A 69,873-nucleotide genomic window follows, 5' to 3' on the forward strand; every position below is an offset into this window, starting at 1 on the left:
TGATATATAATTGTTGTTTAAAATGTACATTTATTTAATTATAAAGGAATTGAATATTTTCCCCATATTTATTTATCATTTGTAGGTTCTTTGTCTAGTTTTCTTTTGGAAGTGTAGCTCTTTTCTTACTGATTTTGAAGAACTCTTTGTATTTTATGGAAATTAGTCCTCAGACTTTCATTTGTTTTATAGATATTTCTATTTGCTCTTTGTCTTTTGGCTTCATGATATTGTCACCCTAAATTTGCTTTCAACTTCCCCCCTAAACATTTGCTTTTAATTACAGTTAGCAATCCTGCAGAATCTTTTTTTAATCCTAGAAAAACATCCCCTAATGTTATAAAAATATCCATATTTTTCTACTGTTACTTTCAATTTTTAGATTTAAATCGTTGACCTACCTTGAATTTATTTTGATATAAGAGGTGAGTTAGAGATTTTATTTTATTTTTCCAAATAGGTGCCTTGTTGTGCCAAAACACTTATTAATAATTTGCTAATTTGAAAAGCCACTTTTATTGTATGCTAAACCCCACATGTATTTGGGTCAGTTTCAAGAACAATTTATATCTGCCTCTTTCTGCATGAATCCCTTATTATTGTAAAGTGGACTTATTTTTTAAATATGTTTTCTAATGTTTATTTTTGAAAGAGAAAGCATCAGCATGACCTGAGCTGAAGTTGGACACTTAACTGACTGAGCCCCAGGGGCGCCCTTAAAGTGGCTTTATTTTTTATTTTCATATCTGGTAATGCTAGTCATCCCTCATTACTTTTATTTTTCAGCCTATTATACATATATTATTGCATGCACATTCTCATGGAAGGTTTTTGAGTAGAAGACAATTACTCACAATGATGATGTTGAGGATGATGATGAGTTTATGGCATGCTTGTTAAGTGCCAGGTCCTTTTCTAAGTGCTTTATTACTGATTAATTTCCTATGTTCTAAATGCTTTTATTACCTGTCCCATTATGGACACAAGAAACTGAGAAAGTGAGGTGCTTATTCTCTTATCTTTTCAATATTTCTTAGTTTCAATTTTCAAGAGAAGGACTCATCAACTTTCCATACCAGGATCCACCTGGCCAGGCTGTGGACTGGTTCATATTCAGCTATAATCCAGTGAGGTCACAGTCTCGTAGAACAAAACAGAGCTTTCCAGGCTGGACTATGGTAGGGCAGGCACCATGGCTGATAGATTTGGTACATTCTCCAAATGATACCATGTGTGCAGTGCTTTCTCTGTTGCCTTTGATGTTCAATCCTGGACCGTAAACCCATGACTTCTTTGGGGTTCTGAATACAAGCAAATGAACTTCAACAAAATTTTTTGGGGGCAGAGTCAACCTGCCATAAGAGACACATGAATTCATCTGGGATCAGGGATTTTTGCCATACCAAGGCAACTAAAAAATATTTAAGAGGTTCACTAGATTTGCTTGGCTTACCAGCAAGCTTTATCTGGTTGGCCTAATCAAAGACTAAACTTCTAGGTTTAATAGTGGGTATGATACTAGGGTTAATAGTTGAAGTGTTAGAGGAAGAAGAGAAAAATATAATGGATATGACATATGCTGAAAATGGATGGCATGGACGCCCAGAGGACTGAGTTCATAAAACCATCTTTTCTCCCCTCCCCCACTCTACCATCTCCTAAAAGGAAATGTTTTTCTGTAACTCTGCCAAGGAGCAACCTTGTTGTTTGTTTTAAGAGAACACTCCATTAATTCTGTAGTGTAGAAAGGAGGTTGGAGTTTCGCATTTGTCTGTGAATGTCTCAAATATTTATGCATAACATCAGAGAATTTTAAGGTGTTAGTGTTACTTGTATTTTTGTGAAAGCTGTCTGCAGGAAAATTCAACTGTTGGGGGAATCTAGAAACACCTGGGTCTTTTAAAATCATAAAGAATTAAATAGTTTTCCATCAGAATCTCTGGCTTGCTTTTGAAAGCTTCCTCTGCTCTTCCAGCTTATTATTGTTCTTTCTGTAAAGGATGTAAGTCTCCCACTGAAAAGAGATCTTAATGCTAGACAGAGTGTTGTTTTTACAGGAAATCAAACTGGAGGAAATGATATATAACTGTGAGCAGGAGACCTCATATATTTGTTTGCTTGATTATCTGCTTGTTTATTTTTATAAAGATTTTATTTTTAAGTTATCTCTATACCCAATGTGAGGCTGGAACTCATGACTCTGAGATCAAGAGTCCACACTCCATCAACTGAGCCAGCCAGGTGCCCCTAGATGACCTCATATTTAGATGATTGTATATTATTTGCATTTTATGCATATTTTTAGGAGCTCTTGAGAATTAAACACAGAAGGAAAGTTTTGGGGAATCACCAGCTAAATACCAATGCAGATGGGTGACACTTGTCCTGCTCTGCCATGTGTCAGTTATTTGTGCCCTTTTCCACCTCACTAGACTCTAAGCTCCTTAGAGTTGTATCTAAGTTATGTTCTTAACCTCCATTGTGCTTCATACAGTATTTGATAATCATTGTGCCAAAACAGACTTTTATTTGACAAAATTTTCAATAGATAATAATTCCCCTATCTTGGAAAAATTGAGGATCCTATCACCAAAAAGCTCTGAAATAAGCACATGGTAAACACAACATAATCTGGGGAAAGGGCTATCTTAGTGTGACAACCTCTTATTGATTACAATCATGTATATTAACATAATATATTTCATTATTAAACTTTCTTAATTTTTTAAAACATTTATTTTGGAAGGCAGAGAGAGACAGAACATGAGTGAGGGAGAAGCAGAGGGAGAGAGAGGGAGAGGGAGATACAGCATCTGAAGCAGGCTCCAGGGTCTGAGCTGTCGGCACAGAGCCCGACACGGAGCTTGAATGCACAAACCTAGAGATCATAACCTGAGCTGAGATCGGACGCTTAACTGACTGAGCAACCCAGGCGACCCTCATTATTGAACTTTCAAGATGAAGAATAGCTCAGCCAGCACTCTTTAGGATAGCTTCAAAGACAATCTAATAGAGAGTAGTATGTTGGGTTGTTGTTATTGTTGTTGTTGTTGTTGTTGTTGTTGTTTTGAGAGAAAGAGTATGAGCACATGAGCAGGATAGAGGGAGAGAGAGAATCCTAGGCAGACTCCACACCCAGCACAGAGCCTGACACCAGACTCCATCTCATGACTGTGAAATCATGACATGACTTGAAATCAAGAGTCAGATGATCAACCAATGGTGCCACCCAGGTACAAACCTCCACCTTTGTCCCAGCCTAGTCTAAATATGTTGGGTAGAAGAAGAAAAACTGGCCAAATTTCAAATTAAAAGCCTCATTACTTTTTATCTGCCCTGATTTGCTTCCTCCTTTCTACCTTCTTGGAGAGCTCTTTGTAGTTGTCTTTGTAGCTCTTTTCCTCACACTCTTCAGCCACTGTGTTTCAGATTTTCATAAGATTGTGGTATATTTAAAAATCTACTGATACCAAATGATATCGAATAAAAGTCTAGTATCCACAATCTACAAGGAACTCACCAAACTCCACACCTGAAAAACAAATAATCCAGTGAAGAAATGGGCAGAAGACATGAACAGACACTTCTCCAAAGAGGACATCCAGATGGCCTACAGGCACAGGAAATGATGCTCAACATCACTCATCATCAAGCAAATACAAATCAAAACCACACTGAGATACCACCTCACATGGGTCAGAGTGGCTAAAATGAATAAATCAGGAGACTATAGATGCTGGAGAGGATGTGGAGCATCTTACACTGTTGGTGGGAATGCAAACTGGTGCAGCTCTGGAAAACAGTGTGGAGGTTCCTCAAAAAATTAACAATAGAACTCCCTATGACCCAGCAATAGCACTGCTGGGAATTTACCCAAGGGATACAGAAGTGCTGATGCATAGGAGCACATGTACCCCAATGTCACAGCAGCACTTTCAACAATAGCACTCTTGGGAAAAAAAAAAGGGACCTTTTGGTTTGGCAAAACTGTAAAATAGTAAGCAATATCTAACCATTTTTTAAAAATGATGCTTTGTTATAGGATTATACTTTTCATTTTATATTTAAGCTCATTTTTCACACACTGTCTTATGAAATTGAAAGGGTCAGATAATCTCATTTTAGAAATAACAGGGAGAAATGAAAGCAGGGAGAAAGTAACACATCTGTACAGCATCACTCTTGTCCTAAATTAAGATGTGGAACTTTCACTTAACCTTTGTAGTAAGGAACGAAGCCTGAGTGGGACCACTAGAGCAGAGGCATAGTATATTGGTACCAGGTCTTGTTTCTGGAATAGAAAGAAACACCCAGAAAAATAGGAAATACAGTAATTACTATATTAACCTTTTCTCCTCAAGGGAGATTAATCTTGGCCTACAATCTAATATGGTATTGGTCTTAGAAAAGACTGTTGATTCCTGGAGTTTATGTTGCAACTGGAAAGGTTTATTGAAGTGCCTGATGGATGTTCCTTTGTATTAGGGCTTAAAAACAACAGATTTTCATCTAATGTTATTATATAGAGGTTGTACCTAAAAAGCAAGGTAGGTAAGTTGATTTAATACATTCTTTTTGACTCTTTTGATCTTCTGATAGGAGCACTGAGGATTCCTGGTATTGTCTCTGACTTACTTTTCTTCTTTTTCTTTTGGCTTTTTTTTTAAAATATAAAGGTTTTATTGAGATATAATTCACATGCCATACAATTCACCCATTAAAGTGTACAATTTAATATATTCACAGAGTTGTTTAACCATTATCAAAAGCAATCTTAGGACATTCTCATCACTTCAGACAGAAATCCCATGACCATTTACAGTTAGCCTCCTCTCCATTTCCCTTCTACTAGCCTCCAGCCCCACCCTCAGGGCTTGCCAACCACTAATCTCCTTTCTGTCTCTATAGATTTACCAAATCTGGACATTTAATATGAATGTGGTCTTTTGTAACTGGCTTCTTTCACATAAACTTAGCATAGTGTTTGCAGTGTTCATCTATATTGTAGCATATATCAGTACTTCGTTATTTTTTGTTGCTAAATAATATTCCATTGTACATTTTAATTCATCCATCAAATGATGAGTCATGGGTTGTTGCTAATTTTTGCTTATTATGAATAATGCTACTATGAACATTTTGTACATGTTTTTATGTGGGTGTAGGTTTTCATTTCTCTTGATATATGCCTGAGTGGATTTGCTGGGTCAAATGATAACTCAATGTTCAGTCTTTTGAGGAACTGCCAGACTTTTCCAAAGCAGCTGTGTCATTTACCATTCCCACGAGCAGTGTATGAGGTTTCCTCACCAGCCTCATTATTCTCTTTTTGATTATTGCCATCCTAGTGGGTAGGAAATGGTACTTCATTGTGGGTTTGATTTACATTTCCTGATGGCTAATGTTATTGGGCATCTTTTCGTGTGCTTACTGACTGTTTAATATTTTCTCTGGAGAAATGTCTATTCAGATCCTTTGTCCACTCACAAATTGGATTCTCAGTGCTAGTCCATTGATCTATATGTCTATCTTTATGCCACTACCACATGGTCTTCATTAACTGTACATTTGTAGTAATTTTAGAAATCAAGAAATGTCCTCCAACCGTGTTCTTCCTTTTTGAAATCACTTTAGTTATTCTGGATCCTTTGCATGTCCATATTAGGATCAGCTTGTCAATTTCTACAACAAAGTCAGCTGGGATTTTGATGAAAATTGTGTCGATTTTGTGATCAATTTGGGGAGTATTGCCATCTTAACAATGTTGTCTTCTGATCCATATATATGAATGCTTCTATGTTTATCTAGATCTCCTTTAATTTCTTTCAACATTTTGTAGTTTTCAGAGTATAAGTTTTGCCCTTTGTTAAATTTATTTCTAAGTATTTTGTTCTTTTGTGTTTTATTGTAAATGTACTTTTTTCTTTATTTCATTTTCAGATTGTTCTTTGCAAGTATATAGGCATACAATGGAATTTTGTACATCTCATTCACTTTTACTCTAAGCTAACATTTATACTATCAACAGAAAACAGCTATAAGACATACTGTTCTTTTTTTAAATAGATTGTGCTAATGAAATAGCACATTGTAGCCCAAGCAGTGGCTCTGTTACATCCTGAGGACAGGAATATCTCATCAAAAAGCAGTTGCATAATGCAAAGGCATTTAAACATACCCTATCCATCCCATAGATGGTTTTTAGTGCTTAAGTATACCTCCTGGAACAGGTATAAATAGCAGTGTCTATTTCTATACATACTTAATTTTCTCCGCAACAGCTAATAACTAAGTACCAGCACCCTAATTCTCTTCCTTCTAGTTTTGACTCAGATGTCACTTCCTCAAGAGGTCTTTCCCGACCCATCTATGTATGGTTGTCCTCCTGCAAATACTGGTAACACATCACCTAGTTTATTCCCTTAATCACACTTATTACTATCTGTAATTATCTCATTTGTTTTCTGTCTGTTTTCACTATGCAGGGTAAGTACACAAGAACAGGGATTTTTCCTGTATTTCTACAGGAAATTCATGAAAGAATTTCTTTTCTTTTTAAATTATTCATTTGAGAGAGAGTGTGTGTGAGCAGGGGAGGGGCAGAGAGAGAGGGAGACACAGAACCTGAAGTAGACTCCAGGCTCTCTGCTGTCAGCACAGACCCTGAAGTAGGCTTCAAACCCACGAATCATGAGATCATGACCTGAGCTGAAGTTGGATGCTTAACCGACTGAGCCACACAGCGCCCCATCACTAAAGAATTTCTAATGACTAACACACACTAATTTTTGGTGCACATGGGAATAAACATATTTCCAACTACAAAAGCATAGCACAGATAATTACTAAACATGCAAAGCAATAAACAAATGGCACTGACATTGCACTTGTGTATGCTTTTGATGTACACCTGGAAGAACTGTAGAGATATGAATAAGATGGGTCAGAAAGACTCATTAGTTAAGTGCCTCATCTCTTCTCATGAGCCTCAAAGCTGGGTTCAAAGTTGGGCTTTCTACAAAAAAAATGATCAGTTAGTACCAACCATGAACCTTCAGAGTTGCCCTTCAACGGTTGGGCCCTTGGATATTAGGTCTGCAAATGTCCGTGATATATTTTATGGCTGTCTCAGGAAAGTTCATGAGAGGATTTTCTTTTAACCTGGGTACATTTAGATTCTAGTAATTCTAGTTGTCACAGTATAATTCATGTGATTATTTAGTCCAATTAGTTAGGCATCCTGAAATCTTTAATTCTGTTCTGCAGTTTCTATATCCAGATTTGTGTAACTTCAAAATATTCTCAAGTCAAATGACATACTTGGTGAAGATAAAATATTATAAGCATTCAAAATATGCCCTACATATTTCACTAAGATAAATATAACATTTTTAGAGAGTTCCAGGAAATTTGAGGAAAAGGAAATGCAGTGTTACCAATCAACAGTGTATTTCACTTGTTATTTGCAGAAACAGAGGGTTGAATTTAAAGGGCAGGGCCACTAACAAAATGATGAGCCTTTATTGAGCTCTGCAGGTGAGCTGATGGTGGTTCTTGCTCACACAAATCCTAAGTCAATTTGGATTTCTAGCTCCTTCTAAGAAGAGCAAAGGCCAGGAAGGATAAGAATCATTCATCAGTGATCAACATTTGAAGAACTTAAGCTCTTGTGTTATAGAAAATTTAGAAGGCCGGTTGATTCAAGAAAGTTTCTCCTATCTAATATTTTATTTGGATTAATTAGGGAACATAATTTTGCCCTAAATGTGAGCCAGAAGAACATACAGGTGGGAGACTTAATTACTCTTTCTCTGAAGGAATTGTGTGTTATCAATTCTGAATTCCAAAGATTTCACAAGGTGTCTAGCACATAAATGATAACCATATTGAAAGAGAAAGTACATTATCTTGAAAGTAGATTGGTTACTTCTGGCCTTGACCTCATGGCATCTTAAGTGTTGAGGATGACTTCAAGTGGAAATGGGGACACTGTTTTGGAGGCCTTACCAGGGAGTCCAGAGTGGGTGCTGGTCTGGGTAATATTTCTTTCTCTTGCCTATACAAGACTAGTCAGTGTTATACTTGTACAGCCTGGACTGATCTATTCAGTAGAATCATTTAGTCTCTTCCATATCTTAGAATGATATCCCTTTCCCAATGTGATTTGTTTCATTTTCATCTGCTCTGTTGATGTTGGACATGGGGGAGGATCTTGAAATCAAGATATTGAACCGATGCCTTAAAATGTTAAGAGTTCCTGAGGAAGAAATATAGTAGAGTTCCCATGATAAGCATCCCTAAATTAGAGACAGAAGTCAAAGAGGCAGGCTGATTTCTTTCTGATAACAGCCCTGGTTGTTATGGAGATGGGAGGGGGAGGAAACAGGAGGATCCTGAAATGTTGCAGTGGCAGAAAGGGTTACTTATATAAGCTGGTGATTTATAATATATCCCTTTAAACTAGGCAGGAATAATGCTAAACCGAGCTCCCATGGCACTTTGGCAACTGCGATATCAGTAATTTCCTAAAATTCTTCAAGCCTGATTGTTCTTTTTTTTTGGTAATCTTATCACAAAACTCTAGAAGATCACACCTATTGATAAAAGCCCTGGGACTGAAACATCACACATTCTGATACACACTATGGAACTTTCTCCATTTCCATTTGATAAGCCAGTCTTTGTAAATGCTTTTAAAAGATGCCAAACACCACCTGGGCATATTTTTCTAATACAGCCAGGAAGTAAAGAGAGACTTGATACTAAATAACCATAAGCAAAATAAGCCCAACTTTGCTCCTAGAGCTGAAGAGCCCTCACCTTGACCTTTTAATGAGTAGCAGGGGGTAGGGGGCAGGGAAGAATCCGCTGGCAGCAGCACCTGCTTCTTGAGAAGGTGCATGTGCAAGGTTCTTTAGAAAAAGGTTTCCAGGGAAACCATATAACTTCTATTCTTTTTCTTAAATGTATTAAGCACTAAACGTGCTTGCGAGTGCTTGGAGTTCTCATTTGAAGCCAGGAGCTGCTGAAGAAGAGTGTTTTCATGAAACACACCTACATAGCCAGAAATCATTTTTATGCTTCCTTCACTAAATGTCAGCTGCATACTCAGCTGGGGAGAATTAAGTGACCTGGGTTCATCTGTGGGGTGAAAGGGAAGATTAATTCTAGTTGCTTGAATTGCTTTTCTTCCCTGTTATTATGATGGTTACTAATAAATGATAGTAATGTTCGGATTGAACAACTGTGTCTTACCAGTTAGATCCTATGTACATTAAACTATGTAGAAAATCTTAATACCACAGAATGTCTTTCTGTATATTGTTTAATACATAAAGAAATACTCAAGGAAGAAAAATCACAGAAAACTTGGCCAAAGTGTTTCTACACCTGCATATCGCCTTTCATGGCCAAAGACCCTCAGACACTTGGGTGTTACTCTGCCCTTATTTCTAGTGTTGTGGGGGTGGGTCCTGGCAGCCATGTTTTCACTAAGTGGCCCCGCCTTCCTGATTGCAACTGATTGGCCTAGAGGTGGACAAGCTGAGCCAATCATAACCTTCAGTGTGGTTTAATTGGAACGTGAAGATGCTGGAGGTTTAAATTAGGTGTTCCTAGCAAAGGAAAGCTGAACCGTGGCCATGCTTAGCGACCTGCTCCACCCAGGCAAGGAGAGGGGGGTACGCAGGGAGAGAGAGACAGTCAAGCACACAGAGGAGAAAGGTAAGGCAGAGGGAGGGAGGAAGGGAAGGAAAGAGATTGGAAAGACTTTTGATGTTTTTTAGTTCCTGTTTCTTTGGGAAGCTTGGATGTACTTCTTGATCCAAGGTTTTATGAGACAGATTTATATTCTTAAAATAAACCCCACTTCGTTTTTAACTTAGAGTGGTTTTGTGTTACTTCCAATTAAAAGGCCTGTCATAGAACACCCAGCTTTGCTAGAATCAGCGTTTACCACATTTCATTCCACGGTCTGGGGGTGCAGGTTTTGGTCTTGTCATTTCTGACTGCCTGGGTGCTGTGGTAGATGTTCTTTTGGCAGTATTGCAAGGATGCTGACCTCCCACACTGGCCATTTGAGGAGTGGGTGTTTGGTTTCAGTCACGCTCTTCAACTGGGTGTGGTTGGGTGATCTGCACAGAAATGCTGCGTCACACTCATGTGATGGGTTCTGGTGGGAGTGTCAGTGAGGCTTGTTATAGAACTGACACCCAGCAGGCTGACCAGACAGGGGCTAGAATTAAGAGATTCAGGATTGTCCCTGGGAAGGAGACCTCTGGGTTTAGGGGTACTTTTTGGTACAAAAACACCGAATAGCAGATATAGAAGAAACCGTATGGCAGAGTCCAGCTCTACCTCTTCTTTGTCCAGGTGAGAATCATGTTGCCCAGGGAGAAGGATTGGTTTGCCCTGGAGTAGAGCCTGGACTCCCCACCTCCAGCAGAGTGTTCTTTTCTCCATCCCCGTTCTGCCTCTAGCACGTTCCTATTGAAAAGAGGGCTTAGATTCCTGTGTAGGGGAAGAAAGAAATTTTCTGCCCTCTGAGTGTCTCCAGCTGGGCCTGGAATTAAAATGACATAAGCAGATTAACAGGTGAAAAGCATACACATTTTATTAAATTTTTACATGTACGTGGAAGGCCTCACAAGAGAATGAGAACCCAAAGAAGTGGCGAGAATAGCAAGTTTTTATAACTTTTAGATAAGGAAATGAGGGGCACTCAGGTGGCCCAATCAGTTAAGCACCTGACTCTTGATTTCAGCTCAGGTTGTGATCTCATGGTTTGTGAGTTCAAGTCCCACATTGGGCTCTTCTCTGATGTTGTGGAGCCTGCTTGGGATTCTCTTTCTCTCCATCTCTGCCCCTCCCTTGCTTGCATTCTATCTCTCTCTCAAAATAAATAAAACCTTAAAAACATTTTTTAAAAAGGAAATTATATATTCGGGAAGAAATGACAAGGCAACAGGGTTTGGGTTGGGGGCAGTACATTGATGGGCAGTTACTAAGAGATAGATGGGTGAGGGAAGCTAGTGGAAGAGGAGTTATTCTAGTGTATTTGTAGAGATCCATTTCAGTGGTGATTTTCTCTGGCAATAAGGAGGGCACCTCTCTCATGCAGGCTTTTATAGAAAAAGGGAGGCCAGAGCATTCGTGCATGTGCTGTTTCTTAAGTGCTTTCAGTTCCAAATAAGCAACATGCCAGAGTGGTATATTTGGGATATCATGTTCTGAATTCCTTCCATGGGCTCTTCCATTCTGCTCTGTATTTGGAATATATGTAAGAAAGTACTTATACGACATATATGGCTAAGGATTTTTATGGCCCTTGTAATAAAATTAGATATATTTAAAAAATTTTTACAGCAAGTTGAAGAAAAATAGGAGTCCATAGGTAATGTAAATGGGTTTTTTTTTTCCCCAGTAGATTTGTATGTATGGTGTTTGTCTAACTTCAAACCAAGCTGCTTAGCCTATGTTTGTCCTGACAGCAGCACGTAAGCCATGGAACATGCCAGGGTCACCTGCACTTAGTTCACATGGGTAGAAACATGATGAAACCTAAGTTTCGTCTTTGTACCACAGGACCCTTAGATTACATTGATGACACCTATGATTTCCACACTTACTTCTTAAAACTTTTCTCCCTTGACCCTTAAATACTGCTGGTGAGGTTACGAACAGCTGCTGTGTTCACATCATGCCTGTGATGTCTGTCCTGGTTCACACAATTTGATCTTTTGACTAGCCTACTGCAGAGGGCTCTGGGGGAATACCTCTACTATATTTGCCCCCAAAGACTCTCCAGAATTCCTTTTTATTGTGCAGTGCACAGGTTTGGTTTGGTTTGGTTTTGCCAGCTTTGCACCCATTTCTCTTTCTTTTGAAAATAGCACTTGGATTTTCCTTTGAGCACCGCCCCCCCCGGCCGCCCCTTCAGTGAACGGAGTTTGGGTTGGGCTGACCCGGTTCTACATTTCCCTGGCCACAGCATATAATTGGTATGGAGTGATCTAGATTATCCAGTAAGATTCAGCCACCAGACTCTTGAAGAGAAACCCTGTCTTCTCACAGAAGGCCCTAAGCCAGTGGGGTGTAAATCTTAAGCTGTTGATGACCATCTTTGCCACAGTGTGGAGAGAATCCCCTTGAGAAAGGAGTCAAGAAGGGGGAGGTAGTGCCGAGCCAATGATACCATTTATTCTTTGGCCCAGCTGAGCCTGAAGCACATGTACCTCTTTACTTTCCAGCTGAGTGAACCGATACATTCTGTTTCGCTTAAGCCAATTTGAATTGGGTTTCAGTCACTAGCAACGTAAAGCAAACTGGCTAATGCACGGCCAGATTGCTTTTGTCCTTAAAAGGTAATCGTGCTTTCCTCTTACATGCGGAATGTATATCATAAATCCAACCTCCTTTTGGCTCCAAGGCTTTTTCTGATCTTCCCGCATTTTACCCTTTGCTTGTCACTCTCTTGCCATTCAGCTGACACTTCCAATGTGGTGCTGTAGCTGGCATTTCTTGATGTACCTTACATTTTTACACCTCACTTTTTGTCTCTGCTGCTCCTACCCTCACTGTATCTGGAATGCTTTGACCCACATGGCAAGCTCCTGTTTATTCTTCAAAGCCACACTCAAATGTTCCCTTCATTCGGAAGCCTTTCCTGGTCCCTTAGTCAGAATTAACTTTTGGCGCCTTTGTATTTTCTTGATTCTTTACATACACCTCCGTTACAACATGACACAGCCTGCCTTGTTCGGGTTAAGAGGTCATCTTTCCATCCCGCCTCTACAGGTGTTCCCAACAGTCAACTGTGACTGTGCCTGCTCTGTCCACCAGATGGTGCTTGACTTATTTTTTTTTTCCCCAGAGCTCACCCCGGAGGGCAGAATGCCAGGCACACAGTGGATCCTGAATAAAGGTCTGATAAATAGAATGGCCTTGGTCTCACTTTGGAATGTTCTCACATGTTTCTCAGTGATTTTCATGTAGATTTTGGTGATACTGAACCAATTTGAAAGTCCAGTTTCAGTGAAGGGCTGTGATGGCTGGTAAGAGAATGGCAGCTCTGGGCCTGGACTGACTTCCTTTAAGTGTTTCTTAGAGTTTCCATTTGGTTTGATGATTGCTGTTGAGCTTGCATCTTTGAATAAATTGGAAGGTAGGAGGGAGAGAATGAGAAGGAAAATGTGGGAATGCCACTTTATAAAACATGGTTTAATGGGAACCTCCCTCCTCTTCCCTCCTCATCCCATCTTCCTCCTTCTTTCCCTCATTTTCCTCCCCTTCCCTCCTCCTCCTCCTCCTCCTCCTCCTCCTCGCTACGGTATTTGAGCACAGCTCTAAGATCCATGAAAAACCAAGCTTTAAAAACAGATATCTACATATGTATGTAAAACACGCAGGGGCATTAGTTACGCCTTTGTATTTATATGTATACTTCAAACTTTTTGGTCTACAGGTTTTCCAGCAAGGCTGCAAGTAACAGACTTTATACACACAGATTATTCTTAGATTAGTGGATGCAGTTGCTGTTTACAAATCCTGGTGATGTTTATGACTCTGCTGTTTTTAGGTTCAACTAACAGTGCCAAGCAGCTACTCTGTGTCAGGCACTGTGCTGAGTTCTTTCATATACATTAATTCTTTTGTCTTTTTTAATCCTTAAAACAACTCTGCAATCTATTACTTATCTATGGCCACACAATAAATTACTCTAAAACTTTGTGGCTTAAAACCGGAACATTTATTATCTCATGGCCTCTGTAGATCAGGAATCCAGGCATGGCTTAGCTGGGGGCTCCGGGTCTCTCACAAGGCTTGACCTGAAAAGACACCTTTCCCAACTCATTGATGTGGTTGCTGGCAGAATTCACTTCATTTCTTCCTGGGGGCCAGATGCCTCCCTGGATTCCTTGCCATGTAGCTCTCTCCAGAGAATGGCTCACAACATGGCGGGCAGCTTCATCAAGCTGAATAGGTGGGAAAGAGCGAGCTAGAGAATGCCAGCATGATGAAACTCACAGGCTTTTAGAACCTAATCTTGAAAGTGATGTTGCAGCATCTTTGCCATATTTTATTTGTTAGAAGCAGCTTGCTAGACCCAGTTCCTACTCGAGGGCAGGGAGTCCCACACGGGTATAACATCAGGAGTCAGAGATCACGGGGGACCATACTGGAGGTCTACCTACCACAGAGATAGTTTAATTCCCATTTTACAGATGAGAAAATTGACATGCCATTAGAAAAAACAAAGATACTGTATACATACATATGTACGTATTGATGAAAATTCATTCTCTGTAGTACTTCTCAGGTGCAGATTGGTCCATATTTTCAGCCCCCTTATTGCTTTGACATTCCCTACCAACCCACAGAATCTGCCTCTGTGTCCTATAGAATCTTGTTATGCAAAGTGTGGTTTGGGGACCAGGAGTGTTGGCTTCCCCTGGAAGCTTGTTGGAGAGACAGAACCCCAGGCCCTGTCCTAGACACGGAATCAGAATCTGCATCCCTCATGATTTGTGTTCATGTTATGAGAAATGCTGCTCTAGAAGGTTTCTCTTCTAGGCTCTGTGATGACTTCAGGGGTTCCTACGTCTGTCTGTCTGCTGGCACTGCTAGTTGCTTGCCCTTCAGCAGCAGTGGGGAATATTACAATCTACCTCGGCACTAAAACCAGAGGAAATGAAGGCTCCTTGTCACCTACTATCTTGTAAAAACAGCAAGGTAAAAGTAATAATGGGTCCTTCTCAATAATCTAGGAACAGGAGCCATGGACATGCATTGTCACAGACAGCAGACAAAAATAAGAGTTGGCATTTGACTCTCGAGTGAACGATAGCAAACCTGTGTAGCATGTGAACCTCCCTAAATTGTATTTTATTTAGGCAATCTAGATGAATCTCCAAAGCATAATGCTATGTGAAAGCCTGGCACAAAAGATCACATATTGCATGATTCCATTTATATGTAAAAGGCAAAACTATAGTGACAGAAAGCATTTCAGTGGAGACACGGGAAGCAACTTACTACAAGGAGGCCTGAGGGAGCTTTTTGGTGATGGGACCACACTGGACTTGGCTGTGGTGACAGATGGATACATGGGTGTGTACGTGTGTCAGACTTATCACTTGATACATTTAAAGGGCTGAATCGTATTTTATATAAATTAACTTTCCATAAAGTTGATGGGGGTGGGGTGGGGTAGTGAATAGGACTTAGTGGCCTTGTCAATTGGTTCCAGGCCCTCTAACTTTCCTCAGGCCCAGGCAGAACCCATGGACAATGTACATGGATTAGATTAACTGATCAGAGAAGAATGTTATTTAAAAGATTTCCTTGGTATCTGATGTTGACATAGAATGGAAATTATTTCTCCTTTGAAGTCCTACTAGGAGGATGTCATATTTAGAAAGCCATTAAGATTTCCATCATTTACTCCTAGAATTCACTTTCCAAGGATGATGCCTTAGAACTTTTTGATTTCTTGAGATTCTTGAGCCCTCCTTGAAAAGGAGCATGGAACAATGGCTTTTGTTTATTGAGAAAAGACTCCAGACATTCCAGCTAATGTTTCACTTTCATTATTTATTAACAATTTTTTAATGTTTGTTTATTTTGAGAGAAATAGAGACAGAAACAGAGTGCAAGCAGGGGAGGGATAGAGAGAGAGGAAGACACAGAATCAGAAACAGGCTCCAGACCCTGAGCTGTCAGCGCAGAGCCTGACATGGGGCTTGAACTCATCACCTGTAAGATCATGACCTGAGTTGAAGTCAGTTGCTTAAGTGATTGAGCCACCCAGACTCCCTTCACTTTTATTATTTCATTTAATCTGCCCAGCAGTTCTGTGAATGAGGTACTACTGTCTTCCCAGTTTAGGGAGGAGGGAGCTGAAGCTTTGCCAGATTGGATAACTCTTTCAGGTGGACAGGTTGTACTGTTGTATTGTACTGTATTGAATTTGGAATGATCCAGTGCCAGAGCCACTGATCTACCCTCTTTCCTGCAGCATCTGGCCAAGACTCTAATGTGGAATGCTGCCTTACTGTCTAGTCTGCGTTCACAGCCATACACACTCACCTAGGCTTTCCACCAGGGTATCTATCTCCAGTCTCAGACTCCTTTAAATCTTCATAGATTAAAGGAGTCAAACTCCTCTACCAGTTGAAAACCTACAGAATGTGCTTTGTCATGATAAGCAATCACTGTCTAAGCAAGAAGCTGCTTCAAAACTGAGGAATTATGGGGGCACTTGGGTGGCTCAGTCACTGAAGCGGCTGACTCTTGAGTTCAGCTCAGGTGATGATCTCATGGTTCATGAGTTTGAGCCCTGCATCAGGCTCAGTGCTGACAGTGTGGAACCTGCTTGGATTTTCTCTCTCTCCCTGTCTCTCCCCTTCCCTGCCTTTTTCTCTCTTTCTCTCTCAAAATAAATAAGTAAACTTAAAAAAAAAATTTAAAAAGTACTAAGGAATTGTCTCTTCTGGTTTCCAGAGCCGTGGATTGGGGAAGCAGAGCCAGGGAGAGAGCTCACGGATTTGGCAGTGGCTTGTGGCCACAGGATTTTCCCTGTGGACACCCTGGTGATTTTGGCAATAATACAAAGAAAAGCATGGGGCAGGGGTGCTGGGGACCAGTATGGCTTTGGCCACCATATACCTCTGGTAATGGGAGGTTCTGTTCCGCCACAACCCTGCATGTGGCCGGAAATGGTGGGGGTCATGGTGGGCACATCTCTGAAGAGAATAGCAACCCATTTTAACACTTAAGTGTAATCAGAAGAATTTTGAGTTTGATTCTCTGAGTATAAAACTTGTCAGAGGACTGGCCACCTGCTACGAGGTTCAGAGAAGTGTTACAGGAGCTGCCGGTAGGTTCTATGTTCCTTCTTATGTCCCCATCCCCATCACATCCTCCAAATCTAATGACCGGTGCATAATAAACTCAGACTCAGAACCCAGCTCCCAGAAGGAAAACATCCTACCAAAGCCGCAGGCAGTGAGATTTAATTTGTACTAATGAGTGAGTGCATAGAAAAATTCTGGCACTCCTGAGAAGTGAAAATGAGACGCTTTTCACCTCCAAGGGGGATGTCACATGTGAGCTAGAGAGCTTAGTGTGGAAGATTTGCAGAGCTGACAAGAGCTGGCCTGGGCAAGGCATCCCTTACTGACTAAACAGACAGCATCCCTGTAGGCCTCCCTTCTCTAACAGCATTATCATTTTAGGGGATGGATCAGGCAGGCATTAGTGTACAAAAGATCACAATCATGTAGGGTTGGGTAATATAGGAAACGTTGACACCGTCTTTTGTATGCCAGAAAGTTCTGACAGCAACTTGGCTGTCACTGTTTGATACTATTGACTTCACATGATTTTTTTTACCTTTGAGAAAAAAATTTTCTGAGCTTTTGGTGAGGCGTGATGTAAGCTAAAGGACATGATTACTGTGCAGACTGTATTGTTTTCCCAAAATTAAAATACTATTTTTTCCTTTTAAAAAATTCAAAAATATAAAATCAAATCTCCCAAAACCCAAGAGAAAAAAAAATAAATGTAGGGTAAAAAAATAATGATTGACAGTTTGGTGTGAATATATTCTCCCAGCCTTTTAATATTGTTATAAGCCCACATTTTTACTTGAATATGAGTGTACCATAACTCTGGCCTGTAACCATCTTGTCTCAGTCAATTATCATAGATCTACATGGATGTTAGTACATTTTCATCTACTTTATCTTTTCAGGGGTTTCATTGTACACTATTGTATGAATGTGATTTAATTAACCAGTCCTACTAAGGGACTTTTAGGCTGTTTCCAATTTTGGGTTGTATTATAAAGAGTGTTGGTAACTGCTTTTGTCCATAAGTCTCTACACACTTGTCTGATAAATTCTAAAGGATAAATTCTTGGATGTGAACTTGCTGGGTAGGAGAATAGATATCCCTTTTTATTTTTTTAAAGTTTATTTAGTGGTGGCTCAGTTAAGCCTCTCTGACTCTTGATTTCAGCTCAGATCATGCTCTCATGTTTCTTGAGGTCAAGCACCACATCGGGCTCCCCCCGTCTTTCCTGTCTCTCCTGTGTGTGAGTGGGGGAGGATATGACCGAGAGTAAGAGTGAGAGAGAATCTCAAGCAGGATTCTGCGCTGAGCATGGAACATCGAGATCATGATCGAAAGGTCACAACCTGAGCTGATATCAAGAGTCAGATGCTCAGGGTGCCTGGGTAGCACAGTCGGTTAAGTGTCCAACTCTTGGTCTTGGCTCAGGTCATGATCTCACAGTTTCTGAGTTCAAGTCCCACGTCGGGCTCTACACTGATATTGCAGAGCTTGCTTGGGATTCTGTCTCTACCTCTCTTTGATCCTCCCCCGCTTGTGCTCTCTCTTGCTCTTTCTCAAAATAAACTTAAAAAAAAACAACAATAACAACAAAGAGTCAGATGCTCAACTGACTGAGCCCCCAGGCACCCCAATATCTTCTTAGTTTTGATAACATTTGACAAAATGCCACACATAAATTTATCAACTTGCTCTGCTTTCAACAGTGTGCTAGAGTAATCTTTCTCCTAAATTATCACCAACTCTCAGTGTTACCAACCTTTGCTAATCTGTTGGTGAAAAGAAATTAAAGTTATCTTAATTTGCATTGGCTTAATCAGCAGTGATTTGGGGCTCCCTGTTGTATGTTTATTGGCCACATGTATTTTTTTTTTGGTGAATTCATTTCTGATGAGGTATTTATTTTTTACTTATTGAATTATTAGAGCTTTTATATATTAAGTCCATTAGCACTTTGTCACATATATTGCATGCAGTTAAATTTTTTTGGTAACAGTAGAAAATATCAAGTAGGTTTACTTACATAAACTCTGCCCCTCCCAAAAGAAGCCCCCACAAAGCTAGTGATTGTTGACACTCTGTTGATTTCCTAGGGATGTCATAACAAAATATCACAAACTGGGTGACTCAAAACAGTAGAAATTTATTCTTTCACAGTTTTAGAAGCTAGATATCTGAAAGTGTTAGCAGGGCCATGCTCCATTACCAGCTTCTAGGATGGGACCCTTCCTTGCTTCTTCCAGCCTCTGGTAGCCCAGGGGTTTGTTGGTTGGCAGACACTATAATCTCTACCTCTGCCACATTCTTTTTTCTTTTAAGAATGCCAGACATATTGAATCAGGGCTTACCATCATGACCTCACCTTAACTTTATTACATCTATAGAACCTAATTCCTAATAAAATTACATTCACAGGGACCAAAGGTTAGGACTTCATCTTTTTGGGAGGACACATTTTGACTCACAAGGGACACCCATTATGAGGTGTCTGCTATTACCAGCAAACTATAAACGCTTTAAGGACTGAGGCTGGGTCAATTCTGTTCCGCATTCTAATCCCCAGTGCTCAGCACAGAGTCTATTAGGGCAGTAGGCACTCTCCATAAAGATTTCCTTTTTTGTTTGTTTGTTTTTTACTTTTTAAATGTTTATTTGTTTAGTTTGAGAGAGACAGAGAGAGAGGCAGCAAGTAGGTGCAAAGGCAGAGAGAGAATTCCAATCCCAAGCAGGTTCCATGCTGTCAGCACAGAGGCCAATGTGGGGCTTGAACTTGAACTGTGAGATCATGACCTGAGCCGGTATCAGGAGTCAGATGCTTCACTGACTGAGCCACCCAGGCACCCTACTCCATAAAGATTTCTTAAGGAATCTGACTTTCAGGACTATCTGGATGTTCAGACATTAAAAGATGTGTACAGAGCATTCAAGGTGTCAATTCTTTCATTTGAATTTACATTTAAAAGTTTGTAATTAAAATGCAAATACCAGTGAGGAGAGCTGGACTATGCATAAGAGGAAATGTCTCAACTTTCTAAGTGAGCACCTTTGCTGAGGTGTGTGCTCTAGGCTCCCCTGGTACCTATCCTAAAAATAAGTCTTTACAAATATGCAGACAAACACACAGATGAGAACCAAATTGACCAGAATTATTAGGTTGGGTAAAACAGATCTAAGACAGCAGAGCCCTTCAAAGCTGAAAACCTTTTTCTTCATATTGTAAAATATAACTGACAATTTATTTCATAACCATGCCAAATAGAGCCTGGTTGGCCAAATGCCAGCATTTGCTCCAGAAACATACTTTCTAAATTATTTTTTGGCTCATTTCAAAAAATGCTTTCCATATCCTAGGACTCCCAGCCTCCAAATTATCCCACAGAATTCCTATATCTAAGCTTTCTTTAAAAAAAATTGATCTCCTATAAATATATATTGTTAATAAAGTTACTTTTTTAAGAGTCAAGAGCCTTCTCTAGGAATTTCTGTATTTTATCTACAAGGTCTTCCCTCCCTCATACTTTCACCAAAGGTAGTCAGATATAGTCATTTGGAGCTAGGTCTCGAATATCTCCTTTGCTCTCCTTTTTTAAAAAATTATTTAATTTGTTATTTTAAAATTTACATCCAGGTTAGTATATAGTGTAACAGTGATTTCAGAAGTAGATTCCTGAATGCCCCTTACCCATTTAGCCCACCCCCCTGCCACAACCCCTCCAGTAACCCTCTGTTTGTTCTCCATGTTTAAGAGTCTCTTATGTTTTGTCCCCCACCCCGTTTTTATATTATTTTGCTTTCCTTCTCTTACATTCATCTATTTTATATCTTAAAGTCTTCATATGAGTGAAATGATATGATATTTGTCTTCTTCTGACTAATTTCGCTTAGCATAACACCCTCTAGTTCCATCTATGTAGTTGCAAATGGCAAGATTTAATTCTTTTTGATTACCAAGTAATACTCCATTATATATATGTATGTATATCACATCTTATTTATACATTCATCCATCAATGGACATTCGGGCTCTTTCCATATTTTGGCTATTGTTGATAGCGCTGCCATAAACATTGGGGTGCATGTGCCCCTTCGAAACATGCTTTGCTCTCCTTTTAGTGGCCATGATTCCAGTCCCAAATCAATGGGCCAGTGTTTTAGGTCCTAATGTACAGCCATAGAAATGAGGTATTTAATTACAGCATTTTGACTTGGGCACTTTATCTGAACTCCTACAGACACAGTCCAAATGCAAAATTGAACACCAAAGCCATTATTCAGATCTGTACAGCTCCAGCTTCATGGGCTTGTGACCTGTGCAGTGACTCATGGTCAGAAGTTCTGTACTTGGTTTCATGCTCTGCTGTTGCTATCTTGAATTTCTTAATAATTTTGCACTGGGCTCTGCAAATCACGTAGCCAGTCCTGGACACACATAAAAGCTGCTTTGACCTGAATCATCCGATTTGTGATCTCTGTTTTCATCTGGCAGTGAAGATAGAGTTGTAGTTCCCCCATATCTCCTCCCAGGAGGAGATGACCCAAGTCCTGGAACATTTTCAAAGGTCTAAAAGCTGTGGGTCATGTGATTCAGTGGAAATAATGAACAAAAGAGGCACACAAAGATAATTTTTATGTGTAGGTCTAAAGAGTTAAAGTTCTACCTTAACTAAGATACAGAAGAATCAAGTTCAGTGTGATGTGTATCAGTGTAACGAAAGAACTAATTCATCTGAAAACAGGTATGCCCATGTGCCAGTAAACTAAATATAAATTCATTCCTCTAATTCTTGTATCAACACGATTATTTCATCAATTCAAATAAAAAGCAGAATCTGTGCAAGGCCAAGTTCAGCTATTTTTTAAATAAGAATAATGAATACCTCTTCTGAATTAGGCGGCATCATTCTTCCTGTTCTTGTCCAAAAGAATGGTAGGAATAGTTGTAAAAATATCATGCAACATCTACCTTCCATTAATGCATTAATTAATGCATCACAAGGCATGGTTTTCTGTACAGGGGGATAGAGTAGTATTGAAAGAACGAGCTGTCAAGGAAGAGTTATTTCTAGACACTTTATGAGCCAGGGAAAGGCTCAGCCAGCAAGGAAGCAGTGTTCCCTACACGTTCAAATGCCTTTTGAATATACAAAATAAAAAAGGTTTGGGCTACACCAAAGGTATCTACTTAGAAAATTTTTAACTTAAATACCTATTTATATCTGATCATGTTTAAATATAGATACGGTGAACAGAGTTATTTCTAGGTCAACTATTAACTATAGGTAATTTAGAAATATTTTATAAATAATTTAACAATCTTTCTCTAAGTTTAAACAACATTTCCAATAATTAGCAAGATATTTAGGAGATGAACATGATTTTTAAAGGAGACATTTCAATTTTTAGGAAATCTGAAGAATGTGTCAGAGTTTAAAAGTCCTTTAAACTGAGAGATGAACAGGACAAGTAGTGTTCTTCCTAATTTGAAGTACTATTTAGATATCAAATACCTTCCTCCATTTAAAAAAAGAAAGTAAAAAATGCTTTGACCAAAATGTAAATTTAAGACATTGGAAATGAATCCATATTTCCTAGAATGTCCTCTTTAATAATATATTTTTTAAAAATTCCACCAAACATTTTTGACAAATAAGTACCTAAAATTCCAGTAACTCTAGGGGAGAAATTGTTTTTCAACTAAGTTTTGAATTCTAGGGTGGATGTATTCTTGAGTACTTCACAACTTGGGTAAAGAATTGTGGGAGGGTAGCAATTAAGGAAGAAAAGAGGCAGGGAAGAGGATGTAAAAGTAAAACCTGAGTCCCTTTAGTTTCTTCCTGTTTCCATGCTAGAGAAGGCTGTAGTAGCTGGAATTGACAATTTACTCTTGGGCAGTTAAGATGAATGGTCTCCTCTCTGTTATTCCTCTTCGTAACCCTGAACCTGACCAGCAGAGAACGGCCAGGGCACAAAGGTTCAGATCTTCCATCACGTGTTTGTGTGTCTCAGTTGTAAACCGTACAAGAACTGAATTACAGAAGACACTGAAATTCAGACTAACTCGCCTTCCTCTGCTTTTAGCAAATCCTATCATCTACAGACATGGGGGCAGGGGGATGTTTAGAGGTGTCCTTTAGAGAATAAGAGAGAGGTTACAATGATTACATCTTTTTCTCTAAAGAGGTTGAGGAGCACAAGAATAACCCAAATTGAGAGTAAACCCAGATGAAAAGAGATGTCATCAATTATTCCAGAAGCACTCAATAATAAGGTAGTCAAACCAGCAGGCACGATAAGGAAGTAATTAGTTAGTTTAAACTTAGAATATTCTCCAAGGTCACTGAGGCAAATGAGGAAAAACAAACCTGCATCCAAGCCTAAAACTGAACATTATTGGAACAAACTGACATGCTGCCATTTTTCTGCAGTAAAGGGCTCAGCCAGGCACAGAGCTGCATCTCTGAAGTGCCAGCTTTCCTAATGTCCTGTTTTACCTTTTCCATCCAAGTTCGATGACAGCCATGCTGACTTAAAGCTTTAGAACACTAACTTGTGTTTAATTCTAGCCCAAAGAATTAGGCTGAATGTTTCTCCCCTTGTTTGATGCCCAGGACAAGATGCAGAAACCAATTACACTGCACGGTCCATCCTTTGTCTCTACACACTTCGATCTGATCAAGAAAATACTTCTTAGCATCCTCCTCGCTTTTCCCCACTGTTAGGGCATCCCGAATATATTCAATATCTTCTTTGCTTGTTAACTGGGGCATTCCTGTCATCAGCATCATAGAGAACAGGATGATCAGCAGGTTTGTGTGATGACGGAGGGCCAGGTAAGCCTTAACGCAAACGTCCTAGGTGAAAGAAAAGAAAGTGCAGTTATGTTGTTGTAGTAACTAAGCAGGCTGATGACCACCCGGTGATCCTGGAATTTGCATAACATTATCCTTTCCAGAAGAGGAGGCTATCACCAACAGGGCGGATCCTCTTTCTCAGATAGAAGCCTTGAGGAGAACATACACTGTTTTCATGCTCTAAGAGGCCCGTTAGCATAATTGCCAACATCCAGGGTGTGCTCAAAGAAAACTGGTTGATACGGTACATTCCATCCTTTTTCCTTGCTCTGCCTTTTACATCAGTTTCTCTCCTAGGAAATTGAAGGTGGAAATTTCTGTACTCTCTTTAAAGAAATGAGTCCGATTTTGAACACCATACTGGAATCACTAAACTTTATGTAAGCATAAATGTTTGCCAAAGGCTAATGGAATCCAGAGAGACAATGGAACTGTGGTGTTTGAGATTTTGTTTTCATCTTTCTTTTACAATTTGGCCTATTCTAAGAAAACTGATATATTAGCAGTTCACTGATGCTCAAAACTGTTGAATAAACTTGGGAATTTTAATACAAATTCTTTTTTTAGTGTATTTAAAAACTTAAATAAAAGCAGGGTAGGGGCAGAGAGAAGGAGAGACAGAATCCTAAGCAGGTTCTGGGCCATCAGTGCACAGCCTGACATGCAGGGCTCAAACTTACAAACCGTGAGATCATGACCTGATCAAGAGTCAGACGCTTAACTGACTGAGCCACCCAGGCGCCTCTTACACATTCTGAATATTGAATAAAAGGGCTTTAAAAATGCTTTGGCTGGTGCATCCTCCAAAAGCCTTTGAGCAGGTGTTACAAGTGAGTGAAGTCCACTTATTAAGCAAGGCATGCTTGCCAATTAAATTGTCCCAAGGTACAGAAGAAAGTGCAAGGTTCTCAATTTTACAACATGAGGACAACCCAACCTTAATGTAACTTGGCAAAGATGGTGTGTTGAAGAAAACGGAAGTTAATGATTATAGATATAAATATTTCAAATAAAATATGGATGTAAGGATATAAATGAGATTACACACCGTAAGGCATAAAAACAGAGCATAAATGTGAAAAAATATGCAACCTCATTTGTAACCAAATAAATGTAAGGGAATGAGATGGAAACATTCAGCTACCAAACTGGAAAATCTTTAATTTTTTTTTAATGTTTTATTTATGTTAGAGAAAGAGAGAGACAGAGTGTGAGTGGGGGAGAGGCTCAGAGACAGGGAGACACAGAATGTGAAGCAGGACATAGAATGTGAAGCTCTGAGCTGTTAGCACCAAGCCTAATGTGGGCTTGAAGTCACAAGCAGTGAGATCATGACCTGAGTTGAATTCTGACACTCAACCAACTGAACCACCCAGGCACCCCATACTGGAAAATCTTTAAAACATTTTTTTTTAAAGAATAATACCAATGATCACCTTTCAAAGGCTGATGGTAGGTGGGATTAGGGATAATTTTATGAGCAGACAATTTGATAACATGCATCAAAAGGCTTAGAATGCTACTAAGTGTTACAGAACTTCATTGTGAGGATGGTTACGTGACTGATGCATTTGTCAAAATTCAAAGAACTGCACACACGCAAAGGCCCAGTTCTGCTGTAGGTGAATTATGCCTCAATAAACTGGACTTTAAAAATGACTGTGTCCTTCTACTCAGCAATTTTCTTGCTAGAAATTTATCTTTAAAAAGATTGGATAATTTTTCAATGATCAATATGTAAGAATATTCATTATAATGTTTAAAAATGTGAGAACTTGAAGGTAACCTAAATATCCTGCAGTTGGGTACTGATGAAAGTACCTACACCTGCGTGCTCTGTAACTGCTAGAATGATACTGTAGAAGAATACTGAACAAGCATGTGAAAGTGTCTGAGTTAAAAAGCAGGCATAAACAACAACACAGGTGGCATCAGCCCATGTTGGCAAATGAACACAAAATATTTATATGGAAAAAAGACTGGAAGTTTAAAGACCAAAATGTTAAGCTAGTTTTCTTTTTTGCTTTTTTTTAAGTTTTTAAATTTATTTTTTGAGAGAGAAAGAGAGTAAGGGAGGGGCAGAGATAGGAAGAGGGAGAGAGAACCCAAGCAGGTTCCTTGCTGTCAGTGCAAAGCCCAATGCAGGACTCGAAATCCCGATTCATGAGATCATGACTCGAGTGAAAACCAAGAGTCAGATGCTTAACTAACTAAGCCACCCAGGCACTCTTCATTTTTGCTTTTATATTATCTTGTCTGTGTCACTTGCATGTGGCAGGATAATGACAATGGTCATGGTGGTCATGCCTGTGCCATTCTGTGTATTGAGGCAGGAACATGAATGCATCACTCTGTCCAAGTAGAAAAACCCATGGACTGTTCTGGCATTAAGTGAGACCATATATTTATAAAATGCCTGACACTGAGGCTGGCACATAGCAAGCGTTCAATGAGTGTTAGTCCTCTTCTTTCCTGCCTGGAGGCTAGATCACTCTTACCTCCTCTCTGCTTACATGCCAGGCAGCTGGATACTCCCAAACCCAAAAGACTGGGCTCCTCATACCATGGTCCCAGTGGATTAGTGCTCTTGCATCCTTAATGACTCCACTTATGTCCGGAAATCATTATCTTTTGCTCCTCCATTGGACCCACCAGAGTCACTCTCATTTCTTGGTAATTACAGAGGCAAAGGGCAGACTTCACCTTGGGCAACTGGCTCATTAATTTGTCAGCTCACACAATTTTCACAAGGGCAGAGATAGGGATGCCTTTTGATTCTGAATTAGAGTACATTCTGATTTTTAATTATTTTCAATCCTTCTGTACACTGGGGGCTTCAGGCACACCCCTTGCTGTCTGAGCTCACTGTGTGGTCAAACTCCTTAACAGAAAAATTTTGAGAAGGAAAATTAACCTGGGGCCGAGCTATTCTAACACCAATCTGTAGGTGCTTGGCGTATATTTGTTCAGCAGCAACCCACGGATTCCCTCGTCACTGTAGCACACAGAGACGTGTTAAAGGAAAACAAATCAAAGGCCATCTCATCTATATAAAGCATTTCTGCCGGCCCGAATGTATTCAGTTCTGATTTTCGCACACAAGCATCACTTCTGGGAGAAAGAACTTTCCTCCCCCAAATTTCATGTCCCATGCTGGTCAGGGACTTAATTAGGGATTTAATTCTCTTTTGCTTAGACATCGTACAGAGCTGTGGTCAGATGTGTAGGTTCACACCTTGCTGCCTGGGTACAAATGCTGGCTTAATTACCAACAAGCTGTTTGTCATCGGAAAAATCACTTAACCTCTCTGGACCTCAGTTTCCTCATCTGTAGAAGAAGAATAACAATACCCGTTTCATATGGTTGTGGTGAGATTTCAGTGCTATTTATGTGGTTGGCAATTATTATTAATAGTATGAGAAGTTGCATTATTGAATACACACTTCTCAATGCGGAGGTGGGTGGGAAGTTGGAAGCCCCTAGCACGCTGGCTGCCTGTGCGGATCCTTTTCTTGCCCGAGGAGCACAGCTGGGTGCTTGCTTCACCCCCTCAAGCCCCAGAAGTTTCATTTCTGCCCTTTGTGCTCAGCCACAGGGAGTGTGAAAGAGCCCTGGCCACGCTGCCTTGGGGCCTTGGGGCCAGAGGCCTGTGGTTTGGGGGACAAAGGATGTGGCCTGGGGAGCTCAGGGGGAAGCACAGAACACAGAAGTGACTGGCTGGAGAAGCAGAATTTTTCCCTTCTTTCAGGCCTGCCTGGCATTGACCTCAAACATCCTCATTTTGTCCTTCTCAGCTACCTAGGGAAGGCTTTGTGATACTGAGCAAAGAAGGGGTAAAGGAAGAATCTGACTTCAGGGACTTGGTGTGAGGTACTTGCTAATGAACGTGAATGTGAGGACCACTAACATGTCAGCCAGACCACTCTCCATGAGTAGCTAATCAAGAGATTGAACCTAGACAGTACATCAGCTCTTAATTTCAAATCCCTTAATTAAAGCATCTAGTACCAAAGGAGAGGGTTGTTTTTACAAAGCTACCACTCCCATAAGTCTTGGAAACAAAGAAATTCATTAACATTTCAGGATCAGAATTTGGAGTTGATTTGTTCACCATCCTAGCGTAGTTTACTAAACAGAAAACTTTCTACACGCAGTCTACTAATTTCTTCTTAACTGCTGGTAAGCAGGGTCTATGCAGGGTTATATGGAAGGGGCCTACTCTTCCTTAAAACAAACTCCATTCTCATCTAGAAAACAAAGTGGAAGTGAAATATTACTGTCCATCTCGACACAAATGAGGAAGTAGCCCCCAGGATTACAAAACAGGAACTCCCAGGCTGAGAGGAGAGACAGAAGAAAAACTCCCAACCAGCCATCAATGAAAAGCAATGTCCTCACCCGCTGACTTTCCGTAAATAGTAATGATGCCACTGTCTGCTAGAGGAAGGAGATGGCGGAGAGAAACGGTATTTCTGTCAGAGAGGATTTTATTTTGTTTTGTATAAAAATCAATGACTTGGCCAGGCAATGCCTTTAGAAGTTATTTTGGCAAAACAGAGAGTCACAGGAGGAAGCACTTTCCAGTAAATCTGAAAGAAGAGTGTGTCTGACACTTGGCTGTGTGTTTACTGAGTTTGAATTAGGATTCTTATCCCTAAGGACCTCTTAAGAATGATTCTCAGACTAGCTCTGTCTGGGAGGGGGAAGGGCTGTATTGCCCTCTTCTCAGACTCTTAGAAGCTCATTAGAAACCTAAAGGTTACAATGAACTCTTTCTTTTTTAGTCAGATATTCCACATGGACTGTTTGATGCATTCATGCACACGGCACCCTGTTCTGAAGAGGGTTAAGGGTGGATTACCTGGATACACAAAAGTCAAAATAATATTAATTAGAATTGGGAAGAAAAAGGAAAGGAATGACAAAGGAAAGGATCACAGTAGATTTGGGATAGAGACCAGTTTAACAGTATACATCACAAATGCTATACACTTGCTACGGGTGGTCTTCAAATATATCTATAGCCAAAAGGAAAATCAAATCCATTATTTATCTAATGCTCAGAAGTTTCTTTTTATAATTTTTTAAAATTTTTTGTGTTTATTTATTATTGATACAGAGAGAAACAGAGCATGAGTGGGGGAGGGGCAGAGAGAGAGGGAGACACAGAATCTGAAACAGGCTCTAGGCTCTGAGCTGTCAGCACAGAACCAACACGGGGCTCGAACCCACAAACCGTGAGATCATGACCTGGGCTGAAGTTGGCCGCTTAACTAACTAAGCCACCCAGGCGCCCCCAGGAGAGTTTTTTATTAATGTTAGGAGAAACACAGCTTTTCTAGAAACTATGACCTGACAGATTTCACAGGAAGATCTCTATAAGAGTACACTTTTTGTAACATGGTGAGTAACACCCACGGTAATATTCTTCGGCTAGACAAAACAATTCTCTAAAAGAAACTAAACACTGAAAGGAGATGCCAGTTGGAAGCTTATTCTTTATAAATGTTTAAAAGTGACAAGGGTCTAATATCTTAAACACTGTGTAATGCTGCATGCTGGTACATTAGCACATCAGTCCAATTCAAGGCCATCTTTCAAGTATGTATCTGGGGCAGATACCACATCAGCAGATTCAACTGCCTACAAATGGCTGATGATGGACCCTTCTCTGAGAGTATCTTCCAATGGATAGTACAGTACTGACCATCTTCAGGCCTGGCTAGAGAAGGCTGAGCTTGACCTTTTTAGTTGCCCAGGGTGCACATCCCAAGAGGGAATCCTTTATCTACTCCGTGTATTGTGGGCAGTTTGACAGATAAACTTCTCATCTCCCCGTTGACCTATAGTAGGCCTCTATTACAGTAATTGTGGTTAATCAAATGAGCTCCAAATGACTTCTTTGCTTTGCTCTGTAACCTCAATACAGCCCTTGCACTGCTTCAAATGGAACGCAGATCTCCTTTCTTGACCCAAACTCCAGGACACATTCCCATCGATACCTGTGTTCCATCCATACTGAACAGCTGTACTTTTTGTTCCTAAATACTGATGCTAAATGCGGACTTCATGCCCTTGCTAACGTTATTCTTTCTGCCTGGATGTTCCTCCCCTCCCCATATCTGCCTAACAAATGGAACTGATCTTATCAAGGCCTGATGAAAACCCTTCACTCACAGTCCCTTTCCATCCCCCAGGGCAGGATTCATTGCTCTCCCTGCAAACCATTTTTGCAATCTTTAGGACAAAGCTGTATGTGTGCGTATTCTGCAGTGTGTTGGGGCTGTTCTCTTGGTCACCTGTGCCCAGCACAGAGTCAGGCACGCTTTTGGGCATCTTCAAACACACGATGAAGGAATGCTAAGATTCAATGCTTTTAAAACAGGATGAATCAGCGAACAAGTCATATTGGAAGGTGATTCAACTGTAAAGACGTCTTGCCTTGCTACAGCAGTACTTGGGCCTTCTTTGAGCCTGGCACAGGCCTGAAATGTAGCAAGTAGTTAAGAAGTGTGTGTCGAAATGGTGTGCTCTCTTGGATATGGAAGAACAGGGCCTGGGGACTATAACAGGGTGGAGCAGGAGGCTGGAAAAGCCCAGCCTGGCGGATAACAAGTATAAATAGTTACCGGTGTAGACAAGTGCAGGGTTACCACACAAGGAGGGGCAGTCAGAGAATAGGGACAGGGAATACCGGGAGGGGGCTGCAGTCCTCATAAGTGGTCAGGTGGTCAGGTCCCCATGGTCTGGGAGGTCCCTGTGTCTGGGGTGAAGGAGAGTACTTGCATTTCCAGCAAGACAAGTGGCAGGAGCTAAGGCAGAAGTAGTTAAAAGAACCTGGGATCCCAGATGAGGGCAAGATGACAGCAGAGATGGTCTTGGAATAAAGGTTTCCTACAGCCCAGGTCAGGACACTGCATGGGGACTGGGTGCAGGGCTGAGCCTGCAGGAGGAGGCTCGTGGGTATGCCCTGGGAGGGGACAGCTCTGCCAGTGGTGGGCACCAGGCAGGGCCTGAGAAAGCTGGCACCCAAGACTAAAATAACACAATGAATAGGTTCCAGACTTCTCTCCTATAAAATGCTCCTTAAGAGTGACATCTGGGGCGCCTGGGTGGCTCAGTTGGTTAAGCATCCGGCTTCGGCTCAGGTCATGATCTCACAGTTCGTGGGTTCAAGCCCCGCGTCCGGCTCTGTGCTGATGGCTAGCTCAGAGCCTGGAGCTTGCTTCGGATTCTGTGTCTCCATCTCTCTGATCCTCCCCTGCTCTCACTGTCTCTGTCTCTCAAAAATAAATAAGTAACCATAAAAAAAAAAAAGAGTGACATCTAGGGGCAGATGCCTTCCTTTTAAGTACACACATCAAGTTGCCTGCTTTATGTAGATGCACCTGTGAAAGTGTTAGTGGGCTCCCGTTTCTTCAGCTATATCTAACATACATTTGCTTAGTGCCTACTGTATCCAAAGAGCATCTTCAAAATGCTTATTTATATACTAGGCCAAGTTGTTTGCACTCCTTGGAAACTGTTCTATATTGAAAGTATACTATAGGTATATACTGTGTGTCCTGTTCTCTTGGCATGAGCTATTCATCTGATTAGGGAAAAGATATCTAATATTTATATTGTAAGGAACTCTCCACAAAAATGTGAAAAGGCACCATGTGACACTTACATATTTGTATAATTTAATAAAACAGTAGATTTCAGGGGCGCCTGGGTGGTTCAGTTGGTTAAGGGTCTGCCTCCTGATTTCAGCTCAGGTCATGATCTCATAGTTGTAGACTGAGCCTCATGTCAGGCCCTGCACTGGGCATAGGGCCTGCTTAAGATTCTCTCTCTCTCTTTCTCTCTGTCCTTCTCCCGTGTGCACATGCTCTCTCTCTCAAAATAAACATTAGAAAAACAGATTTCATAACTAGGATGACTTCCTCTTCTGATGTGTAGATGTTTAACCTGCATCTTGAAGGCTAATTAACACCTGTGTGGCAGTAGTGTGGCAGTCTATGCCTGAGTTGCTATTTCAAAAACTCACAGAATACAGTGTATTATGGGGAAGGAAGAAATCCAGCAGGTCCCCTGGTCTCATCCACCCTCTAACCAATTCCAGAACTGCCCCTCCACCATTCTCTCCTCCGCTTAGCAAATAACTTCTGAGTGCTCACTAGGTCTCAGGTCCCAGATGAGGGCGTCAGGTCAGGTGTGGTCCTGCTGCACAGACTCGTACATATAAGGAAATGCTATCATAGGTGCTGCGAAGGCAACATTCAGTGGCTGAGGCAAAGGATGACTCGAGGGACCTTGTTTAGGGGTCTGCTCTTAGGAATGACATTGAGGCTGAGATCCGAGGGTGTTCCAGGGAGAAGGCAGGAATGGGGAGGATGTGGAGGAAGGCCACTGTGACCTTGACCAAGTGAGAGAATGTGGAGAGAGTCTTGTGGGGGAAAGCTTAAATAGGTAGATTTATTGAAAGTGAGGTGAGAAGCCACTGAACAGTTTATAGGGAGGCACACTGTATCTGTAAAGTTCAGTCTTTAACCAAATTCTGGTTAATTTATAACCTTGTAAAAGAGCTAATAATAGAATGAAGGAAAAACACTAAAATGTGGACAAGGTTATTTCTGGGAGGTAGGATAATGGGTTTTTAATATCCTCCTAATATTTTTAATTTTTTTTCTGGCTTTTTAAAAGGAAACATTTACTACTTTTAAAATTGGAAACAAAGTTTCTCACATTCTTATATAAAAACAAAGGGAAGCCACATTTCATTTGCTAATGATATAAAGGTATGTGCAGGTAATCTAATGTTCTAAAACCGGTTAGTGACATTTAAAGCAAAGAGGTTCTAAAATAAATTATCAGGGGGTAAAATATTGTTTTCTCTTTTAACTCTTCAGTAAGGGAGACATTTTTTTTCAAAAGAGAATGTATTTATCAAAATTGTCACCATTGAAATGTACATGTTTAGCACCTGGTGGATAGGACATTGCTCCAAAAGCTAACAGGTACTCTTGGATTCAAGTAGTAAGTGTGCCTTGGTTTTATGTCTTTTTGTCTGAGTACAGCTTGCTCCTGCAGTCTGCCCTATTCTAGAAATAAGTTATTCATATGGTCCAGGGCTAAACCGAGTGTTTTGGAAAAAAGAAAGGGGTGGGATAAAACAGGGCCTCTTTAATTTTCTGGCCTTCTGTCTACTGGCTAAAAGAGCTAGATATATATTTTAAGTCTGTGGGAAAGACTCACCTCACCCTTCACAAAAAGTGGGTCAGCTTTTCTCCACCCTCCCTAACAGGTCATTCAAATGGGCTGGGTGCATTAAATAACCTTACCATTCAAAATTAGCGGTTCACTGGAAATAAGGATACCTTTGATTCAAAATGTAAATATATACAATGTTTCCCGGCCTACCTAAAAGTGGCAGCTTTATTCTACAAGATCCTGCATTGCTATTTAGAGGGTTCAGACATGTACTCCCAGAACCTGAAGGATGTCATCTCAAAAAGGGAACATAAAACTAAGAAACAGAACAACTTCCGGAAGGCCTTTAGTAGTATGTTAAAAAAAAAAAATGTCACAAGGTCTGAGTCAAATGGTGAACAATCTGCTGCTCGTCTTTATCAAGCTGGAAACTTTAGAAAGCCTGGTCTATATAATTGTATACACAGGTGTATATTATAAGTGCCCACTGGTTTTCCTGTTGTCTGGTGGGGGTGGGGGCAGACAAGGGGACAAATTAGGGGGGACAAATTAGCAGGCAGAGCTTGGGCCCCGCTTGCTCTTTAACCAGAACAGTGCTACTACTTTCTTGTGTTTTAGATGTTGCCCTTGGGCTTGAGATCTCATTTCTAAGAGGGCTTCTCCACGTAAAAGTTTTCAAACTTAGAAGACCCTTTGTGGTGTATGTGACACTGGAGGCTACTGTGTATTAGATTTCTGCTGTGGTCTAGGCCCTGGGAGAAGCATTCTACATATTTCATTAAAATAATCCCTTAAAAAAAATCCCTCTAAAAAAAGGAGAGGTTTTAGTGGTTCAAGAAAGCAGCTTTGGTCACAGGAATGGAGAAGGGTTCCCAGACCGAGAGGAGGGCACTAAGGCTCTGGGGAAAGGTTTCACGCGTGGAGTGGAAGCTGCCTGGGACCAGGAGCGACCCCTCCTTGGCCTCCCACCTCCCGACGAGACTGTATACAGAGGTACAGCAGGAATTCCCTTTTCGTTCAAGGATATTTTGAAACTAGACAACAAAGAAGATTATAGGAAGAAGTGCTGCAGGGACTTCAGGGTGGCACGGGCGCGGTGGGCAGTCAGTCTGGGGAGCGATGCTGACCACAAGGAGAACTCCAAGTCAGCAGGGGAGCCTGCCCCCATGAGGATGCCTGCACGCCTGACTGTCCCAGCGGCGGGATCGCTGCTGTGCTTCTGCAGCTACTCAGATGACCCCCCTCCTCCAGGGCATGAGAATTGAGTGTCCCCCTTTTCTTCAAATGCTAAAATTCTTCCAGATTATTATTATTATTTCTGGAACCATTTTTCTCTTCCAGGAAGTTGACACAATATGTGATTTTTAACTTTAAAGAAAAGCAGGACTGAAATGTGTCAAATCCCTGGAAACAGTCCGACACCTGGTGGAGTTTACCTAGAAAAGCACACTAGAAAGCCTAAGACCACCTGGCCTCAGAGGTCTCAGTTTCTCTGACAAGGCTTCTGGAACTGTGTGGGGTGGAGGGGTGGGTAAGTCCTGTAACCAAATCGAAATCAGCCAGGAGAGCAAACAAGAACAGACAGGTTTCAAAACAGTATGTACATCCTAGTTCCTGTTCCACGCGACCTCAAGGCCCAGGCCTCGTCCCAAGGATAACGGGACTCAAGAAGAGACTGAAAACAAGGCTTTTTCCTGAACGAATTCCAACCCACCCGTGTTTAAGACAGGCCTGAAGTGGGGGGAGGGGGCACTCTTTAAAGGCACCTGTGCATGTAAAGGAATCCCTCTTTGCCTCTACTGATCTGTTTTGTGTTTGTGTGAGCTATTAAAATAGGTATTTTATGTAGACATTATGTAGTAGTTTTGAGGTCTATTCATTCAGTTATTAAATTTGCAAGCATGGAAATTTTACTCCTTGCGTTTTTGAAATATTTGATAGTCCAAAGTGGATGGAGACCAGGGAGGAGTGAAAAAGAAAGGAGGCTGCGTCGCTCCAGGGAGATGGGGTGACCCACATGGGACCTTGTTTACAGGTGAGCAGGACAGGCCTGAGCTTTTCTGTACAACCCGCAGTGGGGTTGACAGGATCTCAAGCGAGAGAAGAGACTGTCCTTTACCAAAACGAGACTGTGTACAGAGGTACAGCAGGAATTCCCTCTGTTAGTAGCATGATAAATGCACACCTCAGCACAAATCAGGAGAAGCTCACAATTGTTTGAAAGTCCTGAAAAATACATGTGGAATTTGGATCTTCCAGGCCCTGTCTTGAATTGATAAATATTCGGAGGGTAAACCTGCTTGCCAGGCGCTCCTCCTGAAAACCCCTTTTGGGCACAGTGCCATTCTGGCATTCTCTATTTGCTGGTCCCCCTGACTACGGAATGCTCTGTTTCCCTTGCTGGGTGGTTTTAGATGGGAGGTTACTGAGAAGCCGCATTTTGCACTTAGGGAAGGAGTGGAGGAAACAGGGAGGCAGAGAAGCCTTAACGTGGAGTGAGGGGGAGGGCTGCTGTGCCTCGGGACACCATCTGGTTGATACTCTGAGAGGTGATGAAGAGGAAGGCCAGTTACCTGAAATTTCTGGAAGTGTAGGCTTGTCTTCTTTCCAGAAGTTCCCATCACAAACAGGAAGTCTGGGGTTAGCACAAATGGCACTCTCTCTTTATTGATGCCCAGGAAACTTTTGTAATTCCCGAGAATGTGTCCAAAGTCAATATGAAATAGATTTCCTTAAGAGAAGAAGATGTCTGACATCATTACACGAGCATAAGCGCTTGTAACAACACTCTGGTTTGTTTATTTCCTGAGATATGTTTTAAGTTGCCTGAAAATGATCTATCTTGGGCGAGAGAGCTATTTTTACACTGTTATATCAGCTTGTGATATTTTTCAACTTAGCAGGTGTGTATGGTAGTAACCACAAAGCACTCTTTGAACCAAGTGTGTTTTTGATATCCTTCTGGTGTTCTTTAGATGACAGCCAAATGCCATTTTAAAAAATTCTTGTTTCATCTCAGAATTATTCTTAGAAATAGAAGTCAGAACGCTCTGGCTAATCTGTCATCATTTTGCCCAAGACTCTCTGATGCCCTCAGGATAGACTGATGGTTTGCTCTGCTTGGAGGAAGGGCATTCGCCTTCTACTTTTGAGTAGCACCATAGAAATATGTCACTGTGACTCTCCTTTGAGTCAATTTCTACCACTGTCACTCTTACCACTGTGATTACCATCATCTCTTATTTAGATAGCTTGTATCAGATGTACGGGCTATAAATACGTGATGTCTTTTGATTCCCACAGAGAGTAAGCAGTTTACCTCAATATGGTGCTTTTTCCAGATCCCTCTCTTAAACTGGTCTAAATTTCTTAGAGAAACCTTTAATAGCACAGTAGCCAATACTAACCATGGTCAGAGTGGTCGGTAAACTTGTGATAAGAGGTAGGTTAGGAAGACAGAGCATCTCAGGTTTAAGGATGTCTGGGAGTTCTTTTTGTTGCTTCTTTGCAATGGATCTGACACTATTGATCACCTCCTCCTCCACCAGCTTCTGGGATATGCCCCTATCCCATCTTTCTAGCTAATGGCTTTTCCTTCTTAAGTCTCATTTCTTGTATCTTCTTCCTTTCTGGGGTGATCACAGAATCTATGTCCCTACACACTAATGACTTCTAGATGTGTGCTCCAACCTTGAAGTTTGTTTAAATATTACTTCTGTGCTGAGGGATAGGCGAATGGGGAATAGTGCCAGTTTCATGGGGACAGTGGTTCAGTTGGGGAAGACAAGAAAGTTCTGGGGGATGGTGGTGATGGATGCACAGTAATGTGAATGTATTAAAAAGATTTTTTTAACATTTTATTTTTTTAATGTTTATTTATTTTTGAGAGAGAGGGACAGAGCATGAGTGGGGAAAGGGAAAGAGAGAGAGGGAGACACAGAATCCAAAGCAGGCTCCAGGCTCTGAGTTATCAGCACAGCGCCCAATGCAGGGCTCAGACTCACAAACTGCGAGGTCATGATCTGAGCTAAAGTCAGACACAACCAACTGGCAACCCCCCGATTTTTTTAATGTTTATTTTTGAGAGGGAGAGAGAACACACACACACACACACACACACACACACACACACACATCCACACACGTGAATGGGGAAAGGGCAGAGACAGGGAGACAGAGGCTCCAATGGGCAACGCTGAGAGCCCAATATAGGGCTCAAACCCATGGAACCGTGAAATCATGAGCCAAAGTCAGTCACTTAACTGAGCCAGCCAGGGGCCCCATAGGGTGAATGTGTTTAATGCCACTTAACAACACACTTAAAACTGGTTGAGATGGTAAATTTTATGTCACGTATATTTTACCACAATAAAAAAAAATTGTAATAAATAAACTCACCTGTCTCCGTGATCATAATATTGTCATTGTGTCTGTCGCCTATTCCAAGAACAAAGGTAGCCACACAGTAGCCAGCACAGGAATAAACGAATCTCTCCACTGCTGCCTGAAACTAATGAAAATACATCTGAATATTAGTTGTGTTCTAACTATGAAGAGCAGAGTGGATCTGTTACAAACTGTTCCAAAAAGACACTATTCTGGGAACCAGTTTCAAGTTTGTGGCACCTGATTTCATTAACATCCTATCTTCTAAGTGGCAACTTTCTCCTTGCTCTCCTTATATTTTAGGTGAACATTCAGTGACTCACAATAGCACATGGAAGAAACGAGAGTCAAAGAGCAATGGTAATTTAATCAGAGGGTTCATTGGGTTCATTTCCTCTGCGGTGCCATCACTTGCCAATGCTACAGAACCCATAACAATTTCTCCTTCATTGGAGAATGTATGCTTTGCTTGTGACCACTTCACGTATGTGTGGGTTCACAAATCTACATATATAACAGACTAATAAAGGCTGCTAATTATATTTCTTCCCCAAAGAGCTGCTAACCATGCAAATGAGAGGTGGTAATCCTGTGCCGCAGAACTTGAAATAGCAGCCAAACAGCCTAACCATGCAGCTTGTGAAGGACTTGGCGTATGTACTTTAGAAGGACGATGGAACTGACATTTTCAGCCTCTCTAATTTACCATTTAGAGTGCAGGGGTAAATCAGAAATTACTTTGTAGGATATGTGGCATCTCCCTGGTAAGAAAGGATTTATATCCATGGTAACTAGATTTTTCTGCCAAACAGCAAAAAGAGGTGGTCACAGAAAGTACCCACCAAGTTATTTCATGGAACCAAATTTTATGCAAAGCATGCCTGATAGTCAAAGGAGAAACAAATATTCACTGGCATTCTGAATGGAGCGTCTGTGTCTTACACAGATACGCCATGTCCTGAGGGAAGGCACTTGAACCCCCCACGGCCTCACAACTAAAGGATTTCACCAAACCTCAGGAGGCACGAGGTTGGTAGATCCTTTGAAAACGTGAGCCCGTTATTGCTGCATAATTGACAGTTCATAAGGAGACTTCCAGGTGGGGGGAAAGCCAGAGCTCACCTTTTCTTCAATGGGGCATTTTTCTTTGAGCCAGTGATTCAGGACTTCGTCTTTAAATGCGCCTGTGTTGCCCACGGTGCTTTGCTGAATTTTGGCAATTGTTGTGGCCTCTTTCACAATCTCGATCATTCCTGTGGGAGGATGCACAGAGCCTGACATAACGTGAGGCCTGGTGCCTGACCCAGAGGAGGAATGGCTGGGTCTTTGTTGACAGGTAGGCAGAGGGCTTTTCCACAAGGGGGACTCTTTTCCTAGTTTGGTTTTCTTAGGAGGGAGTGAAAGAAAAGGAGGAGGATCCGGAAGTTTTGTGGGACAGGCTTTCAGTGTCCCTGAATGGAAAGAGGAAAGGTTGGCTTTCAAAGGCAATACGCAAAAGCACTTATGTGCAGAGCATATGTGCTTGGCACACTGTGCCTTTTCCTTTTTTAATCATAGGGTCAAATGGAAGTGGTTTTGTATAGTTCTTAGATTGGAAGCTTGAATAAAAATATGTCTGATTGAAAGAAAAAATGTTAAGTGCCTATAAAAGCACCTAAGAGTAGAGTATGTAATAGCTTCAATAATGTGAATTCTAAGTTATTAAAATAAGTGACAGATCTTTGCATCTATTTTTAAACATTATTTGTGAGAGAGAGGTTTAATGTGCAGTGAAACGAGTTACAGTTTAGAGGTGGAGAAGTAAAGAGGAGGGAACAAGTTCTTACGAAAATCATTTCCATGTATAGTCACAAGGATTTAAATCACATACTCATGTATTTTCAATAGATCCATATTAAGTGGAGAGTTGCAGTCACCAACCTTGGAACATTTTCTTCCTTTTCTGTTTGGATTATAATTTCTCAGTTATTAAATGCGTATGCTAAAGGACTTATGATCCTTTATTTTGTTTTTACATTTTTTTTTATTTGAGAGAGACCGTGCATGAGCACAAGTGGGGGAGGGGAAAGGGAGAGGGGAAAGAGAGAGAGAGAGAGAGAGAGAGAGAATCTTAAACAGGTTCCACACTCAGCTCAGAGCCTCCATGTGGGGCTCGATCCCATGACTCTGGGATCATGACCTGGCCAAAATCAAGTGTCAGATGCTCAACCAAGGGGGTGCCCGGGTGGCTCAGTCAGTTAAGTGTCCAACTTTGGCTCAGGTCATGATCTCGCAGTTCATGGGTTCAAGCCCCACGTCAGGCTCTGTGCTGATAGCTCAGAGCCTGGAGCCTAATTTGGATTCAGTGCCTCCCTCTCTCTCTGCTCCTCGCCTTCTTGTGCTCTGTCTCTCTGTCTCTCTCTCAAAAATAACTAAACATTAAAAGAAAAAAAAGGACTTATGATACTTTAGAACAAGCTGAGTGGTTTATTCCTCTCCTGAGGTAATCACCTATTTTGTCACCAGTTGAAATGCAACCATATGGCAGGAGGCACAGATCCAGAGATTCAGTCTCCCAAATGGATTCCATGATTCGTAGAATCTAGACATCAAAGACAAAAATGTTTCCGTTATATTTGTTCAATAATTTTTCTTCTCCCTTAAAAAAACAACCATCTTATCTGGTAATGCAAACTCTATAAGTCAGCATAAAATCTGTAAGTCACAACTATGCTCTAAAGTTCCCCTTCACTGGGAGCCTATTAATTTTGGTCCCTGAGATGGACCCTGGAGAAGATGATAATGTGGGTTTAGTGTGGGAAGAGGTGGTAATGGTGTTTCAGCATTCAAATATTCTACTCCACTTACATATGCTTTCACCATCACAACAAAAAGTGTTCCGCCATAATATTCTTACAAATTTTTATCCCTGAGGCCCACTTGGGCTAAACCAAGGCGACACTAGCAATGACGAGAATGCTTGCTAATTTACCGAGTGCTGTTTTTTGTTGATCTTTCGCATTCACCGTATAACGTGAATATGATTTTTACTCCTATTCTGCACATGAAGAGACTAAGGCCCTAAGAACTCACCTAACTTGCCCCCACCTGTCAAGCAGTGTGCCTCAGCAAGGAAACAAGTGCATAGAGGGCAAGTGCAAAGTTCCCCTCAGAATGAGAGGAACACAGTGATGCTTTGTGTTTCTGAAGAGCTTGTCTGAAGATTTTATGGATTTATTTGAAAGGCAGCAAACCTTCAAAAGACTAGAAGGATTTCTTTTTCTTTCTTTTAATACTTCCGGGACAATACATATAGTATTCTTGAAAAGAGAGCAAAAGGTATTATTGTTTCCATATTAGAAACAAGTACAAGCAGAAACACACAAAGAGAATTGAAAACATGAGCAGTTTTTAAATAGGCTATATTTAAATCAATGAGGTTTGTCTGTTTTAAATAAACCACATTAAATATTAGAAATTGTGTTACTTCTACAATGGTGGACTATGAAGATTATTTTCCAGGTTTGCAAAGCTGAAATTGATCCAGAAATGTTAGAAAACATGGACGATGATTAACATTGATTACCATCCACCCTCTGGTCTGGTAACCTATTCATTCTTGTTACTTAACTGCATGATTTCTTCAATCACCTACCTGTTCATCTGCTATCTCCTTCCTATCAAATCATTCACTTTAGTTTGTGTATGAGGATGGAGATCAAAGTGAAGTATCTAAGGAAAGCACTTGTGGATACACAGCTATGTCTATAAATATGAATAAAGTGGATAGAAGGGAGGTACATATGTCTATATTTTATATTACCACACTAGGAATAAAGTGTATAAAGGAGAGGTTAGGTGAGGGAGACATATCTGGCTATATGGGAAGTTTGGATATGCCTCTTTTCAGGAGTGGACAGCACTGGGATGATCACTAGATCACAAATCTAATGACCCACAGCCATGTTCCCCCAGTGCAAACTCTGTTAAAAAAAAATCTTAGATCATTGTGCATGGAAAAAATAGGAGAATGGGAATAGAATCAGTATCAGGCATTGAAAAAAATGTTTTTTAATGTTTATTTATTTTTGAAAGAGACAGAGAGACAGAACACAAGTCGGGGAGGGGCAGAGAAAAATGGAGACACAGAATCCAAAGCAGGCTCCAGGCTCCGAGCTGCCAGCACAGAACTGCGAGATCATGACCTGAGCCGAAGTCAGATGCTTTAACCAACTGAGCCACCTGGGCACCCCACTAGCAGGCATTTTTTAGATCTAATACAGAATTCTTTTTTCAGGTAATTGAACAAAAAAATCCCTTAATGGTAGCATACCTGTAAAATCAGCATGTCTTGGCGCAGATCATCACCATGTTTAAAGATAATTCCAATTGTTTCATTTGATAGAGCTGTAGGGTCAGCACATTTAAACTCAAGCCATAGGGGCTTTTTCTTGGAAGCCATCACTTTACATTTTTCAATCTGTAAAGAAATAGTTACATATTTCCTTCACATAATGAATACATATTATGAACACATAAATCCTCTTGCAAAACAGTATTATAAACAACCAGTACATCATCCTAGTTGGAGGAGAAGATATTTGCAAATAGATATTAGATAAAGGGTTAGTATCTAAAGTTTACAAAGAATTTATCAATCTTAACACCCCAAAAATAAAGAATCCAGTGAAGAAATGGGCAGAAGACATGAACAGACACTTTCCAAAGAAGACATCGAGATGGCTAACAAACACATGAAAAGATGCTCAACATCACTCATCACTAGGGAAATACAAATCAAAACCACAGTGAGACACCACCTCACACCCTGTCAGAATGGCTAAAATGAACAACTCAAGGAACAACAGATGTTTGGGAAGATGTGGAGAAAAGGGAGCACTTTTGCATGGTTGGTAGGAATGCAGACTGGTGCAGGCCCTCTGGGAAATAGGATGGAGGTTCCTCAAAAAACTAAAATTAGAGTTACCCTACAACCGAGCAATTACACTATTAGGTATTTATCCAGAGGATAAAAAGATGCTGATTTTTTGGGGCACATGCACCCCAATGTTTATAGTAGCACTATTGACAATAGCCAAAGTATGGAAATAGCCCAAATGTCCATTGATGGATGAATGGATAAAGAAGATGTGGTGTTTATATACAATGGCATATTACTCAGCAATCAAAAAGAATACAATCTTGCCATTTGCAATAATGTGGATGGAACTAGAATATATTATGTTAAGTGAAAGAAGTTAGAGAAAAATAAATATATGATTTCACTCATATGTAGAATTTAAGAAACACAGCAGATAAACATAGAAGAGAAGGAAAAATAAGATAAAAACAGAGAGGGAGGCAAACCATAAGAGATTCTTAAATACAGAGAATAAACAGAGCTGCTGGAGGGGAGATGGTGGGGGGAAGGGGCTAAATGGGGGATGGGTATTAAGGAGGGCAGTTATTGGGATGAGCATTGGGTGTTATATGTAAGTGATGAATCACTAAATTCTACTGTTGAAACCATTATCATACATGTTAATTACCTTGGATTTAAATTAAAGAAATAAAAAACAAAGTGCTAGTTGGAAGATGATGTTTAATGATTTGGGTAAATACAGAAAACATTCTTACCAAATCTGGAAATGCTATAGGGGAGCAAGTTATAACACGTAAAAGCAAGGGTTCTCAGACTGTGTTCCAAGGAAACCTATGAGTCTGTGGAGATGCCCAAGAGGCAATGGCAGATCCTGTCCTCTGCACACCCCCCTCCTACAGGGCTCTCATACTCCCAGGTGCCCATTACTACAGAGCAACCCTGCTGTTTATCCCAGCTCAACATACCCTAGTAGTTGAAGCATAAAGAAAACCATACCAAGGCCCATATTAGTCAAATTGTTGAAAACCATGGTGCTAAAAAGAAAATCCTAAAAGTAATCTGGGGAAGAAAGACACATACAGAAATCAGAGGTAAGAGGGACAGGAAACTTCCTGACAGAAAAAAAAAAGCCCCCAAAAAATGCTGCTGAAAGGGAGGAAAAAAAGCCAACCTAGAATTCTATATTCAGGGAAAATGTCTTTCAGAAATGAAGGTGGAATCATGAGGTTTTCAGACAAACAAAAGCTGGAAGATTTTCTTGCCAGAAGACTTGCAGTATAAGAAACTTTTAAGACTGAAGGAAAATGATGCCAGTTGGAAATATGAACCTTTACAAAGAAATAAAGAGTCCCAAATGTGGTAAATGTGTGGGTAAACATACATATATATAAGTTTAATTTATTAGGTCTGATAAATCTATTTTTAACTGTTTAAAGCACTAATAATTATTACTGGGTTTATGACATAAGTAGGAGGTAAAAGCATGACAAAAATAGCATAAAGGTTGGGAAGAGGTTAATGGAAGTATGCTGTTGTAAGGTTCTTATACACATGTGAAGTGATGTATTATCTGAGTGTAACCAAGAGCATGAGGTAACTGATAGTTTGACCAATGAAATGGACTAGAGAATCTAGATATGGACACACACATATATGGTCAGTTGATATCTGACAAAAGTGCCGAGGTATTTCAACAGATAATGCTGGAAAAGTTGGATATTTCAGACCAAAAACCCACACCTGATCTTTACTTTCCATCATACCCAAAAGTTAATTCCAAGCTGGATCAAAGACTTAAATGCAAGAGTGAAAACCATGCAACTTCTAGGAAAAAATATTTGTCACATTGAATTAGGCAGTATTTCTCAACATTGGCACCATTGACATGTTGGGCTAGATTATTCATTGTTGTTGAGGGGCTGTCCTGTGCAATGTAGGATGTTTAGCAGCATCCTGGTCTCTACCCACTAGATGCCAGTAGAATTTTCCCAGTTGTAATGGTAAAAAATGCCTCTAGACATTACCAAATGTCCCTTGGTGTGTGTGTGTGTATTGGGGTGTGTCTCCCCAGGTTGAGTATTACTGGATTAGTGAAATGTTTCTTTTTTCTTTTTTTTTTTTTAAATTTTTTAAATGTTTTATTTATTTTTGATACAGAGAGAGACAGAGCATGAGAGGGGGAGGGGCAGAGAGAGAAGGAGACACAGAACCAGAAGCAGCCTCCAGGCTCTGAGCTAGCTGTCAGCACAGAGCCTGACGCGGGGCTCGAACCCACGAACGTGAGATCTGACCTGAGCCGAAGCCGGAGGCTTAACCGACTGAGCCACCCAGGCGCCCCGTGAAATGTTTCTTTTACAAAAATTTTTTAATGTTTATTTTTGAGACAGAGAAACAGAGCATGAGTAGGGGAAGGGCAGAGAGAGAGGGAGACACAGAATCCAAAGCAAGCTCCAGGCTTCAAGCTGTTAGCAGAGAGCCTGATGTGGGGCTAGAACCCACGAGCTATGAGATCATGACCTGAGCTGAAGTCGGACACCCAACCAATTGAGTTACCTAGGCACCCCGCAAACTATAAAAAAAAAGTGATAAATTGGACATAATAAAAATTTAAAAGCCCTTCTGCTCTCTGACATGTACTACTAAGAAAATGAAAAGGCAATCTGCAGACTGGAACTTGTAAAATGTATACCTGATAAAGGATTGTATCCAGATTATATAAACAACTTAAAAATAAGATGGCAACCCACATTAAAAATGAATGAAAGATGTGAACAAAAACTTCTCAATAAATGATGGAAAACAAGCACATGAGAAGATATTCAACATCATTGAATATAAATTGAAAAGCAAATAAAAGCAACATTGAGATGCCACTTCACCATTGAAATGGTCAAAATTAAAATGATTGGTGATAATTAGTGTTGGCAAGGATATGGAACACTTGGAACTCACGTACATTGCTGGTGGGAATATACAGTTGTACACACTTTGGAAAAACAGTTCAGTAGTATCTTATAAAATTAAACACACATATCCCATGACTCAACTATCTTGTTGTCAAATATTCACTTAAAGGGTGAATGGAAAGTAAATCATAGTATATCCACACAGGGAATTATTACTCAGTCATAAAAAGGAACAGATGACTGACACACACAGCAACATGGATGGATCTTAAAAGCACTACACGAAGTAAAAGGATCCAGATACAAAAACTACATACTGTATGATTCCACTTCATGAAATTCTAGAAAATGACGTGACAGAAGCAGATCAATTGTTCAGGATCAGGGACGGAAGGAGGGAAGGACTAAGTGTAAGTGAACACAAGTGAACCTTTCCTATAACATCTCTGTGGAAGCATTCTGTATGCTGGTTGCAATGGCGGTGGTTATGTGATTGCATATGTTGGTCAGAACTCATTGCACTGTACACTTGAAAGAAACAAATTGTTTGTGAATTATTCCTTAAGAAAGCTGATTTAAAACAAAATGGATGGGAGACTGCCTGGTTTTGAGGCTTTGAGGAGCTAGTGGTTAGAGAAGGCTTGACAGAAGCCCATCCAGGGACTTTCCAGCTTCCCTGTCTCTATAGAAACCTTAGCTTTTACCCACGCAACCCTATGAAGCATGCACAGACAGTTGCAAGACATAAAGACCAATTGGGGACATTGAGGTGATACCTACCACTAGTGCTCCGGCCTTCAGTCCAGGATCATATGGGACTCTAAAGCTTTTTGGGAGATTCGAATTCTGCAGATTTTCAAGCTTTTGCTTAAGTTGTGAAATAACTGTAATTGTCAGAAGCGCACAAAAGTTATATGAGTTCAAGAGATCACCAACATTATCTACAGCATTTCCTGAGGCCATGTCTATTCATAACATTCTATACATTTGGTCTGGTGTGGAGCGGAGGCAAAGGGTGTAGGTTTCTGTCTTTGAGGAACTAACCATAAGACATGGCAAGATAAGTCAGGTTTACCGTGAGCAGTACAGCCATGGACACAAAACTGTAGCAGAGGACGGAAGCATGCGAGTGAATATGTGTGAGGCCAAGACAGTCAGGTAGGGAAGGATATTTTGAGGGTAATGCTAAGGAAAAGATACTGTAGTTCTTTTCCCCACCTGCGAAACTTTGAGCTGCCATTTGGTTTGGGTAACAGACGTTCAAAGACCGTATTAAATGCAATTCAGTTAGGGTTCTGTCAATTATTTTCAAAAGAGGAAGTCAGGTTATGTGGAGACAGTGTAATAGCCTCAATACTCAAGCATTCTTTACAATTCTAAATTCTAAGGCAAAATATATGGGTTAAATATTACTTCCTGGACAACCTACAAGAGGCTAGTACAAGTGTTTCCTTTTCTTACTTATGATGAAAATAAAAGTAAGATGATTGTTACCATTATTTTTTTTTTTTTTGGAGAGAACATTATTGGTGTATTGGAAAAGAACTCAAGGGGTAAAGTGGAAAATTCAGAATATTCAAAATACTAGCTGAGTATGTTAGTATATGTGTCCATTATAATTATGTATATAAAAGTGAGTAAGAAATATCCCCTAGTTTCAAGACTCATGCAGTTTACCAGGCCAGAAAGATGTGTCAATGACTACATTTTAATATAGTATCAACCCAAGCCTATGGGAATACAGAGAAAGAGTGATCAGTTTTCCTAGGAGCAGGGACAGGATTTCTTAGGGATAAGATCATATTGGAAATGACATCAGAGAGGAAGTATATATGTCTGTATATAATTATGCTCATCTCTATATAAATATAATAAAAATGTAAGTACACTGACATGTAAATATATACACAAATTTTTAAATAGCTTTTCAGTAATTCATTTCTTTAAAAGACTGAAAATTTGAAAATATATACATATATTGAAAGGGAGGGAAAAAGTAAATATTTGCAAATAACTAATCTTTGTGTATGTGCATGCAATTGTTCTATTTTTTGTTTTTGTTTTTTTAGTTTCAAGTTTTTACTGAGATTCCAGTGAGTTCACATACAGTGTAGTTTCAGGCATGCAATTGTTCTTGTATATACACCTTACATCTGTGTGATGCTTCTTAAATTTTTCAAAGAATTTAACATCTATTATCATTATTAGCATATATATGTATGTAGTTTTAAAAAATATGAACTTAAAAAAGGAGGACTTTATATTTGCTTACTCCACAATGACAGAGTATTGAAAAATGTGTTCTTGGCTTTTTTTAGGACGGTACAACTCACCTTCCTGAAGGAAGGAGAATCACAGGGATGATGACATTGGAAATAGAGGCACCGTACCTTGGGAACTGACATCATACTTTTCAGCAGAGAGCGATTTAATATCAAGGGTGACCTTCTGTAGCATCTCGATCACTTGAACTTGGTCGGTGAAATCCTGCAGCATGGCCGTGCCGCAGCCCCTCAGGTAGGCTTCTAGGATCACTGCAAACCTCTGCTGGTAGTGTCTGGACTGTGCTATCTCGCTTCTCAAGAACCAAAACAAGAAGTGACCAATTCTTTTGTTCTGGAGGTGGGAACAAGAAGGATGAAACAGTTGTGACTAATGCTCTGTCAGTTCTCGCTAAAGTTTGAAAGGTCGCACTATTCTCAGAGTGGAAGTACTTACTCTTAAGCCACGCTTCAGCAGAAATCTGGCGAGGGCGCTGTCATGATAGGGTTCAAATTTCACAGCCTAAAGGAAGAACACAGGGGCATTTGTAGGACAGCATTCTGTGTTGGTTAATCAGGGGGAAAAAGACGTGGAGGAAAAGCACTCTGCCTTACTGAGTCTTTTCTGGTGAGGGTGATGACACTCTTACCAGTCACTTCACTCAACCCTTTCTTTTTGAGGACACTTTGGGCCAGAATGAGCCACCTGCTTAAGGATTGGGATCAGAAGCCAGAACTCTTGACTCCCAGTTACGTTCTTTTGCTGCCTTCAAAGGTGAAGAGGTTAAGGCCTTAGCTCCAATGAAGGGCTTACCTGATTTCTTAGAAGGATAGAGGGGAAACATGGGGATGACTGTAACACATCCATAAAAGAGGAATATAAAAGAGGTTGTTGGAATGAACATGGACAGTGGAGACACAATACATGTAATGAGAAAAATATGTTAGAGGTGAAGATCCTAAAAATCCTATGGCTTCCCTTTAGCTCAAGATGTGTTTGGCATCTTGCTGGCAGGTCACTGCACCGCCTCATGGGCTCTTACTTTAAGTAAACAGGGACACCTGGGTGGCTCAGTAGGTTGAACGTCTGGCTTCGGTTCAGGTCATGATCTCATGGTTCATGGGTTCAAGCCCTGTGTCAGGCTCTGTGCTGACAGCTCAGAGCCTGGAGCCTGTCTTTGGATTCTGTATCTCCCTCTCTCTCTCTGACTCTCCCCTGCTTACGCTGTCTCTCTCTCTCTCAAAAATAAAATAAAACATTAAAAAAAAAGTAAACAGCAGGTTTGGATCCATCTACACAGAGTGACCACTACCCTCTGCCATGCTGTAGTGTGAACAGAGATTTTTGTCTGAGAAGTTTCTGATTTTACATGCTTCCTCGTGTTCAGTAGTTTTCGTATCACTTGGCTATTATAGAAGTATTAACTTGTATGGCAGATAGCTCTATGACTGAAGAAAAAGCAGCAATAAAATATAAAAAATAATTAAGAATGACAAGTATAAGAATATTTGTTATACCATTCTCAGTGTTTACAGTAAGTCTGCAATAGTTCATAATTTTTTGGCAAGACTAACAAATATAGTTTAGATTGTTACGGATGCATACATAGAGTTATAGGCTGATATCATGTGTGTGCATAAAGAGAGGCTTAAAATGAAATATCTCAGTATTTCCTTTACAGATAGAAATGGTCTACCATTTTTGCCCCAAGGAACAAGAGACATTCCCATTCCACTTTATGTTTTAGGGCCTGTGGGCTTCTTAGTACAATTTTTAGTTCTTCTCTGGTTTTCCAGTTTGGAAATGATCAATACTGACATGATAATATTGCATTTATTCCCATGCTTTCAAAAATGCTTTTATTTATTTATTTTTAATTTTTTAAAATGTTTATTCATTCTTGGGAGAGAGAGAGAGAGAGAGAGAGAGAGAGAGAGAGAGAGAGAGAGAGAGAGAGAGAGAAACAGAGAAACAGAGTGTGAGCGGGGGAGAGGCAGAAAGAGGGGGGGAGACACAGAATCCGAAGCAGACTCCATACTCTGAGGTGTCAGCACAGAGCCCAATGCGGGCCTGAACCCATGAACTGCAAGATCATGACCTGAGCTGAAGTTGGACGCTTAACTAACTGAGCCACCCAGGCACCCCTCAAAGATGCTTTTCATGCCTGTGGGCCGGTTAGGTGCCTGTAGCTGCCGTTATGGTCTGAATTGTGAGAATGTGGTTTATTTGGCCACTGATGCAGACTTCAAAATTGTTTTTTTAAGTTTCTAGCTCAAACGTGAGTCGTTTCGACCTTATTCGTGTTTCACTTCTGTAAACACAATGCAGATCTCAACTAGGAGACCATTTTAATCAGGAATGAGTCATTGAGCCAGATCTGAAAATGTCTCAAATAGTTTTACAAATGACTACTCTTCTTCAAGTCTATGACCACAAATTCAATGTTAATATTACTTATTGACCTCTTTCATTTAAAACATTTCTAAGAAGAACACGATTCATTTTCCAATTCTGCAAAATTTACTTGTGAAAATGACAATTAAAAATAATCCATTAGTGAATTAAATTTCATTCATTTTTATTTGTCTTCTGTCAGTATCTGAACTAGTGGGCAGAGAAAAATAATAGATACATTTAACAGATGAAGGCAAAGGTCGAGAGTAATGTTTCAAGTATCTGCTTAAGGAGAAGGCGAAGATTCAGCATTAAAGTTGAGAATATCCAAAATGCTCATCAGAAAATTCCAGGGCCTTCCTCTAACTACAAATAATGATTAGCGAGTTTGGTGTCTAACACTAAGACAGCCTAGGTGGCTCAGTCAGTTAAGCACCGACTTAAACTCAGATCATGATCTCACGGTTTGTGGGTTCATGGGTTTGGGCCCCGCATTGGGCTCTGTTCTGACAGATTAGAGCCTGGAGCCTGCTTTGGATTCTTGTCTCCTCTCACTCTGCCTCACCTGCTCATGCTGTGTGTCTCTCTCCTTCAAAAATAAATAAACATTTTAAAAAATTAAAAAAAATAAATAAAGAGATCAGGTCAAACATCACTTACTCAGAACTGTCCCTGGTTTCCTCGATCTAAATTAAGTCCCCAGGACTCCTCCCTATTTTCTCATAATACCCTGCAGATCTTCCCCAAAGCATTTGCACAATTTATTATGAAATATGTTTGTATGTGTATGCATTTAATGTCAGTCTTCTCCACAATGTCACAAGCTATAGGGGGACAGAGACAGGCTCTGTTGTGATCACTGCTCTCTCTCTAGCATCCAGAACAGAAGTGCCCAGTACATGTTGTTGAATTAATGGAGGGACATGTCTGCACTCTAAAATAACATTCTGTTACAATTCCTTTACTTCCTCTTCCTTGTTAAGCAGCACAATACAGTCAGAACTGTTCTGGTGTGCAGAACTGTACCTCGTTTTTCTTCAACTTCCTAGGTATACTTTAAGCAAATCACTTAGCCTCTCTGGGCTACTTAGAAAGGTGTGAGAACAGGAGTGGAAATCCTTTACCAGACCTGTCTGAAGAGAGGGGCTTTTGACATCCCACCCAAATAGAAGATGTTGTTATTCTATGAGTTATGATAAGCGTGATCAGAGAGGGTGACCTTTTCTCTCTGGGACACACTATCCTGACTCTGGATTTTTTAAAACAATTTTTTAAAATGTTTATTTTTGAGAGAGAGAGAGCAGGGAAGGAACAGTGAGAGAGGCAGACACAGAATCTGAAGCAGGTTTTAGGCTCTGAGCTGTCAGTACAGGGCCAGACATGGGGCTGGAACTCATGAACGGTGAGATCATGACCTGAACCAAAGTCAGATGCTTAACCAACTGATACACTCAGGCACCCCCTCACCCTGGATTGATGCAGGAAATTGGGAGGCAGTGAAAAGAGCAGGGTCTGGAGTCAGACTGCCTGGGTTTGATTTCTGGTCTGATTCTTTCAAAGTATGTGACCTTGAGCACATTTTAGACTCTCAGCCTCAGTTTCGTTACATATAAAATGCAAATGTTAATTTGACCTCCATCATAGTTGTTTGGAGAGTTCAATGTGATAATACACGAAAAGCATGCAAATCACTTGCAGCCTCAGAGCCTTGGCACAAGGGAGCATTCCACAAGTCGCCTCTGTCACTAATAAAGTAAATGAGAACAAACTACTCCTATAGGACGAGTTTTCCTAAAAACCAAAATACGATGTTTTCACAATGCTTGTTGGCAATGCCTCAAAGACAGTAAAAAAAGTAAATGGAACAGTTCACTACTGCTTGAAGTGGCTTCATCAGATCTCCTTTGACTGACTGTGACGCTCTATGGGCAAAGGGCTTTTAGTGAAGACTGAATGGGGTGCCTGTGCACATGCAAATAAACTCTTTGAGAAGAGTGCTCCCTTGACAACCCCAGAATCCCTACCTGGACCAGCTGTAGCAGGTAATGCAGAACATCATCGTCCTCCAAGCTCTCCAGTTTCTGCACTGCAATGGCTCTTACATTTTCATCTGAAAAGTTGCAGTCCAGGAGTTGCATTGTTAACCCCACATCCAAAGCGCTTTGATCCCAGACCTCCCGTCTGGCTAACAATTGGTACGTTTTGGCTACAATTTCTTGCTGTCCCCATTTTACGGAGCTAAACAGCTTAGGATATGCCTTTGGATGCTTAAGGCTTTCATATCTAAAATGCCAGAGTAATTCTTTGTCCTCTGCTGTGAGAGGGTTAAGTGGATCAGTGGCTATGATTGCCTCCAGTTGCTTCCTAAGCTGGTTGGGCATTTCTGCTCGAACCCGGTCTCCTTCAGGGTCAGGGGTGGGCCGATGCTTAGGCAAGGCTATTGGGTGACAGTAATTGTCCAGAAGAATGGAGATGGACATCGAGTTCTCCTTGTCTGGGTTGGTCGCAGATGTGAGCTTGTCAGCATTGAAGCTCCCTTGGTCTTCTCCCTTTCCAGATATCTGCCACATGTGGAGCACATACTCCCCGTAGCGCAGGAGGAATCGGTGGTCTATCAGCAGCAGGTTCACATAATAGAGGAGCTGAGTTTTGCCTCTGGACTCGGAGCTGGGAGTTTCTGCAGAGGCCTTGCCAGGCAACACTGGAACTTTGCTGCAATAGATCTGGAGGTTGAGTAGAGCCCCTCTAGGTAAGTCTTTGATTTTGATACTGAACTCAAGCCACACGTTCCAGAGCACCTCCTCTGTGAAGGGTTTGGGACTGGTTCTCCTTTGGCAAAGGACTTGCTGCCCATGTTGGATGTTTGCCTCCACAAAAACCGTGAGGTCAGCATTCCGGGGCAGCACAGGGATATCAATACCTCTGATTTTGACCCTGAACTTCCGGTCACAGTCCCACAGGGACACAGTGAACACACTCTCGTGGTCCTTCCCGTGGATCGTCAGCTGCTCATGGTAGCCAGTGACTCCGGTGCAGTCATCCACCAGTGGCCACTCTTCTTTCCTCACCTCGTCCAGGGCTGGGTCTGGAGGTGTGTCAAGGACCAGGTGAATCTCTTCTCCATTCTTGAGGCATTGCCTCACCCACTGAAAGTTTTTGATGGGTGTTTCACCCACTAGGTACTCATCCCGGCCGCATACTCGCAGCACAAAATCCTGTTCGCTTTGGCTTTCGGGGATATCCATCAAAGATTTCTTCTTGGCCATCTTGGTGAAGAAGCTCTGGAGGATGGTGCCTGGGGTATCGTCGGCTGAGACCTTGATGGTCTGGCTGGTGGTGCTGCGGTGAATAATGATGAAGATGCAGTTGTTGGTGATTTTCTTCAACAGATACTCCGGGAGGGGCTTCGATGTCACCCACGGATGCATGGCATAGAGCTTAGGATCGCGGCCGGCCACCTCCACCATGCGTGGGGTGACCAGGCGGCGGCGCGTGAACTCGAGCTCGTTGTCGTGCACGTTGCTGACGTCGGTGACGTCGTAGCCGATCAGGGCGGTGAGCTGCCTCTGGAAGGCCAGCGTCTCGTCCGAGGGCGTCTGCCGTTGCACTAAGTGGATCTGGCCCGGGCTCCGGTGCAGCACCTGCCAGTAGCGCAGGCAGTCCAGGGTCTGCACCACCTGGTACTTGTCGTAGATCTCGTACCACTGGCCCTTCTTCTGGTAGAGCAGGAGGAAGTGGTCCGGCCCGAGCCGGCGGTAGAAGTCCGCCGCCACGCTGGTCTCCAGCGCGCGCAGCCACACCTGGGCCTTCATCTGCTCCACGTTGCCGTGGCAGGCCACGTGCAGCAGTGCCGTCTCGGGGGTCTTGCTGTTGCGCTGGCTGGTGGGCAGCACGAACTCGATGGGGATGAGCTCCATGGAGGACAGGCTGGCCGTGGTGCTGCGCGGCTTCATCCTCCGGCGCCTGCGGCGGTTTTCCTCTCTCAGAACCACGGGCTGCTCATAACTGTCCAGCTCCATGCCCTGCGCGACCTGGGAGCGGAGACACAGAGGGCTTTGTCAGTTTCTGTTTATACTCTTCAACGAGATGGCAGAAGAAGGTAGAGGAGTACAGGGGTTTTGGAAGCGAGGGCCCAGGAATCCTGGTCCCATCCCTTAGTTTCTGGGTAACTTGAGCTAGAGAATCTCTGAGCCGTTTCCCATGCATCAAATGGGGTTAGTGTTGCCTCAGAGGTGAGGATTAAACAAGGTAATACACTTGTTCAGCATGGCCGATAGGTATATGGGGGTTCACCAATCAGGTACTTTCATTATGTTTGAAAATTTAATTGAGAGAGAGAGAGAGAGAGAGAGAGAGATGTGAAGCCCTTATCTAGAACAGTCCCTGACACATTTTAATGGCTCAGTGTGATAATCATTGTTCTAAAGCATACTGAAATGGATAAATGAATAAAACCATCCAGTTAAAGGATCAAGTTCTAATTTTCAAGGTGCAGGGTGAGATGCTGAAACCCCATACTTTGAAAACAGGCCCTCGACTTGTTTCATCTTTGTTCAGTCTTACACTTCACCCCTGGACCGAGACACCTTGCCCAACCACACTTCACATTCTCGATTTTCTGTCTGGATCAGGTATTTCCTCCCTAGTCAACTTCCTGTCTGTCTTTTTCTTTTCTTTTTCCCCCTCTCTAGTTAGGAAAGGTAGTAATTTCATTAATATTCAAAAACATCAGAATTGGTAAAGTCTCAAGCAAGAACCTTTGCAGATATTTGAATTTTTGAATCACGAAATGTGTAGACATTCTGGCTGTTGTTGCTACATTAAAGCAGTATCTTAGGGGAGTCACCCAAGGCTGAACTCTTCTAGTATGAACCTTCAGATATTTTAACTTTGTACCAATTCATTCCACCTGGCCCTGCGTTAGTGCAGAAGCCACCATATGGGAGGATGAATTTCTGGACTCCAGTGACCCGCTATTTGGACCCCAACTGATCACTTACCTTCCTTTTTGCTCTCATATTTTCATGTCTGTAATGAGAATTCACAAACTGATTCTCATCAATTCACTTTCCTCAAATCTTTAATAAGTACCTACCCCGCACAACGCATTTCTGTATAAGTGTGACTGACTACAATAGGAAACACTTCAAATAATGATTGGAATATTAAAAATACTAAAATTGAAATATATATAAACAAGGTGTTTTGATTTAAACAATTTTTTAATGTTTTTAATTTATTTTTTGAGAGATAGAGAGAGCACAAGCAGGGGAGGGTCAGAAAGAGAGAGAGATACAGAATCTGAAGCAGGCTCCAGGCTCTGAGGTAGCTGTCAGCACAGAGCCCGACGCGGAGCTAAAACCCATGAACCATGAGATCATGACCTGAGCTGAAGCTGGACGCCTTACCGACTGAGCCACCCAGGCACCCCGATTTTAATATCTAGTAGTATCACTACATTGTAAGATATGTTCCACATGTTCCACATAAGAATCAAATACAAAAACAAAAATTGTTTCTGATAATGTCATTTACTCTCTTAAATGACTAATGTTAGTGAGACTCATAAGTACTTATTTCCTTAAGAAATAGTGGACTGTTTGACATATACCAAAAAGGAGAGTGTGATTCAAAGATAAGAAAGACAAGTTTCAAATTTTGACTTCAGCCTACTTTTAAAGTCAGTATTCCCTCTCTTAAAATATTATGAAGTTATCTATAGCAAACACAGAAAGTAACTGTCCCAGAGGACTATTGCTGGTAGCTTTTAATTCACTGTTTGGTCTGTCGCTACATTGTAGAAAAACTACCAAAGAAGAAAACCCAAGATATATTTATATTGACACCAAACTGAAGCCAAAAAGGTCCGAATTGAGGCAAAATACAAATACACAGCCATAACGTCTGGCTCAGTGCTGCCAAAAAGCCTTACAAGATACAAGAGGCAGAAGAAAACAGGCTGGCTAAATACTCACTGCTTTCCTTCATGGCTGAGGCTATGAAGCTTTCTCCTCTGATGAGAAGACATCAGAAACACTGTTAAGCACAATAATCACGAAGCATGCACTTGTGAGAATGTGAAACCCAGCTAGAACAAGCTCTTGAGCCCTCCCTCTTCCTCCCAAACAAAAACAAACAAACAAAAAGGACAGATGCACCTGCAAAGCTACGGCCGGAACCTCATGGATATCCACACATATAGGTCGCGCCAGACAATGAAACGGAGGCATTCAGTGGTAGTATCATCTCAAGAACTGACAACTGTTTCAGATAAAAATATTCTAGCCCAGACGGAAGTGTCACTGTTCCGAGTTAGACCCAACAAAGGGCAAAAAATAGAAGGAAGTAATACCTGATAAAGCAGCGGAGGTGATGATGCTGAAGGATCATTTGTTTAATTTTTGAAAACAAAACAAATTCGAATCTACCCAGTGTGCCTCTAAACTCTTCCGCTTCTCTGGGTCTCCCTTCGTATCCAGATGCAGAGGAAGTGTTGCAGTTACCAGGAAGGAAGTTTTAACCAAGTCGATTATACGTGTGATTGCTCATTTTAAAAGTGTCAGAAATGCATTTCCTGTTATAGCACAGAGTGAAACACGGGAGTGAACAATGTTTACCATATATATATATATGTATATATATATAATCTACTCTTTGAACTATTTTTTAAATAGCAGAGACTGAAACAAATTAAAATACACATTCATAAGACATAAACACATGAGACATAAATATTCTTTCTAGATAGTTCTTAGAAGAAAAGGCCTAATAGCCACAATATTAGAGAAACAGCCTAGTAGGCAGATTTTCAAGAGCTAAATTAAACACATTAGTCCCACAAAGCTCACTTCATTAAATTTTCTTTACAGAAACTCAAATGAACTCTTGTTCATATGCTGTAAAATTGAGGGATGGGGGAAGAGAAACCTAGTGATCCAGGGGCCTGAGTGACCAAGCTGAACATTTTCAAAGACAAGTTATGGGAGCTTGCCTCCTTACCTTGGTGAGACATTTCTGTATATTTTCAGAGCATTCAGCATCCAAAATATCACTGGTGTGTGTGTGTGTGTGTGTGTGTGTGTGTGTGTGGGTGGGTGCACGCGCGCACACATACATGCACATGTGTATGCATGCCCCTGTGTGTTGTAGGGGGAGACATACTGTGAGCAATGATTGAGGACAAAATAAAAGGTTTCTTGGTGTCATGGGAAAATTGGGGCGCTGAGAACTGTCACACCATCAGATACACAGTCACTGAGTGATGGCTCCTGAGTCGCACAGGAGTAGAGAATACATAGAAAACCCATCCTAGGGGCAGCCAGGTGGCTCAGTCACGTAAGCATTTGACTTCAGCTCAGCTCATTATTTCATGGTTTGTGAGTTGGAGCCCATGTTGGGCTCCCTGCAGTCAGCACAGAGTCCAAATTGGATCCTCTGTCCCCCCTCCCCACCTCTCAACATAAATAAACATTAAGAAACACTCAAAAAAAGAAAAAAAAAAGAAAAGCCATCTTAAGTCATTTTTAGAGCATTCCTGTATATTCAGGTGACCTCAATTCCTTCTAGAACCCCCAAACCCACTCATATCCTGAACCATTGTTCTGTTTCCTCTCTCCCAGGGTTTTCTATACTAGGGTTCATCTTCCAGTCTGGGCTCTCGTGGACTCCAGCCGAGCCCCAGGAATAGCCAGTAGGATATCACTAGCCTCACAGCTTTCTTAGAGGTATATAATTGAGAGATTCTCTGAATTCTTTTGACATCAGAATAAATTATTGTTGATCCGATCTATCTCCTTTCACATAGACCCCTTAGCTTTCTGCAAACAGTTTCTACACATAGTCAAAGAGTAACTATAATAGTAGACAACAAGCAGGTAAACCATTCAATTCAAAGACTGCTTCCCAGATATTTAGAGGGGGCTTATCAGCTTCCCTAAGTATATTCCTACTTAGGAATACTCCCTAAGGAGGCTGGCAGATTTAGAAGCCTCAGAGCTGGCCCTCTTGGTTGATTCTGAATGAGGGACAGAGGAGCCATGCTAAAGAAGCTTGCCAAGCTATATGGGCTGACCACAGATGGACCATGAGCTTGGCCGGCGCTGTTCCCCAGACCATGCAAAAGATACCTTCCTCCCCTGGCTCAGTCACACCCAGGGGGCCAGATCCCAACCTGATTATCCCCCCCCCCCACCACCACTTCCCATATACACACACTAGTTATTCCAGCTGACTCTTGGGTCTCCTTGCTGCTAAAGGAACTACTCAGCTAAGTCCAATTATGCAAATATTGTCTGTTCTATGACTAAACTTGCAAATGGTTCAGGCTTTATTGGTGGTTTGAGATTAAAAATACCCTGCTCTTCCCCAAATCCTAATATAGCCACTAAAATTTGACTATATGTCATAGCGTTCAAAGACCGAATTCATGGCCAATATCTCCTTCCTTTCAGTGGATACTTCCTCCTTGCAGAGCAATCCTGTACTAGTTAGGGCTTCTTTCATCCCCAGATTTTTTAGGTTAGAAGACTTGTAGGCTTCATCATTCACCTGCTGTATTGATATGTTTCTCTTTTCTTCTTTTTCCCCCTTCTGTGAATCTCCACACATCTAGCACCATGGTTTACATATGGTAGACATACATTCATTTTGGCTGAAAAAAGAAATACTATCAAGTAAGCTGATTTATATTACTCTCACCATCAGAGGAATAAGAATAGATGAGAAAATACAGAATTTGTCAGAATTCTAGTCAGAATTCTGGCAAATACTGTATGACAGTAAGATCTGTCAGTGGTCAATAAACAGATTATGTAATGTTTGTTACAAAATATGACATTTTGATGGAGGAGGTCACTTTGGGTGGGACTTAAAAAAATTTCAGTATGCAGAGGGAGGCCTAGGATTTAAGGTAAGAGGAATCATAAAGGAAGTTTTCCAAGCCTAAAAGTATTGGGGGGACAGTGAACAGATTAGTTTGCTGAAATGGAGAGTTTATGAAAGACGGAAGTAGGAAATACGGAGATACGGGAAAGACACGGGAAGACCGGCATGTGCCTTCCAAACTCCATTTCGTGTCTTATGTGAATGCCAACAACATTTGTATGGCACACTGGGTACAATGGACTGAATGTATTAGTAGTAATTAAGTGGCTCTCTCTCAGAGAGCCCTCTTTCTGCCCTCTTTCTGCCGTGTGAGGATACAGTGAGAATACGGCAACCTGGAAGGGGGTCCTCACTAGAACCTGACCATGGGCTACCTGATCTTGGACTTCTAGCCTTCGGAATAGTGAAAAATACTTTTTGGTTGTTTCCAAGCCACCCAGTCTATAGTTCTTTGTTATAGCAGCTCCAACAGACTGACACTGAGGTCAAGTGACAAGGCTCCTCAAAGCATGAGACAATGCCTGCCTCCCCAAATGCTTTTGGGGCACACTGTTTGGGAAGCTCGGTTTTGGTTATTGTTCCTGGTGGGGCAGCTATCTGACACAGAACTGTGGGTATCTCTTGGCTTCAGAAAGCACTAGAATCCATCTTTTCAAATTTTTCATGTTAGCCTCAGAGAATGGGAACAAAAATGTAAAAAGTCTTTTTAGTCTAACAGTTTACTTTTGCTTTGTTGTTTGGGCACAAAAACCAAATTTCATGAAGCTTTTTGGTCCGTATCTGGTAAGATGAAAGAGAAATATCCTGGTATTGCAGAAACATTAGCAATTTTGAGACCTAGGTTTATTTCTGCTTATTCTCGGGGCCTAATATATGCTAATTCATCTCTCTCAGCTCTCTAATCTACCAAAGGGAAAGCAACCACCCTAATTATCTCAGAGGAAGTTGTTGTAAACTTATCTAACTATACTATGCAAGACATCGTGTTGGATGTTCTAGAGGCCATACAATTCTAGGTGTCACTCAACCAACACGACACACAGAGGAAGAAGGGGCACGCCCGCTTGTGTGTTTCTTTTTCAGAGACAGGAGAACGTTCCCAGAAGTCTCCTGGGCTCTCTCATCTCTAGTCAGAATTATGGCAAGTGCCCACCTGTCCCTCAGCCAATCACTAGGAAAGGGGATAGAATTACACGTGTGGTTTAAACTAATCAGGGTTTTCTCTGCTGAGTTCCTGGATGGCTGAGAGCTGTGGCTACCAGAACAAAATGTCAGGGCTCTGACAGTAAAGACAAAGGGGTGCTGGGGAGGACAGCAGGAGAGTTTGTCAGAACCTTGACTGCCATTAGGGAGGCAGGGAAATCATCACAGTCAACATCTGCCCTATAGGCAGAACCACATGCCTGTGGGACATTCCACACATTTCCCATTTGTATTATCAGAAATTGGCCATTGAGGGCACCTTTTTGCTGATATAGCTTAGGAGGGGCTTCACAGATTTCTAGAAAAGATTTTTTTTGTAAATTAATTTTTAACAATCCCAATTCGTTAGCATGATGCCAAGCTTGATCCTTTGTGATCTATCCCTTGTGGTCTAACCTTAACAGGATGACTTATCTTCCAAATTACCTCCCCATTTGAGTTAAACTGCTTTCTGCTCTCACATTTGCTGTGCTGTCCCACATCTTTGTGCCTCCCATGCCACTCCCTCTGCTTCATCTCCTCTTCTTAGTCTTTCCTCCTCTCTCCTCCCCCCATTCCCTTGTCTCCTCAGCCATTTGACCAACTCCTCTTCTTTAATACTCCATTTGCCTAACCTCCTTAGGGAGGGCTTTCTGGTTGAGGAAAGCACAGAGTGAGGGAAGCTTTTCTCTCCATCAGTAACCACCCCAAGAATAACAATACTGTCACCACCAACAAGAACAAACCCTTCCATAGCACTTTCTATGTGACTTACATTGTCCCAAGAACTTTAATTTCTTTTAATGTTTATTCCTTTTTGAGAGAGAGAGAGAGAGAGAGAGAGAGAGAGAGAGAGAGAGAGAGAGAGATTGGGGCAGGGGCAGAGAGAGAGGGAGAGACAAAATCCAAAGCAGGCTCCAGGCTCTGAGCTGTCAGCACAGAGCATGGGGCCTGGGGAATGGTTCAACCCCATGGACCATGAGTTCATGACCTGAGCTGAAGTCAGAAGCTTAACAGACTGAGCCACCCAGGCACACCCCACCCCCCAAGCACTTTAATGCACTAATTCATTTAATCCTCACAGCATCCCAAGGAGGGGTGTTACTATTATCACCATTCACAGATCGTGAAAATAATGCACAGAGCGTTAAGTGCTTTGCCCCAGGTCCCACAGCTGGGCAGTGGCAGCTGCCATAGTACTTCTCCCAGGGGAGGGCAGCTGTTTTAGTAGGCTGCCTCCTCTACCAGACTGAGTTTTTGGGAACAGTAACGGCTCTACTCATCACCAGATTCCCCAGGGCCCAACACAGTGCTTGGCTCGTACAAACAAGGGCCTTGATAAATATTTATAGAATGGATGGTTTATACGGAATAGTTCTTTTTTCAAAATCAGTTGCATTTACAGGAAGCAACAGGACTATTGGGTGATACTCCGGAAGCCTCCCAGATCAACCAAGACCCAGGCATCCCCTCCCTCCCATGTAACCACCTAACCCAAAGCCCTGCCATTGGCCTTCTCTGGAAACTTCGGAACAGGAAATTTGGAAGGAAAATGGTGTGCGGAGTGTGGAAGTGGGAAGAAACCCAGTTTAACATTATAAGGAACTATCATGCTTTAGAAACATCCCCTTTATAGCCCCTCTGCCTGATCCAACTTATTATTTCTCTTTGTTGCTCTCTTAATATAAGGGACTTGAAATATAAGACCCCCAAACTTTCCGTCACACACATTTTTGTGAACAAGAAATCCTCCCATATATTGGATGCCCAGACCCATCCTTAGGACCTTCAGAATTACATGCAGACCATCTAGAATTTTATTCTAACTGCCTACACACCTATTTGTATCTAATGACATGCCTGTTTCTTTCTACCTCTTACATGTATACCGAGATCTGACAGAGTCAAAAAACTACAATAGGAAGTGAAGCTTCCAAACCAAAGATGGTTCCTTCCTTCACGGGATTTTTCCTTTTCAAGGGCATAGCAGAGACTTAGTAGACCGGCTTGATTGAAGCCAGCTCTCAGAGCACTCTGGTCCTGTGGCCTGGAGTAACATTATACTGGAAAGGGATTCTCCAGCCTTTATAAGGGAATTTGTTCCTTCTAAAGTTATGAGTTCTCAGCTTGGGGATCTGGCAGAAGCACATCCGGTTGGAAGGAGGCCCAGACGATGCCCTGCCTCCCCAGGTTCAGAAAAAGGGGGATGCCCTGCCTCCCCAGGTTCAGAAAAAGGGCGAAGGAGTGCCGGCTGCGAATGGGAAGTGGGGCGGGAGCGCTGACACCCCTGAGCCGGCCCTTTCCTGGATGGGGACGCAGAGAGGACACCGTGCTGCACCGCTCAGGAGGCCCAGGAGGCTGACGGGACTTTGCGGCCCGGAGCTACCTGCCTGGCTACCCGGGACCCAGCGCTGGGATCCCTGCTGGGAGCCCAGGGAGGGCGGACCGGAGGGCTTCACACCGTGTGACTGCCAGGGAGGAATCCCCTTCGTCTCTAAAGCTCGGCCAGCTTGCTCTGCAGTTACCCAGTTTGTGTCTGTGGGGCCGTTTAATCCCAGGATAATTTTCCACGGGTCTGGATAAACCCTCGATGGGTGATGGGTGGGGCTCAATGAGGGCTTGAATCACCCCGCCCCCCGCCCCTATGTCTGTCGCAGGGTTTCTCCTTTTCTTTTTAAGTGGACCCCTGGGCACGCCTCTGTCTCCCCTTCCTTTTCTTTTAAAATAGTATTTACAGACTTGACGGGGAGGGCTTCTGGATGGCTGATTGCATTACGTTTCTTGATGACGTGCTGACTGCACTGGGTGACTAGTTTGTTGGATATTCATCAAGCCATGTTCTCCAAGGTCACTTTTCTGTGTGTTATATATCAATATAGTTCAAAAGTAGTATTTACCTAAAGGTATTTTTACTTTAAGAATGTCTAAAATTGGAGCTACTTCTCATGCTTTCTTAATTAACCGGAATTCTCTTCTTTTTTTTTCCTCCACTTTCTTGGCAGACTCCTTGTCCCTCCATGTGAAACTTGGTGTTCCACGTGGAGACCAGTGCTGGCCCATCATGTCTGCCTCTTACAGAGCGTGCATTCATCCAACATTAATTACTGAATATCATCTGTGTGCTGGCAGACGGAAGTCCCTGTCTGCAAGCGGCTTGCAACTTCTAGCAGGGCAGAGATGTGCACCTGTTATCATCACACAGTGGGGAACAGAGATGAACCCTCAGAGCCCTCCAAAGGAAGGGCTGTAGCAGTTGCAGAGCCTGATGCTGTCTGTCCCACCCGAGCCTTCCAGCAGTAAGGTCTCAGTAAGGGTTGTAGGGAGAACAGGTAGCATTGGGCAGGTAGAGGTGAGGCGGGAGGAGCATTCTAGCAGAGAGCACAGTATGGGAGGTCAAAGTTTAGAAGGCTAAAATTTCCTTAAGTAACCTGTAATGCAAGAAGAGGCCAAGAGAGGGTGAGCTGCGGGGACGGAGCCAGTATTCCCGACAGCATTCCCCAACCCCCATCCCAGCAAGCAGCATTGTGCATTGTGTAGAAGCTGTTAAACAAATAGGAAGGGCCAAACTGAACAGCGTGGGGGTGGGAGTAGGGAGCAAGGTTGGAATACATCTCTAAGGACCCCTGGACTTGCCTTTTTAAATTAACAGCTTTACCAATGTATACTTTACATACCATTCCCTTTAGTTTTAACCTTTCACATGGGTCTCAAGGCAAATGCAACAGTCTTAATACATTCTTTAGGATATGCTAACTGTGCTAATCGCCTAATGAAATCTCAGCGGATTTATTGCTTTCTCTCATCATAGTCCCAAACTGGTTGGGTCGGGAGGGCGCTATTCTAAGCATTCATTCAGGGACCAGCTCCCTGCAACTAGTGGTTCCACCCTCCCTTTGGGCTATGAGGCCCCCTTTTGGTCTGAGAACACTCACATTTCTTGTGCTGTAATTTCATTGGTCAGAACTCTGTCACGTGACCCACTTCAAGGCCGAGGGTGGCGGGAGAATGCAGTCTATCTGTGTGCACCAGTGAAAACGAAACTCAACAGTTAGGTTTGCTGCAGCATAGGAGAAATGATAGGGCTTTGATGAACATGATAAAATTTAAGTAGTATCAAATATCTAAGTTCATGTGTTATGAATTATTTCTGTCGTGAGACACTTAGAATGTGGCCCATCAGCGTTAGGCAGCCATTGATGATGTGATTCTATCTCCTATGTTGAGTGGTCAGTGAGTAAGAGCCTTTACAAAACCAGAAACTGACAAGTCTTTCCTGTTGCCTTCTCCAGACCCTCTAGAATAATGCAGTTCTTCCTGAACTTGCTGAGAAATTCACTTCTAATCAGGTGGTGCAATGATCCAGAAAATATGCGCCAGAGAATGGAAAGAGATTGGTAAATAGCTAAGGAATTACATTAGTTGATCTTGTCATCTTCAAGGCCAACCAAAACATTTTTTAAAATTCACACATCTAGAGTATTCTGTCAATTATTATGCTACCCCACCAGTATTAAAGTTTCTCATAATCCAAGTTTATTTTTATAAACTTTAAAAATAAAACCATTTTTAGTAAAACGTTTATATGTGTCATCAGCAAGGTGGGGGGTTGAGGGAAGGTCTGGGTCATGCAGTCAGTTAGAGACCAAGTTGACAGAGGCTCTGGCACCTTCAACATGTCACTTTCTAGGTGGCTGCAGGCATCTACATCCAGCCAAAAGATAAGAGTGGTATATGGCATAGGAAACTTATGGGCTGGGCTGAAAGTGGAAAGTAACACTTCCATCTGCATTCCATCAGCCAGAACTCAGTCACCTATTGCAAGGGTCTGAGAACTATAGCCTCCATTGCCTCTGTTGCAACTCAGCAATGACTCTACCCAGTGGTAATGATGGGAGATGTCTTTGTTTTGTTTTGTTTAAGTAGTTTATTGTCAAATTGGTTTCTATACAGCTCCCAGTGCTCTTCCCCACAAGTGCCCTCCTCCATCACCACTACCTGTTTTCCCCCCTCCCCCTTCAACCCTCAGTTCGTTTTCAGTATTCAATAGTCTCTCAAGTTTTGTGTCCCTCTCTCTCTCCCCAACTCTCTTTCCCTCTTCCCCTCCCCCTGGTCCTCCATTAGGTTTCTCCTGTTCTCCTGTTAGACCTTTGAGTGCAAACATATGGTATCTGTCCTTCTCTGCTTGACTTATTTCGCTTAGCATGACACCTTCAAGGTCCATCCACTTTCCTACAAATGGCCAGATTTCATTCTTTCTCATTGCCATGTAGTACTCCATTGTGTATATATACCACATCTTCTTGATCCACTCATCAGGTGATGGACATTTAGGCTTGTTCCATGTTTTGGCTATTGTTGACATTGCTGCTATGAACATTGGGGTACATGTGCTCCTATGCATCAGCACTTCTGTATCCCTTGGGTAAATCCCTGGCAGTGCTATTGCTGGGTCATAAGGGAGTACTATGGATAGTTTTTTGAGGAACCTCCATACTGTTTTCCAGAGCGGCTGCACCAGTTTACATTGCCACCAACAGTGTAGGAGGGTGCCCATTTCTCCATACCCTCGCCAGCATCTATAGTCTCTTGATTTGTTCATTTCAGCCACTCTGACTGGTGTGAGGTGGTATCTTAGTGTGGTTTTGGTTTGTGTTTCCCTGATGATGAGTGATGTTGAGCATTGTTTCATGTGCCTGTGGGCCATCTGGATGTCCTCTTTGGAGAAGTGTCTATTTATGTCTTCTGCCCATTTCTTCACTGGGTTGTTTGTTTTTTTGGGTGTGGAGTTTGGTGAGTTCCTTGTAGACTTTGGATACTAGCCCTTTATCTGATATGTCATTTGCAACTATCTTTGGGAAATGTCTTTGGTGAACAGCTAGTTGTGTCTGCCACAGTGGAGCTTACCTATGTAATCAGTTCTACCCAAATGTGATACATGAGGGATGTAAAAGAGTGAAATTTTGTTTCTGTTGGATTGATAATATAAGTTTGTTGGATTGATAACGAGTCCCAAACAAAGGATAGATAGTGTGGATTGTTGTCTGATACCAATGTCCAGAGGAGGTAAGCAGCAAAGCAGAAGTGACAGTCAGTAGGGCTGGTGATAAATTCTCCAGTTCTCCCAGAAGGCAAGTGGTAAGACAGTATTCTCCCACCCCCTTTGAAGTTAAAATGATCACTGATTTGCTTTGACCAATAAAATGTGAGCACAAGTATGCCACAAATTGTGTTTCCTTCTCTCTGCTATGGAGAACTTGGAAGCACATGTATGCATGTTGAGATGCAGTCTTGTCAACCTGACCCCTGAAAGGCTGGGATCAGCAATGCTCGCCTGTTCACTCTAGTTGAGTATTTATATGGGCAAGAAATGTACTGTTGGGGGGTGGTGCCTGGGTGGCTCAGTCAGTTAGGCGTCCCACCAGTTGATCTCAGCTCAGGTCATGATCTCAGGGTTTGTGTGTTCAAGCCCCACATTGAACTCCCTGCTGACAGTGTGGAGTCTGCTTGAGATTCCCTCTCTCCTTCTGTCTCTGCCCCTCCCTCATGCACACATGCACTCTTTTTCTCTTTCTTTCTCTCTCAAAATAAATAAACTTAAAAAAGAGAAAGAAATGTACTGTGGGTGGGTCAGGCTACTGCAATCTTGCAGTTGCTTATAACCAAAATCCAACCAAGCATGTTCTGACTGCTATACCGGGTGAAGGCTCCCCTCTGAAAAAACAAGCTGACATAATATTCTGGATCAGATTTTAAAAGGTTAAACTTCATTCTGGGGTAATTTGAAATGTAAGCCTGCTTTGGGTGGAAGATTTTGTTGATATCAACTTCAAGCGGTATGAACCAATCCTATGTATTCATTAAGTTACAATATTCAACTTAAATATACTTCAAAAGTGATGCTATAAACTTCCTTCTTATAAAAATACCACAGAAACAGCATTTTATCTGTTTTTGAAGTTCAGTTACGGAAAAAATAATATCTAATCTCTGTTCCCAGCACTCTTTAAATGAGATATAATTTTCAGAGTTTTAGATGTAGATTTTATTAAGTAAACGATATGTATTTTTTTTTTTTGGTCTTTCTTTATACAGCTGTTCCTCTTTCCCCTCAGGGATTTTGTGTGGCTTTTCTTAGAACTCTCCTGATTGGTATTGAAATAACAGGAATTAATATCAGAGGATCTTTTTCTCCTTTTAGTTCCTCAGTTCTGCTTTAAAGATTCTATGATTACTGTGCGTAAACTATAGTATCCGTGTATTTACCACCAGTCCCAACATTTACTTGGAAACCTTATATCCTCTGCCCCAATATGCCTCGTGATGAGTAAAGATGGTAACGGTGCTAAATCCTATACTTCAGTGTGAGACAATAGGTTGTGAGTCCCCTATCTTACAGTATGATGGGAAGCTCAAAGCTTGGTAGGTGACAGGACAGGCCACCCTAGTGTTTCCCAAACACCAGGCTTTGCTTTGGCTACATCAGAACCCTCTGGGAAACTTGCTAAAAACACAGGCTCCTGGTTTTACTCCATTCTCCCTGAATCAAAACATCCAGAGAAAGGACCTGGAAATCTGCATTTTTTACACTCTCTCCAGTTGGGTCTGGTGAACAGCTGTGTCCACCTCAGCCAAGGCCATAGGGGACCCTTCAGAGGGTAGAGCACAGGGCACTGTACCCTCCCCATCCTTTCTTGGCGATGGGGAAATGTGAACTTGCCTCTGTGACCCTAAACCACCTTGGGATGTGAGGTGATAGGATCCTTTGAGGGGGAGAAACTTCTGATAGAAAGTTTGAACTTTGAGTTAACTAAATATTTACCCAACAGATTTTTTTAAATTGACAAGGTGGAAGGACTTTTAATTGTAAAGTTTAATTCTTCCCTGTTGCTGAGAGCAGAGGCTCAAGAACAAGAGAAGTGAGTCATAGCAGACAGGTACATTTTTGTCTTTGCACAACAGAATCGTGGTATGGACAGTATACTCCTCTACCCTTTAAGCAACCCAATGCAAAATTTATTTGACATTAAAATGAAGTTTTAAGCAAAATCTACTAAAATACTATTCCCTGGAATATACGTTGGGAAATGTTGAACCACATTATTTTGCTTCTTCTCTGTGTCATGTGTATACATGTGTACTTACACAATCTTACAAAGTATTGTCATGTACATTTTGGTGGATTTCACAAATGGCAGACTCAAAGCATTATTACATGGCTGCTATAGGGAGTATGATACCATATTGATTTGAACAAAAGCCTCCAGACTGAGACCAGGGTTTGGGTGCCAGAAGTTTATTTGGGAAATGACCCTGGAAAGCATAGTGATAGAATTAGATGGAGAGAAGAGAATGGGGAAGAGTCAGTAAAGGTTGTTTTGAGGCACCTGGGTGGTGCAGTCGGTTAAGTGGCTGACTCCTGATTTTGGCTCAGGTCATGATCTCATGGATCTCATGGTTCTTGAGATTGAGCCCTACATTGGGCTCACATTGATGGCTCAGAGCCTGTTTGGGATTCCCTCTCTCCTCTCTATCCCTCTCCCCCTATTCTCTGTCTCTCTCTCTTCCTCCCTCCTCCCTTCCCTCCCTCTCAAAATAAATAAGTTAACTTTTTAAAAATGACTGTTTCGATGATCCCTCTGGACACAGGAGCTCAATCACTCCAGATGCTCCCCCTACCACAAAATATGAACCATGCGCCCGAAACATCCTACTGATAGGGGAGGAAGTTGATTATTTATCCCTCATTGATTGGGAGTTGGTCCTGGCCACAAAAATCCTTTGGTACTTCTGGCCTGTGTTATGCTTGGGCTGAGCATGCCCTTTGGTAGAGAGACACAGGTGCTTAAGGCTGAAAGATGTTGGTATTGTGAGAACCATTTCCTGAAAGCTTTTGGGTTATTGACAGAATCTGCTATAACTAGGTTGACTTCCATCTTTTAAAGTCTTTGTTTCTGCTACTGTTGGCAAACAGTTACCTCTTGTTCTGTGGTTGTACTACCAGCTAGAACCTCAGCTATGTGATCAGTCATTCACAGCATGTGATGTACTTTTTTTTTTTTTCTGATGGAGGATTTAAACAATGTTTTATTTATTTTTAAAAATTGAAGTATAATTAACAAGCAATGTTATAGTAGTTTCAGGTGTACAATATAATGACTCAATAATTCTATGTATTATGCAGTGCTCAGCATAAGTATACTATTAATCTACTTTATCTATTTCACCTCTCCCCCACCCACCTCCTCTCTGGCAACCACCAGTTTGTTCTGTGTATTTAAGTGTCTGTTTTTCTGTCTCTTTTTTGTTTTGTTTTTTTTTTTGGCTTTGTTTCTTAAATTGCATATATGAGTGAAAGCATATTGTATTTGTCTTTGTCTGACTTATTTCCCTTAGCATTATACTCTCTAGGTCCATCCATGTTGTTGCAAATGGCAAGATCTCATCTTTTTTTCAGGGCTAAGTAATATGCAATATACCACATCTTCTTTATCCATTTGTCTACTGATGGACACTAATGTTGTTCCCATATCTTGTATATTGTAAATAATACTGCAATGAACATAGAAGTGCATACATCTTTTTGAATTAGTATTTTCATTTTCTTTGTTTAAGGTGTAGCCTTACAAATGAATTCTGAGATAGCTTTTTATCTTGCTTTGCAAGAAACAAATGATATTCAGTATAATCTAACCTTATGGGACTTACAAGTCTGAGAATAAGATGAAGTGTAGACAGGACATTTGATGGCTAAGTCAGGCCTTGTAACAAGACCTATCATTAATGACTTGTGAACTCAGTCAAACCTAGTCCACCACACTCACATAACCTGACCCACATCATGGTAATAAAACTCAAATTAACTGAGAACTGGTTGACTCAATTTAATAAACATTTAGTGAGTCCTAATTGTGTCTTATAATAAAGACATACTGAGCAAAGGTGATTTTAGCAGTAAAATCATAGAGGGGCACCTGGATAGCTCAGTCGGTTGAACATCCAACTTCAGTTCAGGTCAAGATCTTATAGGTAATGAATTTGAGCCTTGCATCAGACTCTCTGCTGTCAACATGGAGCCCACTTCAGATCCTCTGTTCCCCCTCC

General features: G+C 41.4%; 1 protein-coding gene across 4 annotated transcripts; it reads right to left on the reverse strand.

The window, feature by feature from the left end:
* Positions 1-22,435: 22,435 nt before the first annotated feature.
* PIK3CG (phosphatidylinositol-4,5-bisphosphate 3-kinase catalytic subunit gamma) lies at positions 22,436-56,211 on the reverse strand. Of its 4 annotated transcripts, none has more exons than XM_029927283.1 (11): positions 56,060-56,211; positions 51,732-53,738; positions 47,770-47,835; positions 47,442-47,667; positions 45,832-45,935; positions 41,597-41,743; positions 39,775-39,865; positions 38,407-38,537; positions 37,297-37,408; positions 35,472-35,629; positions 22,436-23,702 (listed from the first exon to the last, which is right to left on the reverse strand). In XM_029927283.1, the coding sequence occupies exons 2-11, from the start codon at positions 53,724-53,726 to the stop codon at positions 23,424-23,426; spliced, it is 3,309 nt and encodes a 1,102-aa protein (XP_029783143.1). In that variant the 5' UTR covers positions 53,727-53,738; positions 56,060-56,211; the 3' UTR covers positions 22,436-23,423. The 4 variants fall into 4 exon arrangements, with proteins under 4 accessions (XP_029783143.1, XP_029783135.1, XP_029783150.1 ...); XM_029927275.1 differs by lacking the exon at positions 56,060-56,211 and adding an exon at positions 55,866-56,032; XM_029927290.1 differs by lacking the exon at positions 56,060-56,211 and adding an exon at positions 55,683-55,770.
* Between the last annotated feature and the right edge of the window lie 13,662 nt (positions 56,212-69,873).

This window comes from Suricata suricatta, chromosome 2 (genome assembly GCF_006229205.1).
Source record: "Suricata suricatta isolate VVHF042 chromosome 2, meerkat_22Aug2017_6uvM2_HiC, whole genome shotgun sequence".
In the NCBI taxonomy this organism is placed as follows: domain Eukaryota; kingdom Metazoa; phylum Chordata; class Mammalia; order Carnivora; family Herpestidae; genus Suricata; species Suricata suricatta.

Coding starts and splice junctions, on each gene's coding strand:
- PIK3CG (XM_029927275.1), bottom strand. CDS start 55,937: ATGCCTCCGTTTCATTGTCTGGCGCGACCTATATGTGTGGATATCCAT. Junction 45,936..47,441: donor GTATGATGTCAGTTCCCAAG/GTACGGTGCCTC, acceptor TGACAATTACAG/TTATTTCACAACTTAAGCAA. Junction 41,744..45,831: donor TGAAGGCCGGAGCACTAGTG/GTAGGTATCACC, acceptor ATTTCTTTACAG/ATTGAAAAATGTAAAGTGAT.